The sequence below is a fragment of the Salvia hispanica genome, chromosome 1 (assembly GCF_029641045.1).
Source record: "Salvia hispanica isolate PSC_SH4W2 chromosome 1, Shi_PSC_v1, whole genome shotgun sequence".
In the NCBI taxonomy this organism is placed as follows: domain Eukaryota; kingdom Viridiplantae; phylum Streptophyta; class Magnoliopsida; order Lamiales; family Lamiaceae; genus Salvia; species Salvia hispanica.
The window spans coordinates 15766733-15838821 of NC_142692.1; the positions used below are offsets into that span (position 1 = coordinate 15766733).

A 72089-nucleotide genomic window follows, 5' to 3' on the forward strand; every position below is an offset into this window, starting at 1 on the left:
TATATATTGTGGTGCCTCGGGACTTTCTAAAGATAAAACTCCGATGGACACTTGAAAATGGCATGATAACCATTTTTGTGATAAAACTGTTTTCGGCAATGAGTCCACTGAGTATGACTATAGTACTCAGCCCTGCATGTGTTTTCCCTATGTGCAGGTTGAGCGGTGACGAGCGGGCGGCGGTGTTGAGTAGGAAATAATAACATGATCTGTTGAAACTTTAAGTGTCGTTGTGTCTCCATACATAGCTTCACTTCTCTCTTGGTCGCGTCCGCTAAAATATGAAAACTTGTGATCTTTTGGTTGGGTTGAATTATCTTATTTCGTGGGAGTATTTTGGATATGAAACAGATGAGATTATTTTGAAATTTTGCTATTTCGGAGCATTTATTGTGATAGCCTTTTTTTTGGATTTCATTGATAAGACATTATTCTTCCCCTACTTAATTGTTCATTAAATGCTCTGATAAATTACCTTTAAATGAGACCCTAGCCTATGATCTTTGTTGCTTTTAAGTCTTCCTAGATAGCGATCGTCATTATTATTATACCCTAAAATGGCGGGTCGTTAAGTTGGAGATGATTTTTACACGAAAAATTAATTTTGATGAATGATTTGAAATGGTCTAAGCACATCAAATAAATAAAACATTCAAATTTGTTACAATATGATAGGATCATTGTGACATCCCTAACGCAAAACATGCATCATTTTACATTTTATTATACTTTTATTTGTCATTGTATATTACAAATATTATTTTCATTAGAAAAATATTAACGAGTAGTAAAATGACGTTTTAATTAATTATGTGAAATTATTATAGTTGAACATGTATATATAATTATGCGCATACATTTATTAATTCAAGTTATATGTAGTGATTTTTTTAGTACTCTCTCCGTCCCGCTTTAGGAGTCCCGGTTGAGTCGGGCACATGTTTTAAGAAAAAAAGTATTTGAGTGTGTAAAAAATAAATATTGTAATGGATGTTGGGACCCACTTTTAATTGAGTGTCCAATAAATAAATGTTATAATGGATGTTGAGACCAACTTTTAACACTTTTTATGAATTGTAGTGGATGTTGGGACCCACTTTTAACATTTTGTAGGCATTTTTTATTAATTTATCTCAATCGGGACTTCTAAAGCGGGACGTCCAAAATTGATTAACCGGGACTCATAAAGCGGGACGGAGGGAGTATTATATAAGTGTTTTCTTTTCTTAACTAGAATTAGTATATTATATGTACATATGAGGGACGCCAATATTAGGAAACTTTTAAATTGTCCAAACTTTACCCACCATAGTATATTATAATAAAAAAATATGTATATAAAATGTGATAATGTAGTGATTTTTAGGGTGCAATTCAAGTATACAAAATAAGTAATAATTCCCTAAAAATACTACTTCTGCAAGTATACAGACGTGCAATGCAGTATAAAAGGTGTCGAACCCACAGGAAGGAGATTAATTACTAAAACTAGTATACCTAACTAAAAAGCAGTAAAATAGTTCAATATTGGGTTTTTAATCAAGAGGCGAGTGAAGGACGAAACGAGAATGAAAAATACAAGGAAATCACGAGAAAGAGAGGAGACTACTCCTAGCTTGTTTCGGGTTGCTTGTTCACATGAATCCTAAAGTCTAATTACTTTCCATTATTTATCGGGATCGTGTTGATTTTACACTCTCACACAGTTGATCACCAATCGTGGAATTTTACACCTAGGATAAGCTGATCACGTCTCTTAGGCTCTACTCACTAACCCCACTCTCCTACAGTCGCATAGTAAGCTCAGGTTTGGCTTCTAAAACATTCAACACACAAGATCCACCCAGGGCTATCCCCTGATCAGTTTTAGCCTAGTATTCCTTATCTATGTTAGCTCCCTACTCCAAGTTAAAGGGACATTGAAGTTAAGGCCTTTAGCGGATTAAGTTTCCTTAAAAAATCCAACACGGATTGAAATAAAGACATAGATAAGATCCAATATATGGCAATCTATCAAAACATAGTCATGGATTCATATTTACAAGCTCCCCTAACAAACTAGAAGTAATGCCTAAAATCTAGCCACTCATAGTGGGCAACAATACAAGAAGATGAGTAAATGCTACCATATGAGGCTTGATTTTAGGTGAAAGGGGGCTTGATCTTCTCTCTCCTTCCAAAAATGGCTCCCAAGCTCTAAATGCTCTTCAAAGTTCGTCTCAGCCTCCAAAGATGCCTTGGAATCCTAGCTATTTAAATAGTTAGGCTCGAAAACAGGCCCAGTAGGATTTGCCCGGTTGAGCGATCTGCAACTTAGAAAGCGCCCGGTCACTGCATTGTGCAGTCTTCGTAAAACAACCATATCTTCTTCATCTGGACTCCGATTGAGGCGTGCGAGGTATCCACGCGAAGCACTTTCGATGGCGAATGCAATGGTGGACTAGTAGAAGAATTTTAAATTAATCTTGAAGGGCTGATTACTGATCAGATTCAGACTTTTTTACTTTTTTCTTTCTCTCTTAGAGCTTGGTCTTTTATCCTACAATATATCAAAATGAGTCCACTTTTCACTTTAAAAAGTATGTTAAGATAATGCAATAAAGGACTCATCATATAATACGTGGGAGTTAGGGGAGGAATGCATGTATTTTGGTTAGGTGGCCTAATGTTAAGCCTATGACTAAGCTAATTGAGGACACTTCCTTATTTTGATAGAGAAAAACTGAGGAAGGAAAGAACAGAAGAGAGAGGAAAGGACGCAGGGTGTGAGTATAGAAATCTAGAGAAAAATAAATACTACTCCCTCCTTCCCACGTTACTTGAAACGTTTCTTTTCGGCACCGGATTTAAGAAAGCTGTGTTTAATAAGTTAAATGAAGTAGAAGAAAGAATAAAGTAAGAGAGAAGAGAGATGATAAAGTAAAAGAAAAAACAAAGTAAGTGTGATTAGATGTTTTGTTTTTAGCCAAAAAGAGAAAAGACTCAAGTAACTTGGGACAACCCAAAATGGAATACGACTCAAGTAACTTGGGACGGAGGTAGTACATCTTTGAGCTTATATAGTTCGGACTGAGAGTTGTGAATGAGGATATGAAATAAGAGCATCTCCAATGCAAATAGGTCAGCAATAGGCCAGCCACTCTCTCTCCCTGCCACGTCAGCAGTACTAAAAATCCACCTGCCACATCAGATTTAGGCCAGCCGCAATAAAAAATAATTCAAAATATACTACATTTACGGAATTAAAATTATGATTAAATTACGGAATTAAATTTACGAGACATATACGGGAAAATTCATTAATTGCATTAAAAAAAAGGTACATAGATAAAAAAAATTACATAATAAAGAAAAAAAAACTATCGGCGTGCAGTCCTCCGTGCCCACAACTCTTCAATTATATCCTTTTAGAGTTGAATATGAGCTTCCACTTGGCGCATGTCGGCATATTCCTTGAGGCGGCCGGCTTCATCGAGAGGTACCCCACGTCGTACGCTAGGGGTGGCCGTTCTGTGGCTTGGACCGGCTTCATCGTCATTGGCCCAACTAGTCAGTTGTACGCCTTCGTCTTCGACGATCATGTTGTGCATGATAATGCATGCGTACATTATTTGGGAAACACATCTGACATCCCACAAACGCGTTGGACCCTTAATTGCCGCCCATCGAGACTGGAGCACACCAAATGCGTGCTCCACGTCCTTGCGCGCCGACTCCTGCCTTTCCGCAAAGTAGGCCTTCCTTTTATCATTTGCGTGCCTGTTCATCTTCACAAAGACAGGCCACCTAGGGTATATCCCATCCGCCAAGTAGTAGCCCATATCATGCCGGTTGCCGTTGGCCACAAATGAGACAACTGGACCGATGCCCTGACACTTCTCGTTGAATAGGGGCGACGAGTTGAGGACGTTGAGGTCGTTGTTCGACCCGACTATCCCAAAATACGCATGTCAGATCCACAGCCGGTAATCAGCTACGGCCTCGAGGATCATCGTGAGATTCTTTGACTTGTAGCCGGTCGTGTAGGCCCCTTCCAGGCAGTCAGACAGTTCTTCCACTCCCAATGCATACAATCTATGCTACCTAAAATCCCAAGGAACCCATGCTGCTCCCCGTGCATCTGCATCAAATGCTGACAATCTTGGGGAGTAGGGCTTCGAAGGTACTGCTCACCGAAAATGTTTATCACGCCCTCACAGAAATACTTCAGACATTCCAGGGCTGTCGACTCACCGATGTGGAGGTACTCATCCCACATGTCTGCCGCGCCTCCGTAGGCCAACAGCCTGATCGCCGCCGTGCACTTTTGAATAGGGATGTGGTCGGGTCTGCCAACCGCATCGTGCCTGAAGCGGAAACACAGATATCGACGCTCCAAAGCGTCAACGATACGCATAAACAACTCCCTGCGCATTCTAAAACGCTGCCTAAACATGTTTGTGGGAAACCGCAGGTTCTCTGAAAAGTAGTCGTCATATAGGCGCTGATGTGCAGCTACGTGATCCCGATCAATCACTGCTCGGCGGTGGACAATCGGTGGAGGGCGAGGTACCGCCTGCTGTTCCACCCTACGCATGTACCGCTCCTTCTCGCGGTTCATGTAGGCCTCCATATCCTCGTTCATCCTCCGTTCGTACTCCTCATCATCCCCACCACTACCACCACTGCTACCACCCGCGTTACTCATCGCTCGATGATGCTCTTGTACAGAAAGTTAGAGAGAGAGAAAACTCGTTAAAACAAGTGGTGCAAATGAAAATGAAACTAAAATCGCGTTTATATAGGTTTAAAAAAAATCGAAATTGGGCGCTGGCCGAATGGCGGCCAGCGCATCAGCCAGCGCCACGCAATCAGCCAGCCTACGCCGCTTTTTTCGCCGATTTGGCGCTGGCCTGCTCCAATGGTTAGGCTAGCTGACCGGCTAGCAACGCGGATCGGCTAGCCGGTTGGCTAGCCGGCATTGGAGATGATGCTCTAAGAGGTTTGGTTAGATATTTTGTTGTCTTGGATTAAATATGTATAAATCTTACTTTTTACATATGTTATATGATTAGTTGATATTTTGTTGTCTTGTATTAAATATTTGGATTATATGATGTGAACCTAATATAGTTATGTATTATTTGATATTGATGGTATAATATGATGTGGATATGTGATTTGTGCTATTGATATGTTTATCTATAGATTTGGAATTATTTGATGGAATATGCGGATAAGTAATTGATACAATGGATATGTTTGACGTATTGCATTGGAATTATTCGAATCATGAGATTAAAGAGGATATGTAACAGTCTTGCCTTGGATCTGATATACAATGGCAATAAACCTACGGGTCATATACAATGATAATGGACCTACGGGTCAAAGAAAATATGCAAGATGGACCTTCATGGAAAGGTCAATACAAAGAGGGGTCTTCGTGGAAAGGTCAAATAAATAAAAGGGACCTACGGGTCGTATACAGTGGAAATCCCGGGCAGATACCAGGCTTGATCCGTCACATAATAATAAAAAGGAATAAAGAGGCATATGCATATGTATATGAAAGTATTTATGATATTTAATGCTTCTAGATATATGTTGGATAGAGAATATGTTCGATATTTGTATGATGTGGAATTACAGGTATAGTACATATACAGTGAGTTGTGGCTCGTATAAAACACAAATATTTTCAGGAGTAAGTAAGTAAAATCAGGCGACCCACTGGTCCACCAAATTCGCTACCACCAAGGAGATAATATAACTATGAAGTTTACAATGATATCTAGTTCTTAACAACACAATGAAAGCACTAGACAATCAACACAACTCCAAAATAGCTGAAATAATAAACATTACAAGAACACAACCATGTTATAAAAATTAAAAACTGAAGATCTTACCGTTCAAATTTGATTTCATTTGGTCATAATGTAGCTTGACTAGTCTTCTACCTCCGGTTAAATATTAAGACGACCGAATAACTTTAGGACCTCCGATCGTAACGAAAATTGAGACTGCATTGTACAAGTAAGTGAGTAACTTGAAGAACACACTTTTCTCTTCTTTTCTTCTACACGTTTTTCTCTAGAACTTTTCAGTTATAGCTAGCTCCTACGATAAAGGTAGGATTTTAATTATTCTCATTTGATCTATTTACGTGTTACATGTCACATTTTCTTTATTGGAAAATTCTCTTTCGCATTAATATATAAAATTATATTTTCTCCCTCTACTTAACACAAATCAACATTTCTAAAAAATTTGCGTTATCACCCAAATATGATATCAACCACACGCCAGATGGAGTATTTAATTTAGGAAGATCTTAAGTGTTTATCCAAGGTTACATGCTTACATAGATATTGATCTGCTGAGTGTCTCTACATTAGCATCATTTAAGCGATTGCTAATGTTGATGTAACATAATCAATTTTCATACTTCATCCATCCATAAAAATAGAGACTATTTCCATTTTAATCCGTCTCATAAAAATAGTCTAGCTATTTCCATTTTCTATAATGTTTTTCTCTCTAATGAGATGAGTCTCATTCTTGATTCTCTACTAACATACACCAATAACTTTTTGTTTCTATATGTTTCCACCTATATAATCTTTTCACATACACCCAGTTCAATCGATGCATCACCAATTCAATTCTTGCACAACTTTCATGCCAACTGAGATTTCATTCTTATGTACAACACAATTAAATTCAAAACACACTTTGAGATTTTTTTTTTCTGCGCAACTTGGAAAACAATTTCTCTTTCATTGCTATTTGTTTAGAAAAAATGAATATCTACTATGATAATGAATATGATTGCAAAATCTCATTTTAGTTGCGGAAAGGAAACATGATTTTTAATATATCTTCAAATGTGTTGTTCCAAAAATTATTTAGCTCACAAAATTTTAGGAATGACTTATAGATCCCCATTAATGCTAAAAAAATTAGTTACACAAACTCATTAATAGTGTGGCAAAATAATTCCAGAAATTATAGGAAGGATTTAGAATTCATTAAACTATGATAAGTCTTTAGAAACAAAGACGAGAGTGGTGCGGCCTTTAAATTTAAATTCATTTACAAGTAAAAAGAAAACGAGGGTTAGAGGGAGGAGATAGATCATGGAGAGCCTTTTGACTCTCTGCCTTTTGTAACTTCCATCACCTTAATAATTTGGTTTTTAGCCCCTTAATGTCATGACCTTTCATGTAGTCTCTATTGGACTATAAATAGGTGCGGTTTGAGAGACGAGAGAGACATTTTAGTTTCTTTCTAGCATTTCAGTTTGCAATTTAGTACTGTTACATTGCTAGGTTCTTTCTCGACGTTAAGTTTGTCGGTGTCTACAAGTTTGATGTGCTTCTACTCGATAGATGGAAAGCCGTCTCGTGTTTGAGGAGGTTTCACAAACCGTGAGCACTAGCCAAGGCATATCCAACCTTCGGAACTACTCAGCGCCCACGTGGCCGCTAAGGGAAGGGATTCTATAGCCGTGCAAAGTTTCTCCTCGCGATGGCCTCATATCCAACCTTCGGAACTCTTGGATCCATTGACGACTCCAAGCGGGAAATCACGGACTTCTTTGCACACGTCGCGCATGAGACGTGAAGTAGGCTATAAACAAATTACTCTTATACGTAGGCTTGTGCTTTATTGAAGAGAATGGGGGGCAATAAAATCTTTTAGCCTCACGTTTGCCACCAAGAGCTAGAGTTTCTGTCCATTCATCAATGTTGCAGTTACTTCTATCGACCCTCCTTTCTCCAAACCAGTGAACCGATTTTTCTAACGCCTCCGTCAGCAAGCTTTCAGCCGCTTCGTCTCCTGCGGGCACCTCAATCCTCTACATGCTTCATATTCTGCAAATTCCGGTAACTCGCCCATCATCTCTGGCGTAGCGTCCATCTTCTTCTTCCTCCAGTGGTGTCATTGAATTCAATGTGCAAGACTCTTCCTATTCTTATTTATTGTCATAGTAGCATTTTCAACAGATTGGAAACGTGTAAATAAACGGTCTAATTGAGTTTGAAGGTCAATTTGCATTTTCTGCACATTGAAGAGTATTCTTAAACGTCCAACTATGCTAGTTAGTATTATTTTATATTATTATTTATTAGTATAACTCATAATGGCAGTTTTTGTGATTTTCTCCAAAACTCTCCTTTCATATATGTGATTTTCTCCAAAACTCTCCTTTTTCATATATGTATTGAAGATTGAAGATTTGCCTTTTCAGGAGCTATATTATATGATCATCTTGACTCACTTTCTTCTGATGTCGAACTAGAAGTTCCACCAACCTGTTCATGTCCGACATTCTTTTCGAACCACTCTTCAGAACTCCTGTTAAGATGCCTTGAATCATTGCTTAATTGATCAAGCTGAGGGGTTGTAACCTGAGTTGATCAGTTGTTAGGTTGCCATTGAATCATTGCTGAGTTGATCAAGTCGAAGGGTCGAGCTGATCAAGCTGAGAATGATATGTTTCTGTTATTGGGCTTAATTGTTGTATCAAGCCCAGTTTGTCTTTTGTACCTATTTATATAGAAGTAGGGCACAAGAATTTGTAAGAGCAGCGCAGCCTTTTGGAATCAATACCTTTGTATCTGTATTCGCAGTCATAATACAATTTGTTCTCCGTTCTTGCACGTGGACCACGTAAATTCTGTGTCTCCTTACGTTCTTTTGTTTGTCGATTACACTATTATCCGATCTGTCATAACAACTCCCAACCACACCCAAAATATTTTAACATCATCACGACATCCGACATCCTTGGACGTCTATCTGGGTTGTATCTTGTGCAGAGAACAGCTATTTTCATCAGCAGCTTCACCACTGCCTCCATCTCATCATCACCACCTTCATCGTCAGCCATTGATTCCCATCTTCTCTCCTCATAATTCTTTTTTACCTGATAACAGATGTATGATGGAAATAAGGAATTACAAACTGGAAATTCTTAGTATTCATAGAATAAACTTTAAAGGTAAGTAGGTCTCTCACCCAATCAACATACATCATGTCCTTCTCATCGGCTACATGAATAAGATCAATAATTCTCCGTTCTGTGACGAGCTCAAGAAGAAACGATCCATAACTGAAAACATCACTTTTATCTGAACACTTACCACTGGCAATGTACTCGGGAGCTATATGACCAATTGTTCCTGTCACACTTGTGGTAATATGAGTAACGTTGTGGTCCATGATCTTGGCTGATTTGAAGTCAGCAACAACTGGTTCGAATTTGTCATCTAACATTATATTTGCAGCTTTGACATCGCAATGAATGATTTTCTTTTCACATTTATCATGCAAATGAGCTAGACCCCTTGCAGTGCCAATTGCTATGTTTTTTCTCTGTTTCCAAGTGAGAGGAGGCCGTGATTCATATCTCCCTGCCCACATAGTAAATTCGAAGACTTGTGCTCATACAACATGCAAATTTGAAACAATAATTAAACACTCATCTGCTCTCTGCAAAATTTCTTATCATGTTATGTTAGTAGGCCTAATGTTATGATAAGAGGAAACATGAATGAGCTGTGCCTGTGCTGTGTGAGAGAGAATGAATTCGGTCAAGCTTACCCGTTAACCATGAATCAACACTTCCATTGACCATCAAAGGGAAAACAAGCAGTTGTACTTCTGGCATCCGGCAAAATCCAATCACATGAATTAGATTTGGAATAGGCAAACAAATCCGTCCAATCTCTAGTTCTCTTTCAAAACAATATTCTAGACTTTGAGAATTGTATCTTTTAACTGCAACAGGATAGCCGTCTAACCAGCCTTTGTAGATCACATTAAAACTATCCTCACTGATAATTTTGTTGCTAAAACCCTCTGTTGCAGCATGTAGTTTATCCAGAGAAATATTCTGGGCATCTTGACCTTCCAAAATGTCTCCTTTGAAATCTTCCTTTGACCACTCTATGTCCCCCTTTGCCCAGCGGTATGCAACATCTAACCTCCTCACAACTTCCAGCATCGTCGGACGTCCTTCTGGATCATCTTGGGTGCAGATCAGAGCTATTTGCAACAAGTCCTCAACTTCTTCATCTAAGAACTTACCTTGAAGTTCTGCATCAACTATCACTTTCCATTCTCTCTCCTTGTAAATATGGTTAACCTGATGTCAGATTATATATACTTGAGTAACCATATAACAAAAAATTGAACCAAGTAACAGGGTATTTGAAAAATGCCTCGTGACAGTTTATATTTGTGAAATTTCCAATTCAAATGAAAATATTGCCTAGACTCATCAACACAGGATTAATGTACAATCATCAAAATATCACTTATCACAACAGAATTTAAGTTTCAACTTTCAAGCTATTTTGATGATATGCAATTCCGTGCGTGTGCATCCTCTGAGAGTATTGGTACAACTAGAGCAAGACTTACCCAATCTAGTAACAACATGTCATTATCATAGGCAAACCGAGCAAGATCGAACGCACTCTTCGCAGTGATGAGCTCGAGAAGAAAGACTCCATAACCAAAAACATCACTTTTCACAGAACACTTACCAGTAGCAAGATACTCAGGAGCTATATGGCCAATTGTTCCTTTAACTGGAGTGACAATATCATCACCACAGCAATCCACATATTCACCCAAGGATAAGTTAGCAAGAACTGCTTCAAAGTACTCATCCAACAATATGTTTGAAGCTTTAACATCACAATGAATGATTTCCCTGGGGCATATATGATGCAGGTAAGCTAGACCCTTTGCAGCTCCAAGTGCTATTTTCATCCTTGTTAGCCAGTCCAGAGGAGGAAGTGAATCTTTTCTTTCTGGAGTCAGTAGGTTTATTATAAATATAATGTATGCAAAACAAAATTCCTAATCAGTTACAATTACAAACATACACTTTACAATATAACAAACAAAACTAAATCTACACTTTACAATATAACATAACTTGCCTTGATTACCATTTATGGTTACTTTCCTACCACATGACAAAAAAAAGATGTATAAAAGAAGCTACAAACCTATTCCAGCAGTCTTTAAGACGGTGAATATGAATGGTTGATTGAGATTACCTCTTAACCAGAATGCTACACTTCCATTATCCATGTACGGATAAACGAGCAGCTTTTCTTTTTGTGTAATACAAGATCCACGAGCACGAATTACATTCCAATGTGTAGCAACGCTTATCATTTCCATATCTATCTCAGCTGCTTGTGGTGGCACGCGTTCAACTTCTGCAAGAGTGCCATCTGCTAGTCGACCTTTATAAACTTTCCCACGTCCACCACGTACAAGGATATTTTTGTCGCTAAAACTGTCTGTTGCAACCAGTAGCTCACGCTGGGAATAGATTCTGAGTCCAGATTGATCATCTTCATCATCTGTTGAAGAAAAATAAGTTACTCTGGTCATATAAATGCATGAAATATGTATACGAAGTTTATTTCAAGCCATATTGCAACTAATAAGGACTGCTAACCAAACCTTGGGCCACATCATAGAACTTGGGTTTCCTCCTCCAAAGCCAAGCAGGAATTAGCTTCCTTGTATTAGTTCCAGAAACATTTCTCCTAGCTGCAATTCCATACCGTTTAACTGAGAACTAAACTTCAATTGAAACATAAAGAGTAGAGTTTTTAGGGTTTATCACATTCCACAAAGCACAAAGGTTGTAAATTGTAATTGGATCTTCCCCAATTATACCACGACAACATAATAGCCTCACAAAACCAAACATTCTAATGAATTAATAATCGAGACGAACCTTCAAGGCTAGTAAGCGGAGGTTGAGGCGGCGGTTGAGGCGGCGGTGGGACAAGTATACGCTTGAACAAATCACTCGGAATTCTGAAATATTCTCAAATTTGAGTAGAAACGTCGGTGATGGTGTAATTTACACAGAATATTGAGATGAGCAGAGCAGGAAATACCTGAGACTTTCTCCACTTGAATAAGAGGTTCTCGGAGTATCGGATGCAATGGTGGAGAAGGAGTTTTGGTGACAGAGCTGCCATATCTCCTCTCTCTTAACCACCGCATTCACCAGCTTCTCCCAATTATCTCTCGACGACGACACCATCTCTCTTCACACTCGAACTATACATGTAAAACAGGGGGAAATGCAATTGAACATCAAATCTTCTGGTGATTGATGAAAATGAAATACCTCTTTCTCCTTCAATTATTAGACTAGATGGAAACTAGCCTGAAAGTGACAGCGTCACTCGTCAACGACTATGCTCACCAGTCACCACCGCCAATGCATAGTTTTTAACTTTTAACGATGAAGAGGAAAAAAAAGTTGATTAAAATTCGAAAGAGAGTAGATATAATCATCTAATAATATTAATAATTAGTGAGAATTTTTTATGGATACCACGAAATAAAAAGAGAGAGATTATGTTTTATGAACACGTAAAAAGAGACACTTTATTACTCATTTTTATTTTTTTCATTTTTACTGTATTTACATTTTCTATTTTACATTCCTAATTTACGCAATTTATCTATTTCCTTGAGATTGTCAATTTGACATTAAAACACTTATGAGATAGTGTTCCTTGTCAAGATGGAAAAAATAATTAAGGGAATCAATTCTCTACAATCAATGATTGACTTAATATTTTGTATAGAATAGAATTATTTGCTTTCCATATGAAATACATGTCATGTACAGTGTATATTCATCCCTATTTAAAGGGATCCATATTCTATTGAAAAATCAACCGATTCAATACAATTCTTGTTCTTCTCTCTAATCTCTTCTCTAATATGTCGACTGTACTAGTCAACATGGTACCAGAGAAGAGTTTTCAGAGTTTTTGGGACTCATATTAGATATCATCACTGTCCTGTACTCGTATAGTATCCGTTCTTGAACCTTTTTTTCTGTTTTTCCTGTCCAAAACAAAACGACCATGTCAGAAGAAGATAACAAAGAAATCGAAACCATAAACACATCTGCAGCTGATGAGTTTGCCCGGCAGTTTGCCAATTTTATACGCAACAGTTTTGCGCAGAACCAAGCACCAAAAAACCCTCCAGAAACAACCCCAACACACCGAATAGGTACGCAGCCACTTCTTATCGGATTCAAGTTGAATGGTGATAACTACCCACAATGGTCTGTACTTATGGAGACATCAATCAGTGGTAGGGGAATGGTATCTCACTTGACTGGAGTGCCGCCTTCCCCGCCACGAACTGATCCATCATTCCAACAGTGGCAACAAGCCGACCATTGTGTTTTCACATGGTTGGTCCAGAACCTCGAACCCAGATTGGTCAATCGGGTTTTACAACAGCCGACGGCCGTATTTTAAAACAGGGGGAAATGCAATTGAACATCAAATCTTCTGGTGATTGAAGAAAATGAGTTACCTCTTTCTCCTTCCATTATTATTGGACTAGATGGAAAAACGCGCCTGACAGTCGTCAACGAATATGCAAACCACCACCAATGCATAGTTTTTAACTTTTATCGAGAAAGGGAAAAAAGGTTATTAAAATATGAAAAAGAATACATATAATAATTTTGATAATTCGTTAGAAATTTTCTAATTTTGGATGAGATTATTTTTTTTGAATACTATGAAATAAAAAGATTGAGATTAAATTTCATGGACACAAGAAAAATTCTCACTTTATTACTCATTTTTTATTTTTTCCATTTTTATTGTATTTACATTTCTTTTTCACTTTTCTTCTTTACGCAATTTATCTAATCCGTATTTCTTTATGGCCGAGACTATCAATTTGACATTAAAACTCTTATCCTTCACTAATGAGATAGGGTTCCTAAGAAAAAACCATCTGATTGGAATATCAATTTGATAATTTTTCAGTTCTACTCTTAAATCCCAAATTTTGTTTGTTAGTTTAATCCTATAGTTAAATCCATAGCTTGTCTATTTTTAAAGTCATCTCTAATTATTTACACTAAATTCAAACCTATCTTGGGTATATGTTTACGACTAAAATAATATTACTATAATTATTTACGTCAAACTCAAATCCAAAAGAATATTTCATACTCACCTATTTATATTACATTTTCAATTGACCTACGTACTCATTTCAATCACACATTAATCCCACAACACTTTATCAAAAATTTAAATTATATTAAATTAGATAAATAAATAAATTTTTTATTAATATATTTATGTAGAATTTACTTTATATTCAAAAAAATTTACTAACTTAGAAATTAAAATACACTTTACATGCTATAATAAAACTAAAAGATAAAAGGAAACATAGTTAAAATCATCACAACTATTAAAAACATATCACAATAAGCATATAAAATAGCAAAATTTCAAGACTTGAAATTTGGGTATTGTTCTCACAAATGATCAACTAGCGCATTTGACTCAAGGATCATCGTGGGATTCTTTCCCTTGTAGCCGGTCGTGTAGGCCCCCTTCCAGGCAGTCGGACAGTTCTTCCACTCTCAATGCATACAATCTATGTTGCCTAACATCCCGGGGAACCCATGCTGCTCCCCGTGCATCTGCATCAGATCCTGACAATCTTGGGGGTAGGGTTTCGAAGGTACTGATCACGAAAAATTGCAATCACACCCTGACAGAAATACATCAGACATTCCAGGGCTGTCGACTCACCGATGTGGAGGTACTCATCCCACATGTCTGCCGCGCCTCCGTAGGCCAACTGCCTAATTGCCACCGTGCATTTTTGAATAGGGGTGTGGCCGGGTCTGACAGCCGCATCGTGCCTGAAGCGGAAACACATATATCGCTGCTCCAAAGCGTCAACGATACGCATAAATAGCTCCCTGCGCATTCTAAAACTCCACCTGAACAGGTTGGCCCCAAACCGCGGGTTCTCTGAGAAGTAGTCGTCATATAACCGCTGATGTGCAGCTACGTGATCCCGATCAATCACTATTCGGCGGTGGATAACGGGTCGAGGTCGAGGTACCGCCGGCTGCAAGGCCCTTTGCATGTACCGCTCTATCTTGTGGTCCATGTAGGCCTCCAATGCCTCGTTTATTCGCCGTTCGTACTCCTCAGCATCCCACCACTACTACCACTACTACTACCCGCGTTACTCATTTCGCGTTGTTGCTCTTGTACAGAAATTTAGATAGAGAGAAAACTCGTTAAAACAAGTGGTGCAAATGAAAATGACGTGAAAATCGCGAATATATAGTGTTTCAAAAATTTTAAAAATAATAATAAAAAATTGCGCTGGCCGATCGCTCGCCGATCGCCAGCCTGCAATGGCGGCCAGCGTCTTCAAATCAGCGTGCGCTCGCCTAATGGCTAGCCGATTCGGCGCTCGCTGGTTGTAGTAGTTCGGCTAGCCGGTGGGCTAGCCGCTATTTGAGATGCTCTGATAGTGTCAATGATTGAATGCGGCCTTTTATACTTCATCGTCCATACAAAAATAATCTCATTTTATTATTATTTTATAATGTCCACCAAAAATAGTCTTTACTTTACTTATATTTTCTCCATGACATTAGAATGACATGAATGTAACGTGTGAAATGAAATAAATTATTAACTTCAAATTTTTGTATTCACTATAAATTATTGTCAACAATTGCGAATTTGCATTTCAATTTTCCCCAAATTCAAATTTATGGGACACTTCAAAAAATAATCAAAATTAATAGAATTTTGTTTAATTATAAAATAGACTAAATTTGACCAGATTTTTTCTTTTTTTCTTTTTTTCTTTTTTCTTTTTTTCTTTTTGCCCTAAATAAAATACCTTTGACGACCTGATTTATAATGTGGATAGGATTTGGTGGGATGGATTTATTTCTGGATCGTGGAGGAGGATTTGTCTGGCTTCTTTACATTCTTTTCTACTTTTCTGAGTTGAAAATTTGCGGCCCAACCCAATACATTAGTTTTGTAGCACAAATTTACAGATAGGGTTGATTGATAAATGAAAATTATGCCCATAGGCCGAAGGTCGAAAAAGAAGCAGAAATGGTCAGATTTTGTCTAATCAAAATATAAAACCTACTTTGGCTACATTTTCTTATGCTCTGATGAGCCTACGTTATAATCCAATATAAAGAACTTATTGATCTTAAGTTTGCAATCATATGTTAGTTAGGGAGGTATGTAATTTTGAGCAGACTTATGGTAAACACTTGCTTGTTGTGTTGATGTGAGTGCATACACATTACATCCATACATTTGAGAGTGAGAGAAACAATAGAAAATCCACATTACATACTTGTGAGAGCATGGCAACAAAGTAATTTACGAGATAGTAACTCGAAGTGATGTTTAATCGTCCATGCTTGTTGTTGTGCCATTAAAACATCAATCTTACTGTATTTGTTTATTTCTTGGAGCAGTTATGACAATCCAATCTACGTGCACCAGTGTTTTAAAAACCGCACCGGCCGGTTCGACTGGTTGGATCGCGAATCGGTAAGTAGTTCGGTCTGGTTTGCTCATATAAACCACCACTATATTGAGCCGCCTTAAACCAGTGCAATCGGCCGGAAACCAGTTTTCACAAAAAAAGCTTGAAACTTTGTTGTCAAGGAGGCTTGACCCAAGACTTCTTGTCGAATTAGTAACACCTTTACCACTCCACCAAAATACTTTGATTGATATAACATAAACATTAACTAAATTTATATATTAAACGTGATAAATTTTTATTTACACTAACTTATAATCCAAATTTAATAAATAATTATTAATTACATTATACTATATAACTATATTTATCATTCACTAAATTATATTATTATTTATATATAATCAATTATACATAAGGTTTAATATTTTTATATATTATTAATTGCATTTTGTTACTATATGTTATATTATTGCTTCAAATAAAACATTTTGAAAAAAAAAATGAAATTTATTTGTTTTTATCATAAAATATCAACAAATTTTAGTATATTTAAAATATACTTTATTATGAAAAATATTAGTATAAATTTAATATTCATTATATTTTACTGTTCTTTGTATAATATATTTATATATAAGTATACATAATGTTTAATGTGTGATAAATTTTTAATTACATTTATCATTCATTATTTAATGGGATATTGGCATCTAATATCACGGAATTTTTAAAAAGTTGGGTTTTTCCCACGAACTTTAAAATTGACAAATAATATCACGAACTTTACCCCTTGTTTGTTTTTTCCCACGAATGAAAAAATTCTTCAAATAAACGGATTTTTTTCGTAATTTCTCAACAACAATTTTGAGAGCTTCAAGTTTTTCAATCTTTGAAGATAGTTTTTTTTTAAGCACACCCTCCAAAATTGTTCTTCAATCTATTAAAATAACATGAATTTTTTCATCGTGGAAAAAAACAAACAAGGGGTAAAGTTTGTGATATTATTTGTCAATTTTAAAGTTCGTGGGAAAAACCCAACTTTTTGAAAGTTTCATGATATTAGATGCCAATATCCCTTATTTAATACTCCCTTCGTTCCATAGTATTAGAGTCATTTTGCCATTGTGGTACGTTCCATATTAAAATAGAGTCATTTCCCTTTTTAGTAAAAGTCAACACATTTTTCCACACCTACTTTACTCTCTCTTACCTTTTTTTCTCTCTCTTCATCTCTCTACCTTTTTTATTTTCCACTTTATTCTCCTTTAACTTAACTCACCTAACACAATTTTTCTTAATCTCTATGCCGAAAAGAAACGCCTCTTTTACTATGGAACGGATGGAGTATATATTTTATATTTAATTATATATGTTTATAATAATATTCCGGTTCGACCATTGAACCGGTTGAACCATTGAACCAGTTGCTTCACCGGTCCGGGTTTTAAAACATTGATATGTGCACGAGTTTATTTTCTTTATATTCTTCTTCTTATTAAGGACAAGCAAGAAATTAAGTTTTGGGAAATTGATAAACTCATAGTACTTTGCATAGTTTTTAGGGGTTAGATTTAGAATGGTTAATTTGGTTTTAGGATTAGTTTTCTATGTTTTTGTCTAATCATCTATCAATTGATTATTTTGATGAGTTTGTTGAGTTTTAAAGAAAAAGATGACTAAAATCATGATTTTTAATCGTCTCTAAAGGATTCTGACCTCTTCTTCTTCGAAAGAGCTTTATGTGGGTATCTTGCACACTTCATCAAATTTATGTATATAACGTTATGCCCATTTTACAAAGACTGCGCAATTCATCCTAAAACTTCCACTCGGCCCGAGTTGAAGTCATCCATTTTCCACTCGGTCGGAGTGGATTTGACACCAAACTCCACTCAGCTCTAGTGGAACTCATTTCACCTTTGCAATTTACAAAAGCCTCACTCAGACCGAGTGAGTTTCATCCGTGGTTCCACCAAAACCGACTAAGAGCAACCGTTACAAATTTCTTTTCCTTTTTAGTTGGGGTAGGAATTGTGGCAGACTTTAAGCCCCCATTCACACTCATTTTCAACCTAGAGCGTGAAGAAGAGAAAAAGATGGCCAATCATCGATCCGAGCTCAAAGACGAACTTCCATTCTGGTCAAATCATCTAGGGAGTAGTATCTAGTATAGTTATTTCAATATTTTCATTGTTTTCAACCATGTCTTCCATTTGAATCTTTGAACACTTTGAGTAGCAAAACCCTTATTGTGGGATTCTTGGTGACGTTGCCATTTTTTTAGTTTAACTTAGTCTTTTTTAATGTCAACGTCTTGCTCTTGCTATTTGTTTGTTCTTGGACTTTAACAATTCAATTTATTAGTTGCCTCTTGAATTATTGTAGACTTAGCTAAATTAATCGAAAACGAAATAGCAAAGTTAGTACTCCCTCCGTCCTTAAAGAATACGCATTTTGGGTTCGACACGGGTTTTAATGCGAAATTGATAAAGTAAGAGAGTGGTAAAGAAAAAAATAATTAAAGTATTATTAGTAGAGAATGAGTCTCATCTCATTAGAGGGAAATAGTTTCCAAAATTACAAAGTTCATATTTTTGTGGAACAGAGTAAAAAGGAAAGAGTGCATATTCTTGTGAGACGGAGGGAGTAATAAAAAAGGATAACACATTAATTAGTAGAATTTGAAAGAACTGAGATTTTGTGTGAGCGTTTTTATCCTAAGTTCTTAGTGAGTTAGACACTAGATATTAGAGGGGTACATTGATGCTAGAAGTTTAATAAATGGATTAGGTACTTTGACATAAGGCTTAATGTAATCATAATCCTCTTACCAATGCTAGAGACATAAACTGACATAGAGATCAAATAGGATAACAACATATAGTCATTGCATGGAATCAAGAATTCTACATTTCATATCAATACGCCTCATATCAATTTATCTTGTTTTTAATCATTTTTTCTTGATTTAATCTTGTTAGATTTAATCCAAAAACCAAAACCTTTAATCTTGTTAGATTTAATCCAAAAACCAAAACCTTTAATCTTGTTAGATTTAATCCAAAAACCAAAACCTCTAAATAATAATTGAGATAGTTTCTTAGTACTTTTGAGTTGACACACTAGTCTTCGTGGATACTACTTGCCATACTACAATAACTCAATACATTTGTGAGTTACGCCTTGTTTTAAAATAAGCCTTGGTCAGCTATTACGAACGAGGTCCGATCCAACTATCATGGAACTACAGTTATGCCCCGACCAGCTACACCACTGATTCTGATGGCATCAACAACCCCAATATCGTAGCGACAGACTGAGTCGTCTCCTTTCGAACCACCCTATAGTATTTGATGAATATACTGTTTCTATTTCATTTAAATTAATCCAAGATTTGCCTTTTCGGGAGCTATATATATTGTATGATCATCTTGACTCACTTTCTTCTGATGCCAACCTAGAAGTGCCACCATCCTCTTCTTATCCGGCCTTCTTTTCAAACCACTCTTCAGAACTCTCAACCACACCCAAAATATTTTAACATCATCACGACATATGACATCGTTGGACGTCTGTCTGGGTCGTATCTTGTGCAGAGAACAACTATTTTCACCAGCTGCTTCACCACTGCCTCCATCTCATAATCACCACCTTCATCGTCAGCCATTGATTCCCATCTTCTCTCCTCATAATTCCTTTTTACCTGATATTAGATGTATGATAGAAATAAGGAATTAGAAACTCGAAATTCTTAGTATTCATAGCATAAACTTAAAAGGCAAGTAGATCTTACCCAATCAACAGACATCCTGTCATTCTCATCGGCTACGTGAATAAGATCAATAATTCTCCTTCCTGTGATGAGCTCAAGAAGAAATGCTCCATAAATGAAAACATCAGTTTTATCTGAACACTTACCACTGGCAAGGTACTCGGGGGCTATATGACCAATTGTTCCTGTCACGGTAGTAGTAATACGAGTCTCGTTGTGGTTCATGAATTTGGCAGATTTGAAGTCAGCAACAACTGCTTCAAAGTTGTCATCTAACAATATATTTGCAGCTTTGACATCACAGTGAATGATTTTCTTTTCACATTTTTCATGCAAATGAGCTAGACCCCTTGCAGCACCAAGTGCTTTATTTCTTCTCTGTTGCCAAGTAAGAGGAGGCCGCGATTCATGTCTCCCTGCCCATAGAGTAAATTCGAAGACTTATGCTCATGCAATTTGAAACAATAATTAACCAATAAACACCCATCTGCTCTCTGCAAAATATCTCATCATGTTATGTTAATAGGTCTAATGTTATGATAAGAGGAAACATTAATGAGCTGCTCTGTGTGAGAGAGAATATGTGTTAAGCAATATGTATCAATACACATATCTAGAATAGAAACTGTACATATGTCAGTCAAGCTTACCCGTTAACCATGAATCGACACTTCCATTGACCATCAACTGGAAAACAAGCAGTTGTACTTCTGGCATCTGGCAAAATCCAATCACATGAACCAGATTCGGCATTGGTTGCAAATAAATTCGTCCAATCTCTAGTTCTTTTTCAAAGTAATATTCTAGACTTTGAGAATTGTATCTTTTAACTGCAACAGCATAGCCATCTAACCAGCCTTTGTAGATCACATTAAAACTATCATCACTGATAATTTTGTTACTAAAATCCTCTGTTGCAGCATGTAGTCTACCCAGAGAAAATTTCTGGACATCTCGACCTTCCAAAATGTCTTCTTTGAAATCTTCCATGGAACACTTTGCCTCCTCCTTTGCTATTTGATATGCAGCTTCTAACCTCCTCACAACGTCCAACATAGTCGGACGTCCTTCTGGATCAACTCGTGTACAGATTAGAGCTATTAGCAACAACTCCTCCACCTCTTCATCTATGAACTTACCTTGAAGTTCTGCATCAACTATCACTTTCCATTCTCTCTTCTTGTAAATATGTTTTACCTGATGTCAGATTATAAATCCCTGAGTAACCGTATAATAATAATTGAACCAAGTAACAGAGTACTTGAAAAATGCCTCATAAGAGTTTATATTTGTGAAATTTCTAATTCAAATGAAAATATTGCCTAGACTAATCAACACAGGATTAATGTACAATCATCAAAATATCACTTATTACAACAGTACTTAAGTTTCAAACTATTTAAATGATTTTAAATTCCTTATGTCTGCATTTTTGTGAGAGTAATGGCACAGCTACAGTAAGACTCACCCAATCTAGTAAGATCACGTCATTATCATTGGCAAGCCGAGCAAGATTGTAAGATTTTTGCGCTGTGATGAGCTTGAGAAGAAAGACTCCATAACCAAAAACATCAATTTTCACCGGAACACTTTCTAGCAGCGAGATACTCAGGAGCTATATGACCAAGTGTTCCTTTAAACGGAGTGACAATATCATTACCACAGCAATCCACAAATTCACCCAAGGATAAGTCAGCAACAACTGCTTCAAAGTTATCATCCAACAATATGTTTGAAGCTTTAACATCACAATGAATGATTTTCCTGGGGCATTCATGATGCAGGTAAGCTAGACCCTTTGCTGCTCCAAGTGCTATCTTCATCCTTGTGAGCCAGTCAAGAGGAGGCAGTGAATCCTTTCTTTCTGGAGTCAGTAGGTTTAGTATAAACATAACAAAATTCCCAATCAGTTACAAAATATAATAAACACAAACACTTTACAATATAACAAACAAAACTAAATTTACAAAAGGTGTATAAAAGAAGCTATAAATCTATTCCAACAGCCGACAAACTTTCCTTGATTACTATTTATGGTTACTTTCCCTCTATATGGCATAAAAAGGTGTATAAAAGAAGCTATAAATCTATTCCAACAGCCGACAAGACGGCAAACCCGAGTTCTTAAGGAAACATAACATTGTTATCGAACAAAAGTAGACCAGCGAATGAAAATGAATGGTTGATTGAGATTACCTCTTAACCAGAACGCCACACTACCATTAACCACGTACGGATAAACAAGTAGCTTTTCTTTTGGAGTAATACAAAATCCACGAGCACGAATTACATTGCAATGTGTAGCAATGCTTATTATTTCCATATCTATCTCAGTTTCTTGTTGTCGCACCCGTTTAACTTCTACTAGAGAGCCATCTGCTAGTTGACCTTTATAAACTTTCCCACGTCCACCACGAACAAGGATATTCTAAAACTGTCTATTGCATCAAGTAGCTCACGCAGTGAAAATCTTTGGAGTCCAAAATGATCCTCTTCATAACAGTTGAAGACAAATAAGTTACTCTGCTTATATAAATACATGCAATATGTGTACAAAGTTTATTTCAAGCCATATTGCAACACTGCTAACCTTGGGACCGATCATAGTCCTTGGGTTTCCTCCTCCAAAGCCAAGCAGGAAATAGCTTCCTTGTACTAGGTCCCCTAGCTGCAATTCCATACCATCTACCTAAGAACTAAATTTCAATCTAAACATAAGGAGCAGAGTTTTTAGAGTTAGGTTTAGGTTTAGGATATTGTAATTTGATTTTCCCCAATTTTACCACGACAACATAATATTGATAGCCATCACAAAACTAAACATTCTAATCGCGCCAACGAACTAATAATCGAGACGAACCTTCAAGCGGAGGTTGAGGCGGCCGTGATGCAAGTATACGCTTGAACAAATCACTCGGAATTCTGAAATATTCTCAAATTTCCTTTTATTAGAAACGTCGGTGATGGTGTAATTTACACTGAAACGGAGATGAGCAGAGGAGGAGATACCTGAGAAAGTCTCCACTGGAATAAGAGGTTCTCGGAGTGTCGGATGCAATGGTGGAGATGGAGTCCTGGTGGCAAAGCTGCCATATCTCATCTCTCTTAATCACTGCCTTCACCAGCCTCTCCCAGTTATCTCTCGACGACGACATCATCTCTCTTCAGAATCGAACTATACAGCTTAAACAAGGGGAAAATGCACTTGAACATCATATCTTCTGGTGATAAATGAAAATGAGTCAACTCTGTCTCCTAGTATTAGAGCATCCGCAATGGTGTTTAGGCCGGCCATAGGCCAGCAATAGGCTAGCCATTCTCTCTCCTGCCACGTCAGCAACACTAAAAAATCCACCTGCCACATCAGATTTAGGCCAGCCATAGGCCAGTCACAATAAAAATAATTCAAAATATACTACATTTACGGAATTAAAATTACGATTAAAATACGGAATTAAATTTACGAGACATATACAGGAAAATTCATTAATTTTATTTAAATAAAAAAAAGTACATTAACTAAAAATCATAAAAATAACATAATAAAAAAAAATCCGGGCTTCTACACACGAACCACCTTGAATCTGTTATAGTTTGTCGCTAGCCGAACGGGGGTCTCGCTGTTTTAGGTCTTAATTTTGTATTGGGCTAGTTGTTATTGTCCATCGCTAGATGTTGCTCTTGTACAGAAATTTAGAGATAGAGAAAATCGCGTTTATATAGTTTTTCAAAAATTTTAAAAAAGAATTAAATTTTTTTTTTAAAAAGAATTAAAAAAATTAAAAAAAAGAATTAAAAAAAAAAAACAAAATTCGGCGCTGGCCGATCGGGCCGCCACAATGGCGGCCAGCGCATCGGCTAGCGCATCGGCCAGCCCACGCCGATCGACTCGCCGATTTCGCGCTGGCCGACTCCAATGGTTCGGCTAGCCGATCGGCGAGCGCGACGAATCGGCTAGCTGGTCGCTAGCCGACCATTGCGGATGCTCTTAGACTAGGTGGAAACGCGCCTGACAGTTACTTTGCTAACCCCATCAATGCTTAGTTTTAACTTATAAAAAAAGTGATTAAAATAGGAAAGAAAATACATATAATAATTTTAATAATTTATGAAATTTTTCTAATTTTGGATGAGATTATTTTTTATGAATACCATGAAATGAAAAGATGAGATTAAATTTGATGGACACAGAAAAATACTCACTTTATTACTCATTTTTTTATTTTTCCATTTTTATTGTATTTATATTTTCTTTTTCACTTTTCTTCTTTACGTCATTTATTTACTCTATATTTATTTTTGGACGAGACTATCAATTTGAAATTAAAACTCTTATCATTACTAGTGAGATAGGATTCCTAAGGAAAAACCACCTATTAGAATATCAATTTGACAATTTTGTGGATATGCGTCTTTAAAAATAGAAAGAGACTTCAAAATACCTTCAACTCACTATTAGTTCTACTCTTAAATTCCAAATTTTGTATAGTGTTGTTAGTTTAATCCTATAGTTTGGGAGGAGTGGTCTACTTCTTTGGTCATCTCTATCCGTTTATACTAAATTCAAACCTAATTTAGGTGCTCCATATATTTACAATCAAAATAATTTTACTCCAATTATTTACGTCAAACTCAAATCCAAAAAAATATTCCAAACTGCTCTTTTTACATTTTCAATTAGCCTACATACTCATTTCAATTACACATTAATCCCACAACACTTTACAATAATTTAAATTAAATTAAATTAGATAAATTAATAATTTTTGTATTAATATATTTATGTATTGAATATATTTTATATTAAAAAAAAATTACTAACTTGAAATTAAAATGCACTTTACATGCTATAATAAAACCAAAACATAAGTCGAAACGTATTTAAAATTATCACAACTATTAAAAACTATCACAATAATCATATAAAATAGCAAAAGTTCAAGACTTCGAAATTTGTGTATTGTTCTCACTTATCACAAAATGATCAACTAGCGCATTTTAAAGTTTCGGATGAGAATTTTTATTTCTTATAGCGTCATATTGACTCAAATATTCTTGAAATAATAATGGACTAATTTGCAATATCTCATAATTTTGGCAATAACACCATATTTGATGTTGTTCCATAGATAAACCTATAAATTAGTTTGAGTTTGGTCTATAGTTGGAGATGATTTTTACACCAAAAACGAATTTTAATGCATGATTGGAAATGGTCTAATCACGTCAAATAAATAAACCATTCAACTTTGTTAGAATATGCTAGGATTAATATTCTAGCATCTAAATGTAGACGAATCAACAAGATAATAACAAGAAATGATAAAAGGAAATAACAACAAGATTGTATGTGGAAAACTCTCTTCTATATGAAGAGATAAAAATTACGCGACCCACTGGTCTACCAAATCCATTACCACCAAGAAGATAATATAACTATGAAGTTTACAATGATATCTAGTTCTTAACAACATAATGAAAGCACTAGACAATCAACACAACTCCAAAATAGTTGAAATAAACATTTCAAGAACACAACAACCATGTTAAGAAATTAATAACCGAAGATCTAACCATTCAAATTTGGATTCATTTGGTCATAATGTAGCTAGACTAGTCTTCTACCTCCAGTTAAAATGTTAAGACGACTGAATAACTTTAGGACATCCGATCGTAACGAAAATCGAGACTGCATTGTATAAGTAAGTGAATAACTTGAAGAACACACTTTTCTTTTCTTTCCTTCTACACGGTTTTCTCTATCACTTTTCAGTTATAGCCGAGCTCCAACGATAAAGGTAGGATTTTATATATTCTCATTTGTCCTATTTACGTGTTACGTGTTACATGTCACATTTTCTTTATTGGAAAATTCTCTTTCACATTAATATACTTCCTCCGTCCCACAGAAATAGACCATATTTCCTTTTGCATTCGTCTCATACAAATAATTCATATCTATTTATAGCAACCTCTTTCTCCTTCTCTTTTACTTTATTATTTATAGACCCCACTATCTACTACACAATTTCAACTACTTTTCCTCCTTCTCTCATACTTTACCAATTATGCATTAAAACTCGTTTGACGTGTCCATACTGATAAACATGGGATTTGCATGTTTTTAAGGCCTAGATTTGGCTCGTTTTATATGTCAATCTTGCAAATTATGTTCTTAAATTGCATATATTATATATTTTGGTATTTTGATGTGTTTGTTGATAAATGATGGAAATAGATACAAAAAATGTACAAAAGTGTCAAAGTTCAGCAGCCTCTGTTCGAGCCCATCTGCCAACGAGTTTGAAGTCCAATCAGTGCTTAATACATATCATTCTCTTCATCTTTGAAAAAGCTTCACGTGGGTACCTTGAACATCTAAATCGGAGTTCTGTGGAGAAAGTTATGGCCATTTTACGAACGTTGCGCAATGCAGTCAAAATTAGGCGGAAATTAGGCGGCCCATCTGTACACCTTCTTCCGTCTCAGAGCCTCCAACTCTCCCCCTCTCTATATTTCTTCCATCCCATACTCCACACTTAAATTCTTCCATCTTCCATGGGAGCGGAGCTCTGCAGATCCAGGCAAGAGAAGACAGAAGACTACATCATTCAACCTTGGGTTTTGTTTTGTTTTTCTTCATGTCTAGTACTTTTTGTTGTTTTACTTGTCTATGAGTATTAAACATCTTTTGTAGAATTTTTGGTAAACATGCTATGATTATAAGTTTTTTATTCAATCGTTTTTCCTTGTTAGCTCTTGCAGTTATTTCGATTTCTCTTGTGCTTATACATTTGTTTGATTGGCCATCTTATGAATGCATGTGTTTACTACAAGAACTGAGAAGTGAGTAGTTTAATTTGAAAGAGGAGAAATTGACGTCTTTGCCAATAAAATCGGGAGATTTGAGCCTTTGAATGAAGCAAATTTATCTTAGGAGCTTTTAGGAGTTGTCTTAGTTCTAGGAAGGACACTTCGGTTTTAGGTAGCAATCTACAAATTGTATGCTTCGAGAGATGATATAATTTTACATCTGTGATAGCTTAGTAACTCTAAAGACCGTAATTCAAGGAAGTCCTTTGGATATTAGCTTTTGATTGTGGTTCCTAAAATTCTGCATTCCTTAGCCTGTTTTGTATTATATTTGTTTTTATATTTTCTGTTATTAGTTTATATATTTCTGTATAGTTTAATTAATCAAACCAAAAATTTAGCCTGTTTTGTATTATATTTGTTTTTATATTTTCTGTTATTAGTTTATTTATTTCTGTCTAGTTTAATTAATCAAACCAAAAATCCGTGTCTCCAAATAGTATATGACGCTTAGTATATGATAGATAGTTGCAATCTTATTCCCTGTGTTCGATATCCCGGTACTGTCCTTTAGCTATACTAGATCTATCTTGTATACTTGCAAGTATTTTTAGTGCTAATAAATAGTGCATCACATACCAAATGACCTATTTTTATGGAACAGAAAGAGTATAAAATTATATTTTTTTCTCCCTCTCAACATTTCTAAAAATTTGCATCATGACCCAAGTATGATATCAACACATGCCAGATGGAGCATTTTATTTAAGATCTCAAGTGTTTATCCAAGGTTACATAGAAGATTGATCTGCTGAGTATCTCTACATTAGCATTATTTAAGTGATTGCTAATGTTGTTGTGACATAATCAATTTTCATACTTCATCCATTGATAAAACTAGAGACTGTTTCCATTTTGATCTATCTCATAAAAATTGTCTAGCTATTTTTATTTTTGGTAATATTTTTCTTTCAAATGAGACGAGTCACGTTCTTGATTCTCCACTTACATACTCAAAATTACTTTTATTTCTATTATTATCTCTCTCCAACTATATAATCTTTTCACAGACACTCAGTTCAATCGATGCATCACCAATTCAATTCTTGCACAACTTTCATGCCAACTGAGATTTTATTCTTATGTACCAAACAATTAAATTCAAAACAAGATTTTTTATTCCATATTTCCTTCCTAGCATTCCTTCTCTTCTCTGCAATTTTTTTTTGTTTTTTTGCGCAACTTGGAAAACAATTTCTCATTGCTATTTGTTTAGATAAAATGAAGACCTACTATGATCATGAATATGATTGCAAAATCTCATTTTGGTCGTGGAAGGGAAACATGATTTTTAATATAACTTCAAATGTGTTGTTCCAAAAATTGTTTAGCTCACAAAATTTTAGGAATGACTTATAGATCCCCATTAATGCTAAAAAATTAGTTACACAAACTCATTAATAGTGGGGCAAATTAATTCCAGAAATTATAGGAAAGATTTAGAATTCATTAAACTATGATAAGTCTATAGAAATAAAGACGAGAGTGGCGCGACCTATAAATTAAAATTCATTTATCTCTAGAAAAACGAGAGTTAGAGGGGGGAGATAGATCATGGAGAGCCTTTTGACTATCTACCTTTTGTAACTTCCATCACCTTAATAATTTGATTTTTATCCCCTTAATGTTATGACCTTTCATGTAGTTTGTATTGGACTATAAATAGGTGTGGTTCGAGAGACGAGAAAGACATTTTAGTTTCTATCTAGCATTTTAGTTAGCAATTTAGTAGTATTACACTGCTTGGTTCTTTCTCGACGTTAAGTTTGTCGGTGCCTACAAGTTTGATGTGCTTCTACTCGACATAAGGAAAGACGTCTCGTGTTTGAGGAGGTTACACAAACCATGAGCACTAGCCAGGTCATATCCAACCTTCGGAACTACTCAGCGCCCACGCGGCTGCCAAGGGAAGGGATTCTATAGCCGTGTGAGATTTCTCCTCGCGATGGCCTCATATCCAACCTTCGGAACTATTAGATCCATTGACGACTCCAACCGGGAAATCGCGGCCTTCTTTGCACACGTCGCACATGAAACGGGAAGTAGGCTATCAACACATTACCCTTATACGTAGGCTTGTGCTTTATTGAAGAGAATGGCGGGCAATCAAAGCCCTATTGCGACCTAACACATTCAATGTCCTAAAATATACCGAGCTCATTGCCACAAATGCCCTTATATCAATCAAGGCTTCCATATTGTTTTGGATGGACAACTGCCACGGCCCTTTCATATCGGGCAAGGGCTTTGGTGCCACAATCTGTGCTATTAATAGCATTGAATGCGACAGGAAGAGGACCACCCAAGTGAGCTCTCGATACGAAGATTATTGTAAGCAGTTGCGGGTTAATCCGGGACCTTATCTTCGATGTTAAGATGTCTACAGTCGTTGTTTGTCAGAGACAACTCAAGCCAAAATATGTTGAGAAATTAAACTAATGACTGGCGTAGGCTTGGATAAGAACAATGGTGATATTTTTCAAGTTATTTGATATTATATCCTATGATCATCTTGACTTACTTCTTCTTCTGATGCAGAACTAGAAGTTCCACCATCCTCTTCTTATCCGGCCTTCTTTTCAAACCCCTCTTCGGAACTCTCAACCCCTCTTCACCACTGCCTCCATCTCATCATCATCACCACCTTCATCGTCAGCCATTGATTCCCATCTCCTCTCCTCATGATTCATTTTTACCTGATATTAGATGTATGAGGAAAATAAGGAATTACAAACTGCAAATTCTTAGTATTCATAGCATAAACTTAAACGGCAAGTAGATCTCACCCAATCAACGCACATCCTGTCATTCTCATCGGTTACGTGAATAAGATCAACAATTCTTCGTCCGGTGATGAGCTCAAGAAGAAACGCTCCATAACTGAACACATCAGTTTTATCTGAACACTTACCACTGGCAAGGTACTCAGAGGCTATATGACCAATTGTTCCAGTCACGGTAGTGATAATATGAGTCTGGTTGTGGTCCATGATCTTGGCTGATTTGAAGTTAGCAACAACTGCTTCGAAGTTGTCATCTAACAATATATTTGCAGCTTTGACATCGCAATGAACAAATGTCTCTTCACATTTATCATGCAAATAAGCTAGACCCCTTGCAGCACCAAGTGCTATGTTTCTTCTCTGTTGCCAAGTGAGAGGAGGCCGCGATTCACATCTTCTTGCTCATAAAGTAAATTCCAAGACTTATGCTCATGCAATTTGAAACAATAATTAAACACTCATCTGCTTTATGTTATGTTAATATGTCTAATGTTATAATACAAGGAAACGTTAATGTGCTGTGTTGTGTGAGAGAATATATGTTAAGCAATCAGAACCTAATATGATACGAGCATATCTCCTAAAATATTTCCCATATATTATTATTTAGTTAGTTATTGATCTACCATATCTTTTCATATTTATTAGGATTATTTTCTTGTTCTTTAAGTTAGGGTATCCACTATTATAAATAGTGGACATTGTTCTTCATTCGATCAATTAAGATATATCAAATTATCTGATTTTCCTTATTTTACTTTCTTTGTTTGGTTTGATCGACGGCAAAACTCCCGCGACTACCGTTTATCCCTAAATTTGACGCCGGATTGATCGTCGGGCAACAGCTCCCGCGACGTTCGACGCGAATTATCCGAGTTAAGGAACTTCATCCTTAACAATTTGGTGCTTTCATCTTCGCAACTCATGGCTCACACCAACGAGGAAATCGTTTTGTCTTCCCTATGTGACCAGATAATGGCTATCTGTGACAAACTAAACAAGAGATTTGACACGATGGACGAACGTGAGCAGCCATACAGCCACCATCAGCCACTGGCAGCGGCATATGAACAGCCGCCATATGCGAGCTTCAATTCTGGGGTTAACAACACCGGCTGGCCACCACCACCAACTGCCCCTGTGCCACTGCAATATCCGGCGCCGGCCTATGTCACGCCGTGGCAAACGACGGTTGATCCCCACTTCGACAACCAGCCAGAACCCTACTTCAAGTACCAGCCGCCTTTGTTATATCAGCCTGATTCGGAACCGGCATCAACATACAACCACCCGTCGTTCATCAACACGGGATTTGCAACCTACGAACCGCCCACCCTGGTGTGTTACCTGATGTCGCACAACTGGCCGTCGTACATGGGTCACTATCAGCAACCTTCGACAGATCTCCAGAAGCCTAACCCCAGCGACACTGATGGACAGCCACCTGATGCTGAGAGATCAAGGGAATTGCGGCCGGAGAACCCCGATTTGTCGAATTCTGCGTCGAAAGGAGAAATCTCCAGCGAATTAAGTGATGCGGATTCCCGCGTGGTGCACTCAAACCAGGACGTGGAGACTGATTCTAAGGTGGAAGGGAATCAGGCATTTACTATGAGAGAGCTGCTCAATGAATTGAAAAATGGAGAAGCGGGTGTCAACGATGGCAGAGAGTCCGGTACTCCCCACAACCAACAAAAATCAGCACTGCATATCACGCAGAACGATGTTGCTGTGGAGTTGTTTAATTGTGTCGCAAGTCTTGATGAGGAAGATTATCTTACCCACAGACAGTTGTCGACACTTGATGACAGTCCAGATAGCTTTTACGGTGGAGATGGGCATGATTTGAGGGAACAAGACCAAAGGATGCTTAATCCATCGAGTTTAGATGATCAGAAGGCTATTGCAAATTTGGCAATATATGTTAAGATTGCGAAGGTTGCTGCAGGAGGACTCAGGAATCTTAAGGTTGGTGAAGCATACAAGGATGTTATTGATGAAGATGGTGAAAGGAGATGTACAATTCTTCTATTTGGTGCAAGAAGACGATCATGCATATTTGATCCAGGAGGTTATGTTTTTCTTCAAAAATTCCTTCTAGTTCAGGGAGTTATAATGGTGCAAGGGGGGGATTTGTCCGCAAAAAAGAAAATGAATCTACATAATTGCAGAATTCCTACATTAGATGAGGCAGAGCATTCGGATCTTAAGCACATGATTTTTACAATCCTCATCAACACTCTCCGTGGCTTCGTGGTTTCCACCTTGAGGACAAGGTAGATTTCAACCGTGGGGAAATTGATACGAGCATATCTCCTAAAATATTTCTCATATATTATTATTTAGTTAGTTATTGATCTGCCATATCTTTTCATATTTATTAGGATTATTTTCCTGTTCTTTAAGTTAGGGTATCCACTATCAAATTATCCCTTTTATCGTATTTTATTTTCTTTGTTTGGTTTGATCGACGGGCAAAGCTCCCGCGACTACCGTGTTGAATATATGGACTATTATTGCTTGGGCCTGATTTAATTTGTGTCTGGGCCTTTTATCCATTCTTTGGACTTGGCCCAGAAGCCCAGCTGCTTCCCCTTCTCACCAGATGCTGCCACGTGGCTCTTCACTTGGATCCTGTTTCCTAACCGTTGGATTAAGGGTTTGTGAGATGTGTTTGTGTATGTGAGATGAGAGCCGGTTTTGTATTCATTCATTCCATACACTTTCTCTCTCTCTCTATCTGATTGCCCTCCAACTTCTCTCTACTTCTTCGATTGCTTCTTCGGTTGATCTCTTGAGATTATTCACCATTCTTGGGTGAATATTCCAGTGCTGAGGTGTGTAGAAGGCAACTGCTTCGGTTGCTTGTAGTGTGAGAACTAGGGTTTCTGTTCTGAGGTGGTTTCAGTGACTTAATCCGGTGTGAAGGGGCTGTGAGGTGAAGGTATTGACGGTGCGAGGGTAGACTCCAGTCAATTCATCGGTGCTCCCTTGGATTTGGTTCTAGTTGAATAGATCTGGGCTATGTGGCGGGCTCTGAGCCATATTCTGTGATCTATTCTGTTTCCCTTTGTGTTAGCTTCTTGTTTTCTGATCCGAGAGGATCTTGTGTGAAGTTACTAACCCGGTTCTTGAGTGTGCAGGATACTCACTAAGTGGATGAACCGGCTAGAGTTTCGGTTGAGAGATCTGTAATAGTTAGGGTTCTAATTCTTGTATCACTTGTACACTTACACTCTTGTAATAGTGTATATCAGCCGCGTGGGTTAGAGTTTGGTTGAGCTCTCTTGTACAAGAACAAAGAGGTCTTGGTAATTAGTGAATCTGGACTGGTCTGATCCCTACAGTGGTATCAGAGCCACGAGGGACTAGTCCAGCACGCCAAGTTGCATAAGGAGGTGGGCAAGTGGAATCCTCCTTCGAGTGAGGGTTCGCTCTGGTAAATTGGATTGATCTCCTGGTTTTACTTTTCTGTTTAGTGCCACCTATAAGCTTGGGATCTTGTTTTCTGGTAGATAGTCTCTGGCAAAGACTTAGGACTCTCTGTGCTTTCTGTTTCTGTGTTGCTTCCGCTGGTTCTTGCATCTCAATGATCTTGTGATCTCATTTTACTTGACCACCAAGCATTTTATACTGCCCAAGTGACCCCATGCGCCCTCCAGTAGTGAGTGATTGCGAGCTGGGATAGCCTTGGCCAGTGTTGCTCGTGACAGTCAAGGATTTGAGGTCCTTTTTCTATTGTGTGAAAGCTCTGTGGCTGTTCTTGTGTTGCTGGTGAATGTCTTTGTGTTTCAGGTGTGCAAGTTTGTGTGTTTCTGTCTTGCTTCCTGTGTTCTTGCAAAAATTGTTGCTAAAATGTCTCAACCTGTGGGTTTAGTTCCCTATAATGGTAAAAATGATTTTGCTATTTGGAAACAGAAAATGAAGTGTATTTTAATTTAGCAAAAGGTGTTCAAGGTTGTTGATGGTTCTTTACCTTAGGATATGCTGAGGATAAGAAAGATGAGATGAATGAGTTGGCTAGGCCCACTATTGTGCTAAATTTGTCTGATTCTGTGATTAGGAAAGTTGATCATGTTGAATCTGCTTCTGAAATGTGGAAATTACTTGATACTCTGTTTACAGAAACTTCTATGTCCTCAAGGATGTATTTGCTTGAAAAATTGTTTAAGTTTAAGCTTGATTTTGCTAAGGACATAGATGATAATGTGGATTGGTTTCAGAAGCTAGTTCAAGATATTAAAAGATCTGGTGACACCACAATAGATGCTTATATATACCAGTATAGCCCTAATGAATGCCATTCCTGACTCCTATAGTGATGTTAAAGCTGCCATAAAGTATGGCAGGGACTCTGCTCCTCTGGATCTGATTGTTAGCTCCCTAAAATCTAAAGAACTTGAACTTAGGGAAATAGCTGCTGATAAGAATGCCTATAACAAAGTGCTTAATGTTAGAGGTAGGTCCAAAACCAGAGGGGGAAATGAATCAGGTGGTGGCTCTAACTCAGGTAATAATGGCAAGAAAAAGTATAGATCTAGGTCCAGAAGTAAGGATCCTAAGACCTATAGAAAGTGTTTTAACTGTGGGGATGTTGGGCACTATAAAAGGGAGTGCACTAAGCCTAAGAAGAATAAATTTTCTAATAATAATTCCCAGGTTGAAACTCTTGTGAATGTTGCCACTTATGACAATGTTGGTGACTCTATATTCATGGTTCATGATCTGCAATTTGTGAATGTCTCTCATGCCTGTCCTTTTACTTCAAATGATTGGCTCTGTGACTCTGGATGTACTTATCATGTTAGTCCTTTTAAAGAAATTTTTTCTGAGCTAAAACCAGTGACTAATACCTTTGTGTTCATGGCTGATGACAAAAAATTTGAGATTGTTGGCATTGGCACTGTGTGCTTAAAGTTTGATAATGGTTTTGTGCTCAACCTTAAGGATGTGAGATATGTTCCTGATCTCTGCTATAATTTGATGTCATGCACTGCTCTTGAGAATGAGGTTATGGGGGAAAATGGGAGGATGGCTGCATGAAAATTTGCAAAGGGTCTATGTGCCTGTTCAAAGCTAAAAAGAAATGTGGTCTGCATGTCTGCAATGCTGTGCTTGTTACCTGTGATAAAGCCTATGCAAATGTTGTGAAAACTGATAAAACTGTGCTTTGGCACAATAAGATAGGTCACATGAGTGCTAAAGGCCTTAATATCCTGAAAAAGCATGCTATCTTATCTGATTCTGATGTGCATGATGATCTACCTTTTTGTGATACCTGTGTGCTGGGTAAACAGCACAAAGTTTCTTTCCCTACTCCTACTCCTGCTAATGTTAGTAAGGATATTCTTGAATATGTGCATATGGATGTATGGGGACCTGCTTCTGTGTCTACTCATTCTGGTGCTGTGTATTTCTTGTCCATAATTGATGACTTTTCAAGAAAAGTGTAGTGCTTTCTTATGAGACACAAAGATGAGGTTTTTACTAAAATTGCTTCTTGGAAAAATTTGATTGAACCTCAGACTGGAAAGAAACTTAAGGCTATCAGAACAGATAATGGTTTGGAGTTTTGCAATAAGCATGTTGATGAATTATGTGTTGCTTTTGGTATTAAGAGACATAAAACAGTACCTTATACTCCTCAGCAAAATGGGGTTGCTGAAAGAATGAACAGAACTTTGCTTGAAAAAGTGAGGTGCATGCTTGCTAAATGTGGTTTGTCCAAGAAATTTTGGGGTGAATGTTTGTTGACTACTGCTTATCTGATTAATAGGTCTCCCTCTGTTCCTCTTTTGGGGCAGTGCCCTGAATATGTTTTTTCTGGAAAAACTTTTAATATTTCTCATCTCAGAGTGTTTGGATGTTCTACTTTTGTGCATACAAAAACTGATAAACTTGAACCTAGATCCAGAAAGGGTGTTTTTCTAGGATATCCTGAGGGTGTTAAAGGATATAGGATCTGGTTAAGAGATCAACCCGGTTTTAAAGTAGTAATTAGCAGGGATGTTGTGTTTAATGAGCTTGAGTTCCCTTGCTTGAAATTACCTGATAACCCAACTCCAGCTACTGTGGAGAATGAGCCTCTTATGGAGGTGGAGTCCACAGAATCTCTCACTGGTGTGGAGCATCCTAGTGATGCTCCAAGTGAGGTGGAGCAACCTTTCTGGAACACTTACCCTGTCTACACTCCCGATGACACACCCAATAAGGGAAACCTAAATGTGATTGATGAGTTGACTCCCCAAAATGTGAATGTTACTGGTGTTAATGAGCATGCTACTCCTATTAGAAATGTTTCCCCATGCTCCTGTTCAGAATGTGATTAATAGCCCTGCTGGTATTCAGAATGCCATTGATGTGCCTGACTTGCAGAATTATGTGCTTGCTAGAGATAGAACTAGGAGAACTAATGTGAATAAGCCTGTTAGGTATGATGGCTATGTGGGCCTGGTTGCCCTTGTTAATCTGGCTTTCAATTTGTATGAATCTGATGGAGAAGAACCCTAATCTGTTAAGCAAGCTGTTAAATCTAAATTCTGGGAACAATGGCATAAAGCCATGAAGGAGGAAATGCATTCTCTGTTTGTTAATCATACTTGGATTCTTGTACCTTTGCCTCCTGGTGCTTCTATGGTAGATTGCAGGTGGCTTTATAAATTGAAAAATGAAGTGGAGGGTCTTAGGTACAAGGCTAGACTAGTGGCAAAAGGCTTTACCCAACAAGAGGGGGTAGATTATACAGAGATTTTGCCCCTATTGTTAAATTTACCACTGTGAGATTAATGCTTGCCTTATGTGCTCATTTTAATTGGGAATTAAAACAGATGGATGTTAAGACTGCCTTCTTGCATGGTGACTTAGATAAACCTATTTACATGAAACAGCCTGAAGGTTTTGTTGATCCCAAGTTTCCTAATCATGTTTGTTTATTGAAAAAGGCCCTGTATGGTCTGAAGCAATCTCCCAGGCAATGGAACATCAAGTTCAATAATTGTATGCATAAGTTAGGTTTTGTGAGAAGTACCTTTGATGCATGCTTGTACATGAAAGACCTTGATTCTGTTCCTGTGTTTCTTTTACTATATGTGGATGATATGCTGATCATGGGACCTTGTTTGAAAACCATTAAGGTTGTGCAATCTTCTTTAAGTGATAATTTTGACATGAAAGATCTAGGGGATGCTCAGAAAATTCTTGGCATATGCATTGAGAGAGATAGGAAAGCTTTTTCTCTTGTTCTGCATCAAGAACCTTATGTGTATAAAGTGTTGAAGAAATTTAACATGCTTGATGCTAAACCTGCCTCTGTTCCCCTTGCTGCTCATTTTATGTTGAGTAAAGATTTGTGCCTTAAGTCTCAGTTTTATATTGATGCCATGAAGAAAGTCCCTTATGCTAATGCTATTGGATCAGTGATGTACTTGATGGTTAGCACTAGGCCTGATATTGCCTATGATGTGTCTTGCCTTAGTAGATATATGGCAAATCCTGGTTCTGTTCATTGGGAGGCTTTGAAGTGGCTTCTAAGATATCTTAAGCACACTGCCAAGTATGGGTTGTGTTACTCTAAATGTGATGATGGTGTTTACTAACTGGTTTTGTGGATTCCAACTATGTTAATGACAGGGATAAGAGGAAGTCAACTACCTCCTATGTGTTTACTGTGTGCAGGTCATGTGTTAGTTGGAAGTCACAGCTGTAGCATATAGTGGCTTTGTCTACTACTGAGTCAGAATATATTGCTATTACTGAGGCAATGAAAGAAGCTGTTTGGTTAAAGGTCTCTCTGAACTTAAGTTTGTGAATGCTGTTTGGTTAAAGGGAGTTCTCTCTGAACTTAAGTTTGTGAATGATTCTTCTACTGTGTTTTCTGATTCTCAATCTGCTATTCAGTTATGTAAAAACCCTGTTTTCTATGATAGGACAAAACATATTGATGTGAGATTTCATTACATCAGAGATATTGTTGAAAAATGTGAAATTTTTCTTCAAAAGGTGCACACTGACAAAAACCCTGCTGATATGGGGACTAAATGCTTACCTGTTGATAAACTGCTCACTTGCATTAGGATTTTGCATTTTGATTGTGGTTAGCATGTGCATGTCCCGGGGGTAAGTCCTAGTTGACTATGTGAGCCTTGGCTCTATGAGATCACTGGGCATGAAAGACCTACAAGACCAGTTGATTAGTCATTGGTGATCTTCTTGTGATCTTGATTAGGCAATGCTTTGGTGATTTCCTTGACTAATGAGTTTTATGCTCTCTGGTGTCAGGAACTAACCTTGTGGGCAATGATGAGAAATGCCTTAGCCTTTAGACCATGATTGGTTTCCTAGAATAAGAGTCCAAGGTGGAGTATGTTGAATATATGGACTATTATTGCTCGGGCCTGATTTAATTTGTGTCTGGGCCTTTTATCCATTCTTTGGACTTGGCCCAGAAGCCCAACTGCTTCCCCTTCTCACCAGATGCTGCCACGTGGCTCTTCACTTGGATCCTGTTTCCTGACCGTTGGATTAAGGGTTTGTGAGATGTGTTTGTGTATGTGAGATGAGAGCCGGTTTTGTATTCATTCATTCCATACACTTTCTCTCTCTCTCTCTATATCTGATTGCCCTCCAACTTCTCTCTACTTCTCCGATTGCTTCTCCGGTTGATCTCTTGAGATTATTCACCATTCTTGGGTGAATATTCCAGTGCTGAGGTGTGTAGAAGGCAACTGCTTCGGTTGCTTGTAGTGTGAGAACTAGGGTTTTTGTTCTGAGGTAGTTTCAGTGACTTAATCCGGTGTGAAGGGGCTGTGAGGTGAAGGTATTGACGATGCGAGGGTAGACTCCAGTCAATTCATCGGTGCTCCCTTGGATTTGGTTCTACTTGAATAGATCTGGGCTATGTGGCGGGCTCTGAGCCATATTCTGTGATCTATTATGTTTCCTTTTGTGTTAGCTTCTTGTTTTCTGATCCGAGAGGATCTTGTGTGAAGTTACTAACCCGTTTCTTGAGTGTGCAGGATACTCACTAAGTGGATGAACCGGCTAGGGTTTCGGTTGAGAGATCTGTAATAGTTAGGGTTCTAATTCTTGTATCACTTGTACACTTACACTCTTGTAATAGTGTATATTAGCCGCGTGGGTGAGAGTTTGGCTGAGCTCTCTTGTACAAGAACAAATAGGTCTTGGTAATTAGTGAATCTGGACTGGTCTGATCCCTACATACCGTTTATCCCTAAATTTGACGTCTGATTGATCGTCGGGCAACAGCTCCCGCGATGTTCGACGCGAATTATCCGAGTTAAGAACTTCATCCTTAACATAATAAAATAAGGGTTAACTACTCAAATATTCACCAGCTTTTACCTGATTTTAGGTGTACATATGACTCGTTCCAATAACGACCTTTCAACCTGATTTTAGGTTCACATGTGACTCATAAAACGTTTCAATACGACCTTATCGTTGAAACGTGATGTCAAGTGTTTTGTTACAGATCAAAAGGTGATGTCACTATTGAAACATTTTAACGTAGTGTTAAAAACCAAAATTAGGTCAATGCTGATGATTCTTTTGTCAATTTTCCGTTTTTTTCCAATATAGTGCAAAATATCAAATAGAAGCAATATATATATCAATACAGGGATGTATTCACATCCTTACACTATATATTTGGAAAACGCAACACTAATTACAACCGTCGGATATTCCCATCTAATGTTCCTAATTATGCCAGGTGGAAATTACAAAAAGTATATAAAAAATCAAAAAGGGTGCTTTAGGAAATATGCTTTTATAATTTGTTTAAATGTTCCTAATTTCACGCCAACCACGTTAAAATCGGTTTTCTTATTTAAATGTATGATTCTAATTACCATATCTTTTTATAATGAATATCTTTCCACATTACATATAATTTCTTTAATTATAATTCGTATCAACAAATGATAATTGTTTATTTAATTAAGTTTGATTTTTTTATTATGATATACCATATCCATATCACGTATTATTCACACCACCCACATTAGACTTAGATTTTTGTTTTATTATTATTTTTTTGCATAAACCAATCTGACATGTACATTGTTTCATGTTTTTTTTCGACTAACGTACATGTTGCGTTCTAATAATGTATATAAATATTTGATATGAGCCTTTTGTGAACTAAAAATGTACGCCAGTGGCCTTTAATGAACACGTGTAATACTAAATGATGTACATGTGTAAATATTTAATGTTTTGCGAGAATTGAATTCATATGGGTTTACAATCCATGAGGCTAGGTTGCAGTACACACTCACAAAAGAAATCATCACTAAGAGCAGGGAGTTTGAATCATTCCCCTTGAGTTTAGTAACCCATGGGGCTAGGGTATAGTACCACCACATGAATTAAATTTCATTTTTTAATGTGTGTTTTAGATTTGGTACAGTAAATAATGTTCCAATAGTATCTAATAATGTACATTCATAACACTGATAATGTTCCGATTGAAGAGAATAATGTTGAAAGGAACTTGAATTCATTCCTTTTGGGGATGTGAACTAAGTTCAGTCCACTGGGGTTCCCTACGGGAAGTTGTAGGTACTATATCCTAGCACAATGGACAATTGGACCCTAGGGGAATGACTCTAACTCCATGCCCTTAGTGAACGTGGTGGTATTGATGTTCATTGAATTCATAATTATCATAATGTTCAAATATAGTCGTTTAATGTATATGTGTCATACATTATTTCATGTGTTGTCTACATTATAATATTATTGCATATGGTATCGTTATAATTCTACATTAATAATTGTTTAAGATTTACATTAACTGTCAAGTATATTTACATTACCAAAATATTGGAGAACCAACATATGTATGTTTATTAATAATGTATACGCGTACATCAAGTAATGTAATGTTGGGATCCTCTCTCCACATCATTAGATAGTAAATGTACATTATTTGATATATAAATGTTACACTATTTAGATGTGAATGTACATCACAACTCTTTTACATTCCCAAAATCTAAGTTAACAGTTAACCATTACAAAAGCATTCATTGTTTTCTAAAACTAAGTTACAAAACATTCATTATTTTCTGTTTTCATCATATTACAACAAACCCAAAAGAAATCCAAAACAAGCAGACTCTTCATTATCATCGAATTCGATTTGCGCCCTCTCTGTACCTATTCATAAACAGATACATTGATTAGCCAAAATATTACATTTCTGGTTATCACAGATTTACATAACCATAATGTAGCCGAGTTTTATATAACACACAATAATGTGGCAGTAGCACATCATTATAGAATAATGTACATGTTTGAGTAAATAATGTATAAAAAAATTTAAAAATGTAACATAACTTACTACAAAACAGAATAATATAGCACATATCGAGTAGATAATGTACAACTGCCTTTTGAAAGAAGATACAGAGGATCATATAGAGTAGATAATGTAACTCAAAAGATTTAAAAATGTAACATATCATACCATAACATAGATTAATGTAGCCCATTAGTATGAAATAATGTATAATGTAGATTATTCATCTTTGTAATGTACTATTATTTATCACAAGACTTTCAGAACAAGAATAATCAAATAATGTACGTCACCAAACTAGCACAGTCCTTAACATCACCACACATAATGTAAAAAAGCACATCAATAATGTACATATGTCTTTTGATTAATGTAGCATATTCATTAACTATATAGAGACGAAAACTACAAGCAAACACAATCAAATTATTAATCAACAACTGAATAATGAACGAATTGGGAAACATAATGTACAAAATTCTCAGATTAGAGAAAAACTTCATATGAACAGTATGGAAAACTAAAATCACAACAATATAAAGAAGCGTAGCCAATTTCATAGTATAATAAACCAATCTCTTTGTTTGGAAAACCAATATCTCAATATATTGAACAATATTGAAAACTAAAATCACAACAATATATAGCTCCATGTTTCAAGCCCAAACAATATCGGTCGAAAAATTACCCGATTTCGGCCTCTGTAGAACACGACGGACAATTGTTTGCTCAGCGGACTAATGTAGATTTCCCGTTGTCTTTACGCCGTGAAATGGCAGAGAAACCGTTTTATCTAGCCGAATTTGGGGTGGCTAGGGTTTCGGTAGAGAAGAATTGAGGGAGAAGAGAGAGTGGATTGACATATGAGTGAATGGGAATGTGGATTGTTATTCCTAATTAGTTTCATATAATGGGGCGAAATTTACGCTGATGCAGTTTAGAAACTGATTCCTCAATTTCGTGATACCAAATTTACCCTTATAATGTAAATTATTGGTCAAATAATGTAGCACGGGTACACATATTTCCACCATCCAAAATATAGATCCAAGGGTTGTGGTTTGTGTTGAATTTAACACTAAGGGGGTGTAAGGACCATAGTGCACCCCTATCAATACATATATATATAGAAGAGGAACTGAATAAATGTCAGTCAAGCTTACCCGTTAACCATGAATCGACACTTCCATTGACCATCAACGGGAAGACAAGCAGTTGTACTTCTGGCATCCGGCAAAATCCAATCACACGAACTAGATTTGGAATTGTTTGCGAACAAAATTGTCCAATCTCTAGTTCTCTTTCAAAGTAATATTCTAGACTTTGAGAATTGTATCTTTTAACTGCAATAGGATATCCATCTAAACAGCCTTTGCAGATCACATTAAAACTATTTTCACTGATAATTTTGTTGCTAAAACTCTCTGTTGCAGCATGCAGTTTATCCAGAGAAAAATTCTCGACATCTCGACCTTCGAAAATGTCTTCTTTGAAATCTTCCATGGACCACTCTGCCTCTCCCTTTGCCAAGTGATACACAACTTCTAACCTCCTTGCAACTTCCAACATCGTCGGACGTCCTTCTGGATCATCCTGTGTGCAGATCAGAGCTATTTGCAACAACTCCTCAACCTCTTCATCTATGAACTGACCTTGAAGTTCTGCATCAACTATCATTTTTTTTTGCATTCTTTCTCCTTGTAAATATCCTTTACCTGATGTAAGATTATATATACTTGAGTAACCATAACAATAATTGAACCAAGTAACAGGGTACTTGAAACTGCCTCGTGACAGTTTATATTTGTGAAATTTCTACTTCAAATGAAAATATTTCCTAGACTCATCAACACAGGATCAATGTACAATCAATAAAATATCATTTAACACAACAGTGTTTAAGTTTCAACTGTCAAACTATTTAGATAATTTGCAATTCTGTGCATGTGCGTCCCTATCAGAGTATTGGTACAACTAGAGGAAGATTCACCCAATCTAGTAACAACATGTCATTATCATAGGGAAGCCGAGCAAGTTCGAACGCACTCTTCGCGGTGATGAGCTCGAGAAGAAAGACTCCATAACCAAAAACATCATTTTTCACTGAACACTTACCAGCAGAGAGATACTCAGGAGCTATATGACCCATTGTTCCTTTAACCGGAGTGACAATATCATTACCGCAGCAATCCACAAATTCACCCAAGGTTAAGTCAGCAAGAACTGCTTCAAAGTTCTCATCCAACAATATGTTTGAAGCTTTAACATCACAATGAATGCTTTTCCTGGGGCATTCATGGTGCAGGTAAGCTAGACCCTTTGCAGCTCCAAGTCCAGAGCTAACGCTGGGATTCGGTCGGTTCGGTTAGTAACCGAACCGACAAGTCGGTTAACCGACAATATTTCGGTTCCCAACCAAAAACCGAAACCGGCACCGTGAAGTAGTCGGTTAGTTCGGTTAGAACCGAACGGTTAACCATTAACCGATGGAACCGAAAATTACTGAAAATTTTTACTTAATTATGCTGTTCCATGAGTTTTAAAGTAGGATATATACAGCCAATAAATGCATTGACGGATTATTGGTAAATCCTTGTTCTATTTTCTTCTTTTTATAATAGTCTATTCTCTCCTTTCTCTGTTGATAGAACGATGTGGGACAATGTTTTCAACATAATTTTTTTTATCTTTTATCCTTATCATTCTCTATACTTATTTACAAATTTATTGCATATAATCTAATTATTTCTTATGTACAACGTAGTCCACGAAACTTTACTCATAGTTGTAAATATGTTGGCTAAATTATTTTTTATATATACTAGTTATTTAATACCTACTCCATATAGAAACTTCTAAAAATATTTAATAATTGTAATCTATTAATCTCGGCTAATATTTATAGAATCTAGGATTAAGGATTTTGTGGAAATATTATTCTAAGAAAATAGAAAAGGAAATTCAAAAATGAAAAAGAAATTAACAAGCAAGGCTGAAACTATTTGCCAACATCTCATAAAATAAAATAAAAATCAATTTATAAACTATAAAACAATCATGTTAATCTATTTGTATTATTTAAATTTAAATTTAAATTATGTCTCGCCTTCTGTTCACCTTCATTAAAAACATGCATTTAAGAAAATTGCATAAACTCACAAAATCACTTATGTATCTTAAAATATCCCACATCAACTTTGACAATATAATAAGAATACAAAACATTGTTATAAAAAATAAGCCTCTTCCTTTGTGAAATTTATCATCTGGGCCTTTGGGCTTTGGTATATACATATGTGGCTCATAGCCCGTGTAAATATGAGTCTACAATTTAGGTGGACTTAAATTAATCGGTTTTCAGTTCGGTTAATCTCGGTTTGGACCGATAACCGACATCAATGCGGGGCTCCTGACCGGACCCGAACCGTAACTGTTATTTTCGGTTCTCGGTTAACTGAAAACCGACATTTTCGGTTCGGTTCTCGGTTAACCGAGAACCGACAAACCGAATACCCAGCCCTATCCAGAGCAGGCAGTCAGTAGGTTTATTATAAATATAATGTATGCATAAAAAAATTTCCCATAATAAATACAAACACTTTATAATATAACAAACAAAACAAAATCTACACAATTATTGTTTATACAAAACTTGCCTTGATTACTATTTACGGTTACTTTCCTTAACAGAACGCAATGAGACCATCGAATGAATATGAATGGTTGATTGAGCTTACCTCTTAACCAGAATGCTACACTTCCATTATCCATGTACGAATAAAAGAGCAGCTTTTCTTTTTGAGTAACACAAAATCCACGAGCACGAATTACATTGCAATGTGTAGCAATGCTTATCATTTCCATATCTATCTCAGTTGCTTGTGGTTGCACTCATTCAACTTCTACTAGAGAGCCATCTGCTAGTCGACCTTTATAAACTTCACCACGTCCATCACGTTCAAAGATATTTTTGTGGCTAAAACTGTTTGTTGCAACAAGTAGCTCGAGCAGCGAAAAGCTCTGGAGTCCAAAATGATCCTCTTCATCAACAGTTGAAGACAAATAAGTTAATCTGCTTATATAAATACATGCAATATGTATACGAAGTTTATTTCAATCCATAATGCAACTAATAAGGACTGCTAACCAAACCTGGGGCGGGAGCATAGTACTTGGGTTTCCTCCTCCAAAGCCAAGCAGGAAATAGCTTCCTTGTACTAGGTCCAGAAGCATTTCTCGTAGCTGCAATTCCATACAATCTAGCTAAGAATTAAACTTCAATCGAAGCATAAGGAGCAGATTTTTAGAGTTAGGTTTAGGATATTGTAATTTGATTTTCCCCAATTACCACGACAACATAATATTAATAGCTATCACAAAACCAAACATTCTAACGAATTGATAATCGAGACGAACCTTCAAGCGGAGGTTGAGGCGGCGGTGGTGCAAGTATACGCTTGAACAAATCACTCGGAATTCTGAAATATTCTCAAATTTGAGTAGAAACGTCGGTGATGGTGTAATTTACACTGAAAACGGAGATGAGCAGAGCAGGAAATACCTGAGAATGTCTTCACTGGAATAAGAGGATCTCGGAGCATCGGATGCAATGGTGGAGATGGAGTTTTGGTGACAGAGCTGCCATATCTCATCTCTCTTTATCAGCGCCTTCACCAGCCGCTCCCAGTTATCTCTCGACGACGACATCATCTCTTCACACTCCAACTAAATTGGGATTCAGCTAAAAAGGGAGGAAATGCAGTTAAACATTTGATCTTGATCAAAATGCGTTTCTCTTTCACTTTCATAGTGATTGATTATTAGAGTAGGTGGAAATGCGCCTGAGAGTGTCAACAAATGAATGTCACGTTTTATATGATAGAATAAACACAGAAATTTCTGCGCATCTCTTTCATCTTCAGCCATAGTTTGTGTAAAAGATAAAGTGGAATGGCATCGTTATATCACGTCATACATATATTCTCAGCTTCCATCTCAAATTCAATTTTTTCCCCAAATTCAAATTTATGCAACAATTCAGTAAACCATCAAGATTACAGATAGGTTTGATTAATAAATGAAAATTATGTCCTTAGGGTATTCTCGCAATAAAGGACGTAAAAATTGTCGATTGATCGGTGGTTTTATCGTTCTGTATTGCGGGCATACCGCTGATCGACCCGCACCGATTGTGATCTGCGATTTGATCAGCGCCTACTGCAGGCTTGACTGTCGATCAAACCGCCGATAGGGTTCGAATTTTAACAATTTCCCCCCATTTTACACTCCTCCCCTATATATATGCACCCTATTTCTTAATTCCTTTCACCTTTCTCACCCCATTATCTCTCTCATCTAATATTTCTCTCTCTAACCCTAATCAAAAAAATAAATCCCGACAATTGGCTAAATCTGACAAATCTCGACAGAACACCCTTGTTCCACAGCGGTCCCCCATTCCCGACGATCCCCCAATGTACCCCAGTGGTCCCTACTTGGGCGGTGGAAGACCCATGAATCCCTAGATCTCGGACGCCTTCTTCCAATTTTGCCAACAAAGGAGGTTGACCTGCACTATAGCGACGAAGTCCGTCGGCCAAGCATGGTTGGTACCCTGGGTTCGCAAGATTCCAACATTGTTACAGACATGAGGTTGAGGTTGATCCGAACTTTAACACCTACGAGTACTATGTCTTGAACATGGAGCCCTCTCCTCCCCGAGACGATCACACTTCCACTTCCATGGCGCACAAAATGGGAAAGGTAATGGGTCGAAAAAGAGGTAGAAATACACCCCCTATAAGTCGAAGATTTTGGCGCAGTGTTGGGTCAACATCTTTGAGGACCCATCTTCTCTAATAGCCAGAAAGTGAGCAAGTTCTGGGGGCAGATTGTGGAGAAGTACGACGCCTTGAAGCCGACTGGGGCAAAGAACCGCAGCGACGACCAGCTCCACAAGCACTGGGTACGAATGAAGGCAAAAATTGCCAAATTTAACTCGGACTACCAAAACACCTCAAGGATGTGAGGCATCGGCCAGAGTCAAGAAGACATTCGTGACATGGCCATAAAGACGTACTCGAAAAACGGTATACATCTCGTGTTCAAGTGCTATGAAGTCTGACATATTTTGAAAAATATACCAAAATTCCAAGCCTAAACCTTAAAGCACGAAGCTCAACCTAGCGACAACTTCACCAGAAGCGGCAGAGGTGATCGGGTTGACTTGAACTCTCCTATGGAGGATATTTTTGGTACGCAAAAGCCACATAGAGTCGTCCCATTGGCATTAAAGCTGCCAAGCAAAAGAGAAATAAAAATAATAATGAATTGTATAAGTGTTATTGACAGAAAATGAAAGGAATGAAAGGAAACTAGACAAAGTCTAGTCTTACTACTATAACAATATTTTGGTAGTGTAGTAGTTAAGTATGAAGTGGGATTGATGCCTTACTTTGTGTGAAATTTAAACCACTTGGTCTATATTTTCTTATCCTCCAAAAAACCTACGTTGTCATCCGATATAAAGACCTTACCGATCTTAAGTTCACAACCATATGTTGGTTGAGGAGATATGTGATTTGAGCAAGCTTATGGTAAACACGTGCATGTTGCTTTGATTCGAGTGCATAAACATTATATTCATACTTTTGAAAGCGAGAAAAACAAAAGAAAATTCACATTACATACTTGTGAGAGCATGACAACAAAGTGATATACGAGATAGTAACTCGAAGTGATGTTTAATCGTCTATGCGTTTTTTTGTATCATTAAAACATTGATTTTATTTGTTTATTTCCTGGAGCAATTATGACAATCCAATCTCTGTGCACGAGTTTATTTTCTTCTTCTTATTTGAGGACAAACAAGAGTTTAAGTTATGGGAAGTTGATAAACTCATATTTTGCATAGTTTTAGGAGTTAACATGGTTAACTTGGTTTTAACACTAGTTTTCTAATCATCTATCAATTTGTTATTTTCATGAGTTTGTTGAGTTTTGAAGAAAACCATGACTAAAATCATGATTTCTAATAGTCTCTAAAGGATGTCGACCTTTCTTCTCCGAAAGAGCTTCGTGTGGGTATCTTGAAAGCCTCAATCGAATCTATGTTGATAAAGTTTTGCTCATTTAACAAAGCCTGCACAATTCATCCAAAGACTTCCACTCGACCCGAGTGAAAGTCATTAATTCCCACTCGGTCAGAGTGGAATGACCGATGCCAATACAGAGAGTCCACTCGGTCAAAGTGGATTTCACACCAAACACCACTCGGCTCTAGTGGAACTTATTTCACCTTTACAGAAGCCTTACTCGGACCAAGTGAGTTTCATTCGAGATTCTACCAAAACCGAGTGAGAGCAACCGTTACAAATTTCTTTCCTTTTTTTTAGCTGAAGTATAAATGGATCCCAAGGCAGGGCACAAATTGAGGAAGACTTTAAGTCCCCATTCACACCCATTTTCAACCTAGAACTTTAAGAGGAGATAAATAAGGCAAGAGACTGATCCGAGCTCAAAGACGGACATCCATTCCGGTCAACTCACTCTAGGGAGTATCTAGCATAGTTATTTCAATATTTTCTGTTTTCAACCATGTCTTCATTTAGATCTTTGAACACTATGAGTAGCAAAACCCTTACTGTGGGATTCTTGGTGACGATGTCATTGTTTGAGTTTAACTTAGTCTTTAATTGTCAATGTCTTGCTCTTGCAACTTGTTTGTTCTCGGACTTTTAAGAATTTAATTTATTAATTACCTCTTGAATTATTGTAGACATAGCTAGATTAATTGAACAACCAAATAACTAAGTTAGTAATAAGAACGGATAACATCTTAATCAATAGAATTCGAGATCGAGCTGAGATTTTGTATGAGGGCTATGATCCTGAGTTCTTAGGGAGTTAGACATTTGATATTAGAGGGACAAAGTTTTAGGGCTACTATTCAAGCCATTAACAGTAAACTTGAATTCAACTAGGGAGTTAGACATTCTTATTGCAACCAACTTCAGGTTGATCACTAAAAAAAGAATGTTCGAGAACGATATTAATTGGTCAATTAAGAACCTAATTTGTGTTTCTAAATACACCATATACACTTTAAAAAAGGTCTTCAATCTTGGTGTATCAACTAAAATTAAGGGACTTAAAATGGAAACTTCCTAGAAAAATGGAAGATTAATGTGTAGTGAACAATTATGTCACCAACTAAAGGGTGATTTTCTTTGCACCCTCAATTTTGGCTATTTTTCAAAATTTATCACAAGTAATCGTGTCTCTAATTTTGTCTTACTATTATAAGATAAGTTCTTTTTGTAGTGAACCCGTACAAATCTTAAATGTTAAAAAGGAAAATATTTTTAATGCTTTCAAGACTAAAGGAAAATCTTTTTAAAGCAACCAATAAATTTTGTTTGACTAGAATTCAAAAACAAATTCACCTGCTCGGCGGCGTCGTGCGAAATTGAAGCGAGGTGGATAGACCTAGTTTAATTAATTAAGAATTGAGTTGTTAGGTTTGATATGGTAATACTGCTTAGTACTTCTAGTTAATAATACTAGTATTATTCTTGAGGTGGTAAAAACTAGTTAATAATATTATTAATTGATTATAAAAGTGACAGTATTTTGTGATGGCGTAGAAGCTTATTATTTGCAAGAACACCGACGACAAGCAACAGATATGGAGAAACGTTACCTAAAATTCTTTATTCATTAAACAACTCAAGTGGATATAAATATAATGAACCCTTTATTTATTAAATAAGTCGATTGGATATGAATATAATTTTATGGTCTCTAGTGCTGATCATCTATCCAGAATCTGATGATAATCATATAAGATTTGAATCCTTATAATCATTTCATATATCATAAAAATTATACATTTCACAGTAGAAAAGAAAAAAAGTTCACTTTAATTTCCAACTCTCTTGAGGATGGGGAAAATACCAGAGAATATACTGTTTCTATTTCATTAAAATTAATCCACCGTAAGCCACATGTGTATTAAAATAAACATTTTTTTACATACATATGGCAATTTAATAACAAATCAATGTTTGTGCTGAGACGGTCAAATTTTGATTATTTCTACTAATTTGCATTATCACGCGCTTGCAAATACTAGAAGTTACTTTAATAAATTCGTTATATAAAATTAACCGACTTACCTAATCCTATAAAGTAGTAACTCTTTCAAAATCTCTCCCTATAAATACTAATCAATCCAAAAAAGTTATACATTACTCAATAAGCAAAAAAAACCTTGCAATATGGTGAAAATAACTAGAACTTTATTGTTGATCATTTTCTCCCTATTAATTTCCACACCAAATTATGCAAACGCAAGAAATCTAGGCATCGAAAAGGTCGCTAGGCTGCACGTGTTCGTGCACGATTTCCGCGCTGGTGGGCCCAACGCGACAGTCTTCACTGTCGCGAACGCGTCCATCACAGCCACGTCACCCACAGGGTTTGGGAGCGTGCGTGTGGTGGACGACCTCGTGACGGTGGGGGCGGACATCAACTCGGCCGCCGTGGGGAGAGTGCAGGGGCTCACCGTGTCGGCCGACTTGATGGTCAACGCTGTCGCGGTCAACCTGAACTTCGTCTTCGCGTCGGGGAAGTACAACGGGAGCACCGTCAGCGTCGCCGGGAGGAACGAGGTGCTCCTGCCGGCGCGTGAGCTGCCGGTGATTGGCGGGACCGGCGTTTTCCGGCTGGCGCGTGGGTATGCGACCACGAGCACGTATTCTTTCGATGTGGCGAAGAATTATGCGGTGCTTGAGTACAAGATTTATGTGGTTTACTCTGATGTTCGGTTTTAGGGCTTTTGATGTGGTATAATATGTATTTGTTTTTTTATGTGTTTTTGTGGAAGTTAAGAAGGTACTAATACTATATGATTGGTTTGATTAGAATTAGGTACCACAACAATATAGCATCGTTTGTATAAGTTTGAATTGGTAATTTAATTTATTGATGTTTAGTTGGGTGAGGTGGATATGGTTGATTGGATTTGATCAATAAAGGTACTCCCCGATCTCCATGTAGTAGACGCGTTTCTTTTCGACACGAATTTAAGAAAAAATGTTTTAAGTTAAGCAAAAGGAGTGTATAGTAGAAAAGAAACAGGTAGAAATCGGACGGATAGAAAATAAAATAAGATAAGTGACTCAAATGGGATAATCCAAAAAGGAATATGACGTAGCTATAAAAAGTAATATGACGTAGCCAGAGGGACGGAGGGACTACTAGCTAGTATTGATGGATTTTGAATTCGTATTTCTATTTTAGAGGATTACTGTTCTTTTTTAAACATATACATGAAAATCATTTATATTTCATGTCACGTGCACATATGTTTCTAGTTAAATCAAATTAATTATGCTATTGTCTAATTGAGAATGGTGACATCCCAACAAATAAAAATCAGTGGTAGTACAAAGCAAGTGATTTTTAGGTGGAGAGAGAGAATCTTGATAAATAAAATATGTATATTAGGTTACTGAAGCAAGTAATAGATAGGAAGCTTGAGAAACCTAATTAATCTCAAGACAAATATACTTTCGTGTACTCCGTGCATGAGCTAGACAGTGGCAAGGACGAGAGTGGCGGAGGGCGCAGTTGCCTGGCAGCATTAAACCAATTGATGATAGGAGGAATAACTCTTTGGATGGAGATTTGGGATAATAGAAATTAATAGTATTTCATCCTAAAATCAATTGATGAAGGAGCAATAGCTTATCGGACTTATGTACTAGTTTTATATATCTCTTTACATGAATGTGAGCAGGAACAGACTTACAAAATATTATAAGGAGCAATGTTTTCTAAAGTTTATTAATTTCAATTATCTCTTTGCGTGAATGTGTTGGAAGATCGTTGTAGCCGACCTCGTAACGATTTCACTTGATCGTCGTAGCCACGTGGGGCTGATGCGTGCGAGCTCGTCTCAGTGCTGCCGATGCTCTTGAGCACCTTGTTACCTTCATGTAGGTCCGCCCCTTGGATGTGAGATACGTTGTTATAATTGTTTTTTTTTTTCCACTTTTCAATAAAATATACTCCTAAGACATAGAAAGTAAGAAAAAAATGTTTAAAAAAATAAAAGAAGAAAAAACAAAACAAATTATAAATATTATGAAAAGAAGCAAAATATTTGGATTTGAATCGAAAGCAAAGCTTGGACTCTTCTGTATTCCACTCTCCACCAAAACGGACCAACATGCCTAATCATGCATATTAAAATCCTCGTACTTTTATTGTTATAGTCCATTGAACATGTGATTTTAATCTAAACATAAAATATCTAAAGTATGATGATTAAAAGGAAATCAGTGACGATAAAATGAGACAAGATCCTTGGTTACTCGACTTCTTCCTGCTAATGATTACAGCAGCAAAGAAGTAAAACACGTGCGCGGAAGAAAGGAAAATCTCAACTTGTGTGTTAGGGATATATATATATATATGCAATAAGTCTATGCAATCAAATTTTGTACAACCAAAAATTAATTTATTTGAGAAAAAAAAATTAATTTATTTATATATTTAATTAAAAAGTATAGACATATATATAGTATAGGGAACGTGCATAATATTATGGTATTTGTGTATAACTTTTTAAATTTTTTTGAACCATAAAATGTAATTAATGTATACTTTAATTCAAATTTAAAAAATAATAGAGAAATAATTTAAATATAAAAATTAAAAATTAAAAATAAGGCCAAAGACTAATAAATTGTTTTTAATTTGTTAACTAACTATATTTATTATTTTAATATTTAATTAACACATCAAAATTACTAATACAATCTTGTTTTGGTTGTACAAAATTTGGTTGTTTATCATTACTCACGTACGTAACTCATACGTAATGTTTCACATTCATTTCGTATTAATACAAAAAATTTGAAGTTTACATAAACTTTACAAAAGTTTCATTCGTATTTCAGTTTAGTACATTCCTTATATGTGTTTAAACGGTTTTAAATTTTTACTTATATAAAGTACAAAATGCTTCATCATTATTTCATATTAGTACAAAAAAATTCCATAATTGTTTTATGGTTTGTGCGTCACGTAAATAAAAAGCTAACGTCATTTAAACACGTATAACGGAATGTACTAAATTGAAACACAATGAAATTTTCTGTGTGATTTATGTAAACTTTAAAATTTTTGTATTAATATGAAATAAAGGTGACACAATATTTTATATGAGTTATACTACTTATAATATTTTATATGAGTTCTTCAATGTTGTGACCTAGTTGTTTATAGTAATAAACATTTTTGTAGTTGGTACACTACTTATATATATCATTTAGAGTAGAGTTGGTGCTGGCTGGTAGTTTTTCTGTGTGATTTATGAAATTTATATATGAAATTTTCTGTGTGATTTATGTAAACTTTAAAATTTTTGTATTAATATGAAATAAAGGTGACACAATATTTTATATGAGTTATACTACTTATAATATTTTATATGAGTTCTTCAATGTTGTGACCTAGTTGTTTATAGTAATAAACATTTTTGTAGTTGGTACACTACTTATATATATCATTTAGAGTAGAGTTGGTGCTGGCTGGTAGTTTTTCTGTGTGATTTATGAAATTTATATATGAAATTTTCTGTGTGATTTATGTAAACTTTAAAATTTTTGTATTAATATGAAATAAAGGTGACACAATATTTTATATGAGTTATACTACTTATAATATTTTATATGAGTTCTTCAATGTTGTGACCTAGTTGTTTATAGTAATAAACATTTTTGTAGTTGGTACACTACTTATATATATCATTTAGAGTAGAGTTGGTGCTGGCTGGTAGTTTTTGTTAAGAAACTAAATATTTTGTTTGGTTTTTGGGTTGTTAGGATAGTTAATAAACTAATTATAAAGTACTTTTGTTTGGTTAATAAAGTAGCAGCCTTCTCTTTTGGTTGAGTATAAGTGCGAGGAAACCCTTACCTAATAAATCTTTTAATGAAACTAAATAGAAAAAAAATATTAATAGTAGAACTACAAAACTGGTATCGATTTCTCACAAATAGATGTCGGACTCGAAAAAAATATCCAACTTCTATTAATGTCTCTCGAACATTTGATGAGAATTTTTTTTTAAAAATGTTTTATTACCTAAATAAATTACAAAAAGAAAAAAGTTCATGACCTTTGGATAAAAACCTTGAAATGTGGAACATAAACAGATTTTTATTCAATACTGGTCATCTTTATCGTATTTAAAAGTTGTTATGCTTTAGTTTACACAATGGGATCCGTGGCGCAATGGTAGCGCGTCTGACTCCAGATCAGAAGGTTGCGTGTTCGATTCACGTCGGGTTCAAATCTCCCGATCCAAACGGTCCATTTCTTTTTCTATTTTTCTCTTTTTTTCAGGGACTGCTCGCTTCTTTTTATTTTTTTAGGGACTGCTCTTTTCTTTTTTAATTTCAGCTAAACAAATACTCTTTGGTGTTGGAAGATTAAAACCAACAAAATTATAAATTTATAAGAGTCGTATTTGCAGCTTCGAATTCGATCTTAATATAACAAATGAAACGCAATAAGTCTCCTCCACATAATTACCCCTCAACAGCACTATCCATTCTCTCCAACAAGTAAAGCCAATCTAATATTTTTTTGATTAATTGTTAAAAAGAATTTACATTAACAATATTTCTAGTAATAATATTTAAGTTGATTTCAATAAAGCTGATTTTGATTGGGGTATATCAAATATCGATTTTCTCGGTGAAGAAAATTTCTTTATAATAATGATTTCTTTATGATTAAATAATTTTACATATTACGACAGTATTTAGTTTTATCACAATTACACCCAATATATTTAGTTTTTCACAATTACACCCATTCCTATAAGGCTATAACTATGATTAATACTACTAATTCATTTTTAGTAATTTATAACAACAAATTGAATCAATTTTATATAAATATTTATATAAATATAATATTTCGCTCCTGCTATAAATATTAATAATGCAAATTCATTGTTAATAACTGATGACTAAAATTTTGCTGTAAATAATAATAATGCAAATTTATTTTTAATTAATGACTAAATATGTTTGAATCAGCTTTATAAATAGAGTGGACTACAAAAATGGTCCCTGGACTATTGGTTTATCTCGCCTATAGTCTCTGGACTTTAAAAATATCGTCAGACATCCCTGGACTAATGGTTTATCTCAAATTTGGTCATTTTGCCATTTTTTGATACGAAAATACCCTTTTGAGCATTTGGGCAATTTAGACTTTTTACACTTTTAACATTTTAAATATGATATTATTTCAGTGGTGTATTAAATCTGATATTATTTTAAAATTATCATTCTTCTTCCTTTTTGTCATCCTTCACTTTGTTTCTTTATTTCAATATTAGATTTAATTTTATAAAATTAAATTTTAAATTTTGATTTTTAAATATCAATAAATTCAATTAATTATTAAAATTATTAAAATTATTAAATAACAAAAATTAATAGTTTTAATCAATAAGGCATGACGACACCTTAGTTTTAATCAATATTTAATAGTTTTAATCATTAATAGATCATATAACATGATTTATTTTGAAATAAATATGCATCTAATGTAAGACTAATATAATTTTTTTTATTAATTTGAAAACAATCAAAATTAACTAGAAAATTTCAACAAAAATACTCCTATATAAAAGTTTTATTAGTATCAATTTTTTAGTCAACTTCATAATATTTAATTACAAGTAATTATAACAACCGAATGAAGGCTAAATAGAATAATTCTTATTTTTCCATCATGATTAATATTATTTTTCTGTACTTCTTCAATTTAGCTGAATATTATATTATATAGAGTGAACTACAAAAAAGGTCCCTGGACTATGAGTTTATCTTGCTCATAGTTCCTGGACTTTAAAAATATCGCAAGACATCCCTGGGCTAAGAGTTTATCTCAAAAATGGCCCTTTTGGCTTTTTTTTAACCGAAAATGCCCTTTTGGGGTGTTGGACAATTTGGTCTTTTTACACTTTTAACTTTTAAAATCTGATATTATTTCTACGATGTACTAAATCTGATATTATTTCAAAATTATAATTCTTCTTCCCTTTTGGCATCATCCACTTTGTTTCTATATTTCAATATTAGATTTAGATTTTTAAATATCAATAATTTTTGTTAATTATTAAAATTATTAAATAACAAAAATTAATAGTTTTAATCAATATTTGATAATGTCTAATATTTAATCAATAATATATGCCGACGCCAATTTAATTTTAACCAATATATAATAGTTTTAATCGTAAATAGATATGCATCTGATGTAAGACTATATAATTTTCATTTATTTATTTGAAAACAATCAATATCACTTAGAAAATTAACAAAAATACTCTTATATAAATACTTCAAATGGGTAAGTAGTACTCCCTCCGGCCCACAAAAGATGTCACGCTTGTGGGATGGCACGGGATTTTAGGAAGTTTTGTTTTGTGTTTTAGATGGAGATAGAAAATATAATTTTTATATTAATGTGAGAGATAACTTTTTCCAAAAATGGAAATGTGACATCTTTTGTTGGACAAATTAAAAAGGAAAGTGTGACATCTTTTGTGGGACGGAGGGAGTAGGAAAGAATGGATAGCGAGACACAAACTTATTATAGTACGGAGTATAATGTTTTATAAAAAGGTTTTCAAAAAATATAAAAATGAACTAATTTTGTGGGATAAACAAAAATGACAAAAAAAAATGGTAGTTTTGGAATGGATGGAGTATAATAGAATAATAATAGCCTCAATTTTTTATTAATATCATATTTTTATTCAACTTCATAATATTTAATCACAAACAATTATAACAACCGAACGAATACTAAGTAGAATAGCTCTTATTTTTCCATCATGATTCATATTATTTTTTTGTACTTCTTCAATTCAGCTGAATATTATATTAAATAACAAACATTGTTCGTGTTAATAAATATTTATAGTGTCCATAAATTAATAGTTTTAATTAAAAATTTTATTGATATTTAAAAATCTACATTTATAATTTTAATTTTGTAAAATTAAATCTACTCCCTCCGTTATAGTCACATTTTTCCATAAAAGTCCGTCCCACATTTAGAGTCACATTTAGAATTTTCCATATTTGGGCATACAATTTTACCCTATTGTTCATCAAAATTACATCAAAATGTCATTATCTACATTAAAATAAACCAAAAGTCAAAAAGGGACTCACCTTCAACCAACTCACTTCATTTATTACACACTTCATCATCTCACTTCATTTATTACACATTCCACCATCTCACTTCATTAATTACACACTCCACTAATTCCTTAAAACCTAAATGCGACTATAAATCTGGCATGGGGAGTAATATTTATATAAAGAAATAAAGTGAAGGATGACAAAAAGGAAGAAGAATGATAATTTTGAAATAATATCAGATTTAATACATCACTGAAATAATATCAAATTTAAAAAGTTAAAAGTGTAAAAAGATCAAATTGCCCAGCACCCCGAAAGGACATTTTCGGTTCAAAAAAAGCCAAAAGGACCATTTTCGAGATAAACGCTTAGTCCAGGGATGTCTGATAATATTTTTAAAGTCCAGAGACTATGAGCGAGATAAACTCATAGTCCAGGGACCATTTTTGTAGTACACTCTTTTATTATATAACAAAAATTAATAGGTTTAATCAATATTTATAGTTTCCATGAATTAATAGTTTTTATTAAAAAAAATTTATTGATATTTAAAATTTAAATTTTAAAATTTATTAAAATTTAAAATTCAATTTTATAAAATTAAATCTAATATTGTAATAAAGAAACAAAGTGAAGGATGACAAAAGGGAAGAAGAATGATAATTTTTAAATAATATCAAATTTAATACATCACTGAAATAATACTATCAAAATTAAAATGTTAAGAGTGTAAAAAGACTAAATTGCCCAAATACTCAAAAGGGTATTTTGGTATCAGAAAATGGCAAAAGTACCAAATTTGAGATAAACTCTTAGTCCAAGGATGTCTGACGATATTTTTTTAAGTTTGTGAGACTATAGGCGAGATAAACTCATAATTCATAGACCATTTTTGTAGTTCACTCGTATAAATATATTAATACTACTTATATATTTGTGTGTGAAAGAATGGATCGGTGAGGTGGGCCCCATGGAGGTAGTGGTGTTTGAACTAAATGAATTACTACCTCCGTCCACCAAAATTTGTCTCACTTTGACCCGACACGAGTTTTAAGAAATATAATGGAAAGTGAGTTGAAAAAGTTAGTGGAGTACTATATGAAAATAAAATAAAATAGAGTAGTAATTAGATGTTTTATTTTTGTGATAAAGGAAAATGATTAAACTTAGGTACGACTCAACTAAATTGGGATAGAGAGTACATAAGCCATCAACAACTATCTCTTATCCATATCTTCTCTTCATTATTCATGGCCATACACTATTTTTTACTCTATATATTAATCAAGAGACAACACACACAACCCTCCATCTCTTAATCATCTCTTATCTTAACTATTCATAGTTTTTGCAATATCATTTGTTTCCATTTTCTATTTTAATTTATTTATTATAAAATTTAATTAATTTTTTTAAATTCAATTAAAGAATGATGTTTATTAAAAACAAAAATTCATATACAAATTAATTTTAGTTAAGATTTCAAATTAATATTGAAATTAAAATCACATTATAACAAAGTATAAATATGCTACTCCTAAAAGAAAAATGAATAAAATAAAATGAGAAAATAATAATAATAATAATAATAATAATAATAATAATTATTATTATTATTATTATTTATTGGGTATGAGGATGGACCCCACCACCTATCGGATTTTCGGAAGCATGTTTATCATTAGACTAAGCATTGATTTTGTGTTGTAATCACATAAATTTATAAATAAAATGATAAAAACACTCTTTTAAGTATAAAATCAATTATCTGACGTCGAAATCACAAGAAAATATTTTGTGTACATCCGTATATAATTAAAATACCATGAAGATTTTTTTGAAGAAATAGTCATGGAGGAAGACTAATTTTGAAGAAACATGTGAATTACTCCATCCGTCCCTGAAAATTTGTTACATATTTCTTTTTTTGTCCGTCCCTAAAATTTTGTTACCTTTTACTTTTATCATTTTTTTAGTAGATCTCATATTCCACTAACTCATTCCCACTCACATTTTATTATAAAACTAATATATAAAAGTAGGACCCACATGCCACTAATGTTTTCAACCCATTTTCTATTAAATTTCTTGAAACCCGTGTTGGGTCAAATGGTGACAAATTATGAGGGACGGGCGGGAGTACTTGTTTTCCGTAGACGAAAATGTTGACTGATGAAGTGGCCCAAGATATACTCCTACTTCATATTTTCTTGAACTCGCTGCCTCATTTTAGAATGATCGAGGCAAAATGTCAATGGTTTATGATTTATGGGAGAAATTGGTCGGTGCAGTTCTCGACATGGAGGAGCTCCGGCGACTTGCCCTTCGCAAACAACTTCAGCTCCGATTACACTTCTGACTCCTCGCTCCATTGGTATACTTTTTTCTAATCTCTCAAAATAAGATTCAATTTCCGTCTTCAAATTCTTGTTAATTTTCTGGCCATGTGCATTCTTTCGCTTTTCATTTTATTCTTTGAATTGGGAAAAAGTTAGGTAGAGTTTTATAGCAGATTAGAGCATCTCCAATGGCGGACGTCGCGGTAGGACGTCCGACCGGATGTCCGCCGCAGTGGCAACGAAGGGCGGACACGCCCGTCCCATATGCCCGTCAGATGGGCTCGGACGTCCGACCCACGGGCGGGCGGACGTGTGCCACTGTGGGGACAGTCCGACGTCCCGGTCGGACGTCCAAGTTTTAAATTATTTTTTTAAAAAAAAAATTCTATAAATAGGGCTCGTTGAACTTCATTTCATTCACACCACTTGTGTTGACAAGTTTCTCTCTCTAAACTCTATTTTCAAGTATATCTAGAATGGCGAGTAGTCGTGGGGGTGGTAGTGGCGGAGGCGCTAGTGATAGTGATAGTGATAGTGATAATGAATTAGATCTCGTTGTGGAAGAGGCGATTGATCGATTGCTCCGGCAGAGGCAGCAGGCAGCGGTACCTCGGCCGATATGTACCCCGGGACCACATTGCTGCACATATTCGGTTGTATGAGGACTCCGCAGCCGCGTTTTGGGGATGTCTTATTCCGGCGACGTTTTAGGATGCATCGTCCGCTGTTTATGCATACCGTGGGTGCTTTAGAGAGAAGATACGAGTTTTTCAGGATCAGGGAGGATGCGTCTGGCAAACCCGGACACACGCCCTTACAGAAGTGCACTGCCGCAATCAGGCAACTGGCGTACGGAGGCTCGGCCGACATGTTCGACGAGTACCTTGATTCACTTGGATTTTACATGATTTTAGAGGGTAGTTTTACTTGAATTTGATCGTATATTGTGTATTTTGAGACATGGTTTATAGCTACTTCTCTATGTTATTGGTATTTTGACCATTTTGTGAAGAATGTGTAGAAAAAGGGTCGAAAATGAGCTTAAATGGCGAAAGGTGGAAAAAGGACGAAATTGCAGCACGAGGCTGGCGAACCGCTAGCTTCGCATCAGTACCAACCTGGCCACTCGCCAGGTCCTTCGCCCAGAATTGCCGAGAGCAGCTGGCGACTCGCCAGCTTCACCGTACAACGAACCTGGCGACCCGCCAGGTTCGGCCGACAGATCCAAACAAGGAAATTTCGAGCCCTATTTAACCTAATGTGCATGGGACGCCTCCTACAACATTCTACACGCCTTCAACCCCAAAAATACTACTTTTTCACCTAGGAAAAAGAGAAGAACGAGCAGAGGACGAGTGTTCATCGCAAGATTGAAGACGAGACCTCCAATCCGCCGAATCCAATTCTAGGAGTTTCTACTTTTAGTTTTATTCTTGTTTAAACAATATTTTTGAATAATTCTTTGAATTTTTCTTTGACTTTTGTGTGTTGAACATGAGTAGCTAAAACCTTCGTAGAGTTCTACGGGGGAGATACAATAATTCTTAGGTTTGATTGATTTCCTTTTTCTATGCCTTGGCTCATTTGGTTATTTTGATTTCTTCTGTGCTTATACATTTATTTGACTGATCACCTTATAAATGCATGTGGATTTTACTACAATAACTGAGAAGTGAGTAGTTTAATTTGAAAGAGAAGAAATTGACGTCTTTGCCAATATAATCGAGAGATTTGAGCCTTTGAATGAAGCTAAGTATCTTAGGAGCTATTAGGAATTGTTGCCTTAGTTCTAGGAAGGAGACTTCGGTTCTAGGTAGCAATCTACAAATTATATGCTTTGAGAAAAGATACAGTTTTACCTTAGTGATAGCTTAATAACCCTTGAGACCCTTTGTTGGCATAGTTAGGAAGTTAGTTGAGCATAGGATAGTTGTTATCGATCTCGTAGGATTCTACCCTTCTCATCCTTGATCTACATCCGCTTTCTCTTATTTGCTTTTAGTTCTCTAGTTGTTTTTAATTATTTTTACTTTTCTTTTAAGTAGATTTAGAAAACCCAAACTTACCGATTCATCTAGATAGTAGTTGAGGTTGGTTCGTGGTAATTAGGTTGACACTGATTGTCTCTGTGGATACGATACTCTTTGCTTACTATTTGCTACATTAGCCCCGTACACTTGCGGGTATACTTGTGTTAAAAATAAGTTGAGTCATACCTCCACATTGGCGAGTCTTCAGCCGTCGAGTATCTGCTGAATTTTTGCGCTAGCGTTAGATCGATATTCGGGGATCAGTATCTTCGGCGTCCGAGCCCCAAAGACTGCCAGTGGCTGATAAATATGCACGGGTCGGTGCATGGGTTCCTTGGGATGTTGGGCAGCATAGATTGTATGCATTAGGAGTGGAGGAACTGCCCCGTCGCCTGGAAGGGGATACACACTTCCGGCTTCAAAGCCAAGCATACCACGATGATCCTTGAAGCTGTAGCTGACTACTGGCTGTGGATATGACATGCTTATTTTGGAGTCGCCGGATCGAACAACGATCTCAACGTCCTCTAGTTGTCGCCCCTGTTCAACGATCAGTGCAATGGCGTTGGTCCTGCCATCAGATTCGTTGCCAACGGCAACTAGCACAATATGAGATACTATTTGGCGGATGGGATATACCCAAACTCGCCCGTCTTTGTGAAGACGATCAAGCATGCAGTCGGACCAAAGAAGTCCTACTTTGCGAGCCATCAGGAGGCAGCGCGCAAGAATGTTGAGCCCGCATTTGGTGTGCTCCAGAGTCGATGGGGAATGGTGAAGGGTCCGGCACGGCAGTGGTATATTCCCAACATCTGCGACATCATGTACGTATGTATCAGTTTGCACAACATGATTGTCGAAAGTGAAGGGGACGAACTGACTCAGTGGACCAACGAAGATGATACGGGTGCCGGTCCAAGCCACGGCGTGGCCAGCGCGGATGTGAACATGGGGGTACCTCATGGAGAGGTTGAGCGGTTGCGCGCATTTGCCGACATGCGGCAAAGAGAAGCCCATATTCGACTTCAGGAGGATATCATCGAAGAGGTTTGGACGCGGAGGGGTAGACATTGATGTGGTTGTTTTTTTTATCTACTATGTAATTTTTTTTTTCTTTTATGATGTATGTTTGTTTTTTAATGAAATATTCGCATTTCCCCGTTCGTATTCGTGTCGAATTTTAATTCCGTAAATTTTAATTTCAATTGTGAATTTAATTTTATTGCAGGAAGTCCTAGTGGGAAGTCCTAGTGCAGGGGAAGTCCTAGTGATATAGCAGTGGAATGAGAAGTCCTAGTGATGACGTGACATGAGGTTTTTGTGGGAAGTCCTAGTGGGAAGGGCGCTACCGGAGACGCTCTTAAATCCTACTCCCTCCGTCCCTAATAATTCGTCACCATTTGATCGGGCACGGATTTTAAGAAATGTAATAGAAAGTGAGTTGAAAAAGTTCATGGCACATGGGTCCTACTCTTATATATTAGTTTTATACTCCCTTCGTCCCGCTTAAGATGACACGTTTTCCTTTTTAGTTTGTCTCAATCAAGATGACACATTTCCTTTTTTGGAAAATTTCTCTCTCTAATTAATACACTCAACCACTTTTTCTCACCCCTATTAAAATATTCATGTTTCTTTCTCTTTCTATTTTAATACTTTCACCCAATTTTTCTCTCTCGAATTACACACATTAACCAATTACTCCTAAAATCTCGTGCCGGCTAAGGAATATGTCATCTAAGTAATAAAATGTGAGTGTAAAAGAGTTAGTGAAATGTAGGGTCCACTACCAAAAATGGTAAAAGTCCAAGGTGACAAATTTTTAGGGACAGACGAAAAAGGAAATATGTGACAAATTTTCAGGGACGGATGGAGTAACATTTTAGCATTTTTGTGAATTAAATGCAATTTTAACGATGTTACAGCATCTCCCACCAATTACACTATACTCAAAACTTATTCTAGCGTAAATGTTACATCAAATATAATTTTACTCCAATCATTTACAGCAAACTCAAATTTAAAAGAATATTCTCTAAATTAGGCCTTTTTCACTTACAAAATTTGAAAAAGATTTTAGCTTTGTTTTATTGTAAACCTAAAAATAGGTACTCATTTTTACTCAAAAATCTAAAACGGGATTGATTTTAAAGTACCATTGATGCTAATTGTCTATCTTATTTTAGATTTTAGTATACCATTGGAGATAGTCTTAGATTATTGATGCTAATTGTCTATCTTATTTTAGATTTTAGTGTACCATTGGAGATAGTCTTAGATTAAGGATTCAATCTGAAGATCTCATGCAAATATTTAGGATAAAAGTGCCCGAATCACACCTCCAAATTCGGCAAATACGTAGGACGGAAAAATTTACTACAAATTGAAAGCCTGTTACTTTATTACAACAATTTAAAGATGAATTAAGTTTGCTTTTACACAAAAGGGTGCGAATAGATTTGTACTAATCTTAAACTTGAAGTTGGCTTCTCAACTATATCATCTGCACCATCCATTCGCCAATACCTTTGCATCAGTTGAATTAAGTTTATATACTTATATTGTGCACCGTGTTTATGTGATATCCATATACTTACTGATGATATCGCAGCATACCCCGTTGCACGGCCTATAAAGTTGAAAGAGATTATAAAAGCGACGGAAAACTTTCAATTAGACACCGTCATAGGGGAAGGATTCATGTGTCAAGCTTTTAGAGCATGGATCAATGAGCATGCCCTCATCGCCTCGAAGCCTGGCTCTGGAATGGCTGTTACAGTTAAAAAATGGTCCAATTTCATGGAAAGGCATCAGGATTGGCTGGTAGGTTTGTGTTTCCAAAGATTATTTTTTCTGAAGTAAAATTTTGGGATTGTGTTTTGCTAATCATGAACTATGTATGCAGAAGAAAACTGATAATTTGGTGCAACTTTGTCATCCAAGCTTGGTCAGCCTCGTTGGGTACTGTACGTAGGAATACAACATGATGTTGATGTACGAGTTCATGCCCAATGGGCGCTTGTCGGACCACTTATTCGCAAGTAAATTTTCTTTTTGGATGAAAAGTCATAGCATGTTCTTTTGTTATATTTCATACCTTGTGTGATTTGTTACTCCATAGGTCAATACCAATCATTACCTTGGTCGAGGAGAATCAAGATCGCTATAGATATTGCCAGAGGGCTTAGCTACTTGCATGAACAAGATATACCTATCATACACCGAGATTTCAAGACTGCTAACGTTCTTCTTGATTGGGTAGATATGTTTAACCACATGAAGATCGGTAAATGTTTAGACTGTGTGTACAGAAAAGAATAACAAGTTTCCTAGGTCCAGCAAATCCACTAGATCACAGGGTCTAGGAGCTCACTGGTCGTTGGAAAATCACGGTCGTCGGACACACAGAATACTTCTTCAAAAAACCCTCAACCACTTATACTAAAACTTAGCACAGGGAAGTAGGGATCGATCCCACAGAGATGGATGCGTAATGAACATGCTCAAGGATTTGGAAATTGTTTTTGGGTTGGCTGCTGCCACGCATTTTTTGGGTTGAGGAAATTAGACTAAACTTGGAATTGAAATCTGCTACGCTAACAGCTAGATCTAGGTAGAACATAAATCATGCATGTAAATTGAAATCGAGATAAACACTAGATCTAAGAAACTATTCTAAATTACCTAGACATGGGAAATAAACTGACGGTGGGGACCATGGCTGAAAAAAAAACAGAGTACGGACGAAAAGCTGGGAAAACAACTAACTAAAGTACTAACTAACAGCGACATCATCTTCTTTAAATCAAATTGCATCAAAACTCAGCAGAAACAGGCGTGAACCGTAATCGGAAAACGAGCAGATTGGAATTAAACAATTTAGCGAAGAACAATTAGGAACTAAACAGATCTACGGCTACTAGACGAAGTAAAACAGAAAGGAAATAGAAAACTCAAAAATCCATGCACAACTTGAATCCCCTGTTCAGATCCAACCTCGAATGCTAAATCCACTCCGGATCCAAGCATCCGACACAAACTCCGGCAAAAAACATTCCATAACTACAAAATCACCAAACAACCTCCGATCAACAACAACACCACAGATCTACAGCCAAATTCCCCAGATCAAGAACCAAAGTGACAAAAACAGAGATTAACATGCAACTTGCCGAAATAAAACTTCAAACACCAGGATCAACGTAGATCAACACGAGATAACACCAATATAACAGAAACTAAATGAATGCATAGATAATCAGTAACAACAACAACCAAATCAACTTCCAAAAGTGAAGTTCGAATGAAATAAAGTGCAAAAGAACCGAAAGTAAATAGATTGTATCTTCGCCCTTCACGCGGACGGTGTTACGACTAACTTCTTTCCGGAAGATGAGACCCTTCGAACCTAAGACTACCCCAGAACTCTCATTTCCCAAGTGTGTGTGTTGTGTGTGAACTAAGAGCGAAAATCGTCTGTTTCTTATGTGTTGCATGCTCCTTTATTTATAGGCGTTGAAGTGGGGCCCAGCGAGGTATAGATAGTCTTTGTTGCTCTCAGCTATTGACTCCCTTCTTCTAGCCTCCTTTTCCTTCAATTCTGCTCACTTTTCCTTCATTCCTTCGCTAGTCCGTTTCCTCCAGCTTCTCCTGGATCTAGCGATTCTGTCACACATCTGGCTTAAAAACTGTGTTAGACCGGTAAAATATAGTGTTTTTCACCATATAACCGATGCATGAAATTAGCCTTATCAAACTGCTCACACTTAAACCATACTTGTCCTCAAATATAAAGACAAGAAAAAGAATAAGGCGAATTTCAAAGCAAGGTTATCCCCTGACCGACTCTTTAGACTCTAGACAGAGTCCTAGACCTAGGTACAACTTGAAACAAAAACACCTAAAGAAAAACACATAAACACATATGCATGAGCCAGCTTTAACTTTTAGGCAACCGTCCCCACAAGATTAAGGTCAATCCAACAGGCTGCACTCCTCCAAATAGGCCCTTTCCCTTCCTCTACCTAGCCAATTTGTCAGTTCGTCAAGATAGCCTCTAACTTACCCAATTGTTGGATTCACTCGATCACTCATTCCTCACCAGGGACGTTAGGATCGATTCTCTCTTTAGGTATTGCCATACCACTGAAGCGTCGGGTTATGAGAGTTTTCTCCTCTTTTCCCGGGTCAGGTTATTATTGTTCCTGCCCTTAGACACCTTCCCCCTGGACTTCGTCCAGCTTATACCTCCTTTTTTTTATATTTTCATTTTTTTCCTTTTTTCCTTTTTTCTTTTTTCTTTTTTTTCTCTCTGGACTTCGTCCAGCTTATTCCTCAATTTTCCTCTTCTCTCCTCTGGACTTCGTCACAGCTTATAACTCCTTACCCTGGACTTCGTCCAGCTTATACCTTCATAACCCAATTCCCCTATTTTTTTCTCCTTCATGACTCTTCTCCCTAAGCATTCAGTGGCGGCCCCTTTATATGTGTTAGCTCAAAGTTATTTAAGGCTTATAACTCGCTTTTATAGTGGGGCTTCACAACTAAGTAAGTAAATGCATCCTCTATCGTTCTTACTTCATTCAGATTGACTTGGCTTATTAAAGGAAAAGGCTTCTAAGTTGAAATACCTCCTATTCTCAATTACTTTCACTAAGGAGATCATGCCGTATTGTATTCACTGGCTCATGCGACACAAACAAAAACTAGACCTAAAGACTCTTATCATGCTGACAAATACATGCATTGACTCCTCTCCCCCTCCCACTTCACTCAAGCTTGTCCCCAAGCTATCGTCGTGAAGGGGGGAAACAGGGAGATCAATGCAACACTCAACAACAGTTTATGAAATTAAAAACTTCTCACACTTAGACCAAACAACTGGCTAAGTGGGAGAAGACACAACAAAACAGAAAATATAAACTTCTCACACTTAGACCAAGCATTGGGCTAAGTGGGAGAAAACAGAAACAAAACAGAAAATATAAACTTATCACACTTAGACCAAGCATTGGGCTAAGTGGGAGAAAACAGAAACAAATAGCATTTAACAAATAGACAACAAAAAACAAAGACAGATAACTGAAAGCAAAAATTAAAAGTTACTTGGTCATGGGGGTGATTCACTTCTGGGGCTGGCTCCCTCGAGAGCCAGACTGGGTTGGGATTCCGGGTCGGATCATCTTCACTTTCTTTTTCGCCGGCTGCTCCGGCTCTTCTTCTTCCTGTTCTGGCTGGTCGGATACTGGCTTCTTCATTAGAGACTTTGATTTCGTAGGGATTGACACTTGCTTGGGGACGGGTGGGGAGACCATCTGCTTGAGCGGTTGCGGTGGTCGCTGGACGGAGGGGCTGCTCTGGACGGGTTGCTTGACCTCACTGCTGGACCCAGGAGTTACCTTCGACTGGGTCAAGGGGAGTGTCTTTTGCAACCATTTCATCATCTTCATTACAAGGTCCACCGCCTCCGTCATGCGCTCGTTTTTTTTGGCATACTTCACCGCCAAATCTGCAATATTGCCCCTCAGGGTCTTCACCTCTTCCCGGCTTCCGTTCAATTCTTTCTTAATCCCCCCAAGTTCCTTCACCATTTCCATCCTCATTACCTGCATCTCTTTTCTCACATCCTGAACATCCTTCCGCAGCTCTTCAACTTCTTCACTCGGCATGGCCTCCGCAACCTCCTATGTCTTCGCCTTCACCTTTTCTCCTACCGTGTAGAAGAAGGTTTATTTTCCGTGCGCTTGAAGCAACCCCTTATTGAAAAAGTATTCAACAGTGAAAACCTCAGGGGGCTCGCACATTACGACTAAAGGTGCGGCTTTGGCTATCTTCATTTCAACGTTCCGATGGAGGTAGGCGCCTAGGAGGTGGCAGGTATACATATGTCGAGCAGGGTTGCTGGTCATTCGATGGCATGCTTGAGCCAGCCAATAACCCATATGTACCTTAACGCCCTTCGCCATGCACCAAGTGAAGTAAAGGTCGGTAGTTGTAAGAGCTTAATTATCAGTTCCCATTAAGTTGTAGCTGATAAACGTCTGAGCAAAACGGAGGATTCTGTCCTCGATGTGAGAAGCCTTGGAGTAGCTTGACTTGAATGTCCCTGCCTTGGAGTGGGTGATTAATTCCCATGCTGCTTGTACTCTGAATCCCGGCGTATTCTTTGGCACACCGATCATCCTCTCGTTCCATATTCCTTCATCATCCTCAGCCTTGGTGAACAGCCCCATCCTCAAGGACCATTCCCGGATGCTCATCTCGTGTTCCTCATTAAAAAGCCTGGAAGTTATGGAGTCCGCATCAAGGTCAGAGGTGTTCTTCAGTCGGAATATGGAGAAAAACTCCCGCGCTAGGTCCACCGGTACTTTCTCCTGGCTGTGCTTTAGCAACCACTCGAACCCTATTGAGTAGATACATGCGCAGAAATCTTCATCGCATGTGATCATCCGAAGTTCCTTGGAGTTGTACTGCTTCCCAGACTTAGCCATTTTTCCTGCAATGCATCGTTCCTTGTACACTGTGGTCCGTTTCTGATCGTCGAACTGCCTCATCGACTCTAGCAGTTCCTTAGTCAACCAAATCTCTGGTCGTCCAGGGACAAATTCCTCTTCAAATTCCCCAAGTTCAGAGTCGGTGTCATGAGTAGGCTTGTCTTGTTCCTCGGCAGAGGGATCTTCGGTCACTGGAGAAAGGGTCTCCTCAACCTCCTGGATGGAGGGAGCTTTCCTTGACCGTGTAGACGTGGTCGCCGCTGCCTTTCATTTTCTCGCCCTCTCCTTGACCAGGCGACGTTCCTCTGCCTCCTCAGCATCTGGAACTAAGTCATCAACTTCGTCGAGCAGACTCCTCCTGGCTCATCTCCTCTCTGTCCTCTTGTCCACTTGGGGTTCATCCTCTTCCTGGTCATCCACCAGGTCCACGATCAAATTCAGCCCTTCCTCAACGGGCCCCGGTACTCCAGTAACATGTAGATCTGTTTCTTCCACAAATTTTTCCGGGGTTTCCCCCACATCATCCACCATCGGGGTTGCCCCCTCAATATAAATGGGGGTTTCCCCCCTGACATCACTAAGGGTTGCCCCTTCTTCCATGGGTTCAGGGGTCGCACCCCTAAAATCCGTAGGGGTTTCATCCCCAGTCTCCATAGGGGTTTCCCCATCAGCCATCGATTCTTGAACAGGGGTTTCCCCTCAGCAACTTCTACCACAACAGGGGTTTCCCCCTCAACAGTACTTTCCACAACAGGGGTTTCCCCCTCAGCATCTTTCTTACCCTCAGAATTAGGGTTTCCGTCACCTTGTCGTTCGGTCTCCACCTCTGTTCCGCCGTTCGTCTGCCCACCATCCTCCGGCCGTTCGTGCACCGCCTCTTCTTTATCCGCCTCCCGTGAAGCGGTTTCTGCATGTTGAGATCCAGAGTCTCGAGGCCCTTTTTCTTGGAAAATTGCCGGTTGTGCCGCCGAATCCGCTGGAATTGTCAGTGATGGTATGGCCGCCGCGGATGTCATTAGGCTAGCGGAGAACAGTGCATACACTTCCTTTGCTTTCTCGACGCTCCCCAATTTCTGCGTCAACTCTGCTAGCAGGGCTGCGTCATACACCGTTGGCTGCGAACTTCCAGTGGTCTGGGTTGAATCCATTTCTGTAGATCTGAAATTAAAAAGAAACTTGGTCGAATTTGGTTAGGGTTTGTGCTTTAGAGAGATAACGAAAGTCGAGAGAAGGGGAGAGAAAATGCGGTTTTCGTCGACTCAGATTATTGGAGAGAGAAGCGATGGTTTGCCTTTTCTGATGAAAAGATGGTGTTGTTGCAGGCGTGATGTAAGCAACCGTACACCTCCCATAAATATCGGCCAAATTTTGAAATTCAAATTATCTCCATCCCTCCTTAACCTCTTCCTCCAGGCTCTCCTTGACTTCTTCCTCCAGGCTCTCCTTCCCTAGCTGATTTCCCTGACCATGACCATATAAAAAAAAATTGAAGGCGCCAGACTCCTAGGTCAAGGTTAGAATATAAGGCATCGGTTCCCTTCGGAGTCTGGTGCTTCAAAAATATTTTTGGGAGATTTAAATTGTATATACATTTTTTGGATTTTCCTTTGTTTGAAAATCAGTTAGACTATTTACACTTTCCCTCTTGAGGATTCCCGAGATTCCCTGGTTCAGTACATATTTCCAAAAATATCAACCAATTTACCTGACCCAGGAATTCATCGAAAATACCTCCTAGTCTGTCTAGGCGATAGTAGAGAGTGCGCGTAGTGGAACTTCCTCCACTACACACAGCTCAGAATTGTCCCTATAGACTTTCACTCTATGACCATTAACAAGAAAAGGGACCGAGTTAGAGGCACTTCCTGTATTTCCACTGCTCCGTTTGCGCGGAGGCCGACGATAGTATATGGACCGATCCACTTTGATTTCAGCTTCCCCGGCATCAGCTTGAGCCGGGATTGGAAAAGGAGCACCTTCTGTCCCGCATGGAGTTCCTTGACCCGGAGATTTTTGTCATGCTATAACTTCGTCCTTTCCTTGTACCACATGGCATACTCATATAACTCCAGCCTCAGTTCTTCCAGTTCTTGTAACTGTAATTTCCTTTCTTTTTCACAAGCCGAAGGCTTCACATTCAACTCTTTTACTGCCCAGTACGCCTTGTGCTCGATACCCACGGGTAAGTGGCACATCTTGCCAAACACAAGCCTGTAAGGCGACATCCCAATAGGCGTCTTAAAAGCAGTTCTGTAGGCCCATAATGCATCACCGAGTCTCTTGCTCCAATCCTTCCTTGACGGATTAACTGTCTTCTCTAATATTGCCTTGATTTCGCGGTTAGAAATTTCCTCTTGGCCATTAGACTGAGGATGATACGGGGTCGACACTCTATGGTGAACACCATATTTCTTCATCAGAGCCTCGATAGTGCGATTACAGAAATGTGTTCCTTGATCTGAGACGATGGCTCTAGGAACTCCATATCACGTTCAACTCTTTTATCTGCAAGCGACTTCTTGTTACCCTGAAATCAGAGCAAATAGGAGTTGGCAATCATTCGATACCATAGTGATTTGGATGAATTGTCAACAATCCTATACAGATGTGCATGATATTAGCAGTTAACTAAGCATATCTTCATATTTCAAACTAAATTAACAATATCAGTATATTCCAAGTGAAAGCCAAAATGATAATATATCTAATGACACTACCGGCACAAGTTTTTTGTGGTGCATCTCAAATTCTCAACCTTTATTTCCTTAACTAGTTGATTCTTATTCTTACTTAGAAAGATCTAAGTCATCATGAATAGCAAAAACTCATGAAATCAAAGCAGATCAGGTCATGATTTTTTTACCGGAGTGTAATAGCCA

At 36.9% G+C, this 72089-nt stretch overlaps 1 protein-coding gene, 1 long non-coding RNA gene, 1 other non-coding gene and 4 pseudogenes across 4 annotated transcripts; 3 read left to right on the forward strand and 4 right to left on the reverse strand.

Moving 5' to 3' along the window:
- Positions 1-8563: 8563 nt before the first annotated feature.
- Positions 8564-12256, reverse strand: LOC125221178 (receptor like protein kinase S.2-like). Its single transcript, XM_048123302.2, has 8 exons — positions 11922-12256; positions 11756-11838; positions 11476-11565; positions 11061-11372; positions 10414-10808; positions 9592-10135; positions 9007-9401; positions 8564-8914 (listed from the first exon to the last, which is right to left on the reverse strand). The coding sequence occupies exons 1-8, from the start codon at positions 12068-12070 to the stop codon at positions 8717-8719; spliced, it is 2166 nt and encodes a 721-aa protein (XP_047979259.2). The 5' UTR covers positions 12071-12256; the 3' UTR covers positions 8564-8716.
- Positions 12257-19404: 7148 nt separating this feature from the next.
- Positions 19405-23351, reverse strand: LOC125221179 (uncharacterized; annotated as a pseudogene). The gene is made up of 8 exons (XR_016134467.1): positions 23132-23351; positions 22983-23044; positions 22713-22790; positions 22319-22614; positions 21591-21986; positions 20773-21319; positions 20144-20538; positions 19405-20053 (listed from the first exon to the last, which is right to left on the reverse strand). The product of XR_016134467.1 is annotated as an uncharacterized LOC125221179 (transcript).
- Positions 23352-29595: 6244 nt separating this feature from the next.
- Positions 29596-45814, reverse strand: LOC125200165 (BRASSINOSTEROID INSENSITIVE 1-associated receptor kinase 1-like; annotated as a pseudogene).
- LOC125217600 (uncharacterized) lies at positions 40766-42047 on the reverse strand. The gene is made up of 2 exons (XR_007175760.2): positions 41793-42047; positions 40766-40959 (listed from the first exon to the last, which is right to left on the reverse strand). It is a non-coding gene; the product is annotated as an uncharacterized LOC125217600 (long non-coding RNA).
- A 4530-nt stretch (positions 45815-50344) lies between the features above and the next one.
- On the forward strand, positions 50345-51162 carry LOC125185358 (dirigent protein 22 pseudogene; annotated as a pseudogene).
- A 3233-nt stretch (positions 51163-54395) lies between these two features.
- TRNAW-CCA (transfer RNA tryptophan (anticodon CCA)) lies at positions 54396-54467 on the forward strand. Its single transcript has one exon. It is a non-coding gene; the product is annotated as a tRNA-Trp (tRNA).
- Positions 54468-59596: 5129 nt separating this feature from the next.
- On the forward strand, positions 59597-65038 carry LOC125221158 (putative serine/threonine-protein kinase PBL10; annotated as a pseudogene).
- Positions 65039-72089: the final 7051 nt, after the last annotated feature.

Coding starts and splice junctions, on each gene's coding strand:
- LOC125221178 (XM_048123302.2), bottom strand. CDS start 12,070: ATGGTGTCGTCGTCGAGAGATAATTGGGAGAAGCTGGTGAATGCGGTG. Junction 11,839..11,921: donor TCAAGTGGAGAAAGTCTCAG/GTATTTCCTGCT, acceptor AGAATATTTCAG/AATTCCGAGTGATTTGTTCA. Junction 10,136..10,413: donor ACATGTTGTTACTAGATTGG/GTAAGTCTTGCT, acceptor ATCTGACATCAG/GTTAACCATATTTACAAGGA.